The 71,576-nt window shown below is 45.5% G+C and overlaps 5 protein-coding genes, 1 long non-coding RNA gene and 3 pseudogenes across 9 annotated transcripts in view; 6 read left to right on the plus strand and 3 right to left on the minus strand.

Annotated features, from left to right (window-relative positions):
- Positions 1–5,698: 5,698 nt before the first annotated feature.
- LOC125547800 (F-box protein PP2-B10-like) lies at positions 5,699–8,104 on the plus strand. Its single transcript, XM_048711568.2, has 2 exons — positions 5,699–6,366; positions 7,494–8,104. The coding sequence occupies exons 1-2, from the start codon at positions 5,885–5,887 to the stop codon at positions 7,927–7,929; spliced, it is 918 nt and encodes a 305-aa protein (XP_048567525.1). The 5' UTR covers positions 5,699–5,884; the 3' UTR covers positions 7,930–8,104.
- An 8,764-nt stretch (positions 8,105–16,868) lies between these two features.
- Positions 16,869–18,940, plus strand: HYD1 (C-8,7 sterol isomerase). The gene is made up of 4 exons (XM_048705628.2): positions 16,869–17,147; positions 17,240–17,386; positions 17,515–17,623; positions 18,457–18,940. The coding sequence occupies exons 1-4, from the start codon at positions 17,012–17,014 to the stop codon at positions 18,713–18,715; spliced, it is 651 nt and encodes a 216-aa protein (XP_048561585.1). The 5' UTR covers positions 16,869–17,011; the 3' UTR covers positions 18,716–18,940.
- Positions 18,941–19,058: 118 nt separating this feature from the next.
- LOC125546556 (KIN17-like protein pseudogene) lies at positions 19,059–20,364 on the minus strand (annotated as a pseudogene).
- Positions 20,365–25,772: 5,408 nt separating this feature from the next.
- LOC125546555 (uncharacterized) lies at positions 25,773–26,643 on the minus strand (annotated as a pseudogene).
- A 3,895-nt stretch (positions 26,644–30,538) lies between these two features.
- On the plus strand, positions 30,539–31,616 carry LOC125546615 (uncharacterized; annotated as a pseudogene).
- Positions 31,617–36,309: 4,693 nt separating this feature from the next.
- On the plus strand, positions 36,310–57,650 carry LOC147978414 (uncharacterized). Its single transcript, XR_015618092.1, has 4 exons — positions 36,310–36,549; positions 37,365–37,484; positions 37,600–37,679; positions 57,381–57,650. It is a non-coding gene; the product is annotated as an uncharacterized LOC147978414 (long non-coding RNA).
- LOC125546616 (uncharacterized) lies at positions 54,699–56,211 on the plus strand. Its single transcript, XM_048710804.2, has one exon. It carries the CDS (start codon positions 54,699–54,701, stop codon positions 55,233–55,235), a length of 537 nt encoding a protein of 178 aa, XP_048566761.1. The 3' UTR covers positions 55,236–56,211.
- Positions 57,651–61,586: 3,936 nt separating the features above from the next.
- Positions 61,587–64,539, plus strand: LOC125542687 (uncharacterized). The gene is made up of 2 exons (XM_048705826.2): positions 61,587–62,066; positions 64,060–64,539. The coding sequence occupies exons 1-2, from the start codon at positions 61,689–61,691 to the stop codon at positions 64,066–64,068; spliced, it is 387 nt and encodes a 128-aa protein (XP_048561783.1). The 5' UTR covers positions 61,587–61,688; the 3' UTR covers positions 64,069–64,539.
- A 4,369-nt stretch (positions 64,540–68,908) lies between these two features.
- Positions 68,909–71,576, minus strand: part of LOC125542688 (uncharacterized) — a 7,708-nt gene continuing 5,040 nt past the window's right edge. For all 4 annotated transcript variants that reach the window (XM_048705827.1, XM_048705829.2, XM_048705830.2 and 1 more), the window contains exons 6-7: positions 70,126–71,576; positions 68,909–69,212 (exon numbers count right to left, since the gene is read on the minus strand). The exon at positions 70,126–71,576 is cut by the window's right edge and continues 404 nt beyond it. In XM_048705827.1, the coding sequence (XP_048561784.1) occupies positions 70,162–71,576 (1,415 nt within the window). In that variant the 3' untranslated portion in view covers positions 68,909–69,212; positions 70,126–70,161. The remainder of the gene's footprint in view (positions 69,213–70,125) is intronic.

Consider the following 71,576-nt stretch of genomic DNA (forward strand, 5'->3'; position numbering starts at 1 on the left):
TCATGTATTGACCATATCACATCACAACATGCCCTGCAAAAACAAGTTAGACGTCCTCTACTTTGTTGTTGCAAGTTTTACGTGGCTGCTACAGGCTGAGCAAGAACCGTTCTTACCTACGCATCAAAAACCACAACGCAGTATAGTGATTGCCTTTTGATCTTAAGAAAGAACCATGTTCATTGAATCCGATTCAACTAAAGTTGGAGAAACTGACACCCACCAGCCACATGTGTGCGAAGCACGTCGGTAGAACCAGTCTCGCGTAAGCATACGCGTAATGTCGGTCTGAGCCGCTTCATCCAACAATACCACTGAATCAAGAATCAACTAGTGACGGCAAGCAATATGTATATACCCAACTCCTTTGTGTTCTACTCGTGCATATAACATCTACGCATAGACCTGGCTCTGATGCCACTGTTGGGGAACGTAGTAATTTCAACAAATTTCCTACGCACACGCAAGATCTATCTAGGTGATGCGTAGCAAGGAGAGGGGAAGAGTGTTGTCCACGTACCCTCGTAGACCTTAAGCGGAAGCGTTATGACAACGCGGTTGATGTAGTCGTACCTCTTCACGATCCGACCGATCCTAGTACCTAAAGTACGGCACCTCCGCGATTTGCACACGTTCAGCTCGGTGACATCCCACGAACTCTCGATCCAGCTGAGTGTCGAGGGAGAGCTTCGTCAGCACGACGGCGTGATGCCGGTGATGATGAAGCTACCGACGCAGGGCTTCTCCTAAGCACTACGACGATATGACCGAGGTGGATTATGGTGGAGGGGGGCACCGCACACGGCTAAGACAATAGTCAACTTGTGTGTCTATGGGGTGCCCCCCTCCCCGTATATAAAAGAGTGGAGGAGGAGGGAGGGCTGGCCCTCTATGGAGCGCCCTGGAGGAGTCCTACTCCCACCGGGAGTAGGATTCCCCCTTCCCTAGTTGGACTAGGAGAGGAAGGAAGGGGGAGGAAGGAGGAAGGAAAGGGGGGGGCGTCCCCCACCCAATTCGGATTGGGCTTGGGGGGGGTTCCCCCTCCTAGGCTTCCTTCTCCTCTCTCCCACTAAAGCCCAATAAGGCCCATATACTTCCCCGGGGGTTCCGGTAACCTCCCGGTACTCTTGTATATTCCCGAACTCACCCAGAACCATTCCGATGTCCAAACATAGGCTTCCAATATATTGATATTTATGTCTCGACCATTTCGGGACTCCTCGTCATGCCCGTGATCACATCCGGGACTCTGAACAACCTTCAGTACATCAAAACACATAAACTCATAATACCAATCGTTACCGAACGTTAAGCGTGCGGACCCTACGGGTTTGAGAACTAGGTAGACATGACCGAGACTCATCTCCGGTCAATAACAAATAGCGGAACCTTGATGCTCATATTGGTTCCTACATATTCTACGAAGATCTTTATCGGTCAAACCACATAACAACATACGTTGATCCCTTTGTCATCGGTATATTACTTGCCCGAGATTCGATCGTCGGTATCTCAATACCTAGTTCAATCTCGTTATCGGCAAGTCTCTTTACTCGTTCTGTAATGCTACATCCCATAACTAACTCATTAGTCACATAGTGCAAGGCTTATAGTGATGAGCATTAGCGAAAGGGCCCAGAGATACCTCTCCGATACACGGAGTGACAAATCCTAATCTCGATATATGCCAACTCAACAAACACCATCGGAGACACCTGTAGAGCATATTTATAGTCACCCAGTTACGTTGTGACATTTGATAGCACACTAAGTGTTCCTCTGGTATTCGGGAGTTGCATAATCTCATAGTCATAGGAACCTGTATAAGTTATGAAGAAAGCAATAGCAACAAACTAAATGATCATCGTGCTAAGCTAACGGATGGGTCAAGTCAATCACATCATTCTCTAATGATGTGATCCCGTTCATCAAATGACAACTCTTGTCCATGGCTAGGAAACTTAACCATCTTTGATTAACGAGCTAGTCAAGTAGAGCCATACTAGTGACACTCAGTTTGCCTATGTATTCACACATGTACTAAGTTTTTGGTTAATACAATTCTAGCATGAATAATAAACATTTATCATGATATAAGGAAATAAAGAATAACTTTATTATTGCCTCTAGGGCATATTTCCTTCAGATGGATGTGCTGACGGTGCTCGTACAGAAAGCCATGGACATGGGGGTGATGAGCCAATTTCCTGGCATTACGGCTGTGCAAAGACTATCAATATACGCGGATGATGTTGCATTGTTTATCAAGCCAATCAAGTTGGACCTTGAGTTCGTAAATATATCTTTGCAAGCCTTTGGAGAGGCATCGGGTCTACGGGTGAACTACCAGAAATCTTCTGCAATTGTGATGAGAGGGAACCCGGAGGATAGACAGAGGGTGGCCAAGCTACTACAATGTGACATCGCGGAATTTCCATGTCGGTACCTTGGTCTACAGCTTGCGATGAACAATTTGACCCGGGCTGAGTGGCAGCCAATATTGGACAAAGTAAGACGTTTCGTGCCAGCTTGGCAGATGGGGTTGATCCAACGTCCTGGACGATTAATCCTAGTACAATCTGTCATATCTGCTAGGCCTATACATCATCTTATGATCGCAGATGCCTCGGCATTGGTCCTTGAGGATATCAATAAGTGGACATCATTTTTTGGGGCAGGGAAAGACAAGGTGAATGGAGGGCAATGCCTAGTCGCTTGGGATAATATATGCATGCTGAAATGTTTTGGAGGTCTTGGTATTAAGAACCTAAGATTACAATCACTCGCTCTAAGAGTTAGATGGGAATGGCTCAGGAGAACGGAGCCACACATGCCCTGGCAGGGGCTTTTGATGATCGAAGATACAATGGTGAGGGACGTGTTTGACAGCTTTGTGCAGATTAGTGTTGGCAAGGGAGACAAAGTGCAGTTTTGGCGCGATAGATGGATTGACGGCTTCGTAGTGGATGACATTGCGCCCCTGTTGCTGGATACCGTGCAGAAGAGAGTCATCAACACACGGACGGTGCAGCAAGCCCTCCTCCACGACAGATGGACGGAGGATTGCCAACCTCAAGTCACCTTCATGGCGCAAATACAATGTATGCATCTATGCCACACACTTGCCACGGTGCATAGAAACCCGGATGAGCGGGATGTTTTCACCTGGACTTGCACGGCAACAGGACAGTACTCGGCTAAATACATTTACAGAAGGATATGTTCGGGCTTGGGTTGGACTAAATCTCTGATGGCCACATGCATTTGGAGGAGCTGGGCGCCACTTAAGTACAAAATCTTCGCGTGGTTGGCTATGTAGTACAGGATCTGGACACCGGATCGGCGTGTGAGGCATGGCTTGCAGGATGAGACTTCGGCGTGTTACACTTGTCTGCAGGACGAGGATAACGCAGACCACATCCTCACATGATGCCCGTACGCCCGTGAGGTATGGTGCAATGTCTGGGACATGCCCCGGATCAATGTCCAGGACCCCCTTCCTACAGATATGACTATAGAATGGTGGCTCAAAGAGAGAAGGAAACTCCACAAGGCCGATAGAAGAGGTTTCGACACTATTGTCATAGCAGTTACATGGTCCTTATGGAAACAGAGAAACGCGAGGGTGTTTAACAAAACAGAGCAGCAAAAGAGACCCTTGGAGCTCACCACGACAATTCTAGTGGAGGTGGCAGATTGGCAGCAGGCGGCAGGTGGTGTTAGTGGCCTACAACGTTTTGTGAGAGGGTAGCCTAGGTTTTGTCATAGTAGGTGTGAGTGTTGGCGTCTTGTGTTTGATTGAATGTACGCAGTCGAGATACACTTCTTGTAAATATGCTCTCTTTCCTCTATAAAAATATGATATGCCATTGGCGTACTTTTGAATTTTTTTTGTTGCTGTTGTTGTAGTAGATGTTTCCGTCATCTTGGCGGCTAAATTCCCTGTCAGTGATTGATGATGTCTTTGTTACGTGTGTGGGTAGTTTTTCCTTGCTATGATTCTCTATGCGAAAAAAATTGGCGTCCTGTACTTGATCTTGACATTTTTTAAATGTCTAACGTTGAAGAATGTCAAGGTGCGATAAATGGAGAAAGAGACTTCTTCAATATATTGTGACGCAGAGCCTCTTTGGTTCAAAGGAGTTTTACATGAATTTTGGAAGATTATGTTTCTTACTTCCTATATAATTAGTTTGAATAATTTGTAAGACTTTTCCTTCAAAATAACAATAATTCGCAGGACTAGAAAGTGAAAATCATATGATTTCTTATGGACCACTTTACATGCGTTTAATTTGAAATGGGAAAAAAATATATTATGCTCAAGTTTCTTCTTTTCTTTTCTTATTATTGGGACGCCGAGTTCAAGGTTAGGGAAATGTTGTCTCGATGATACACCATTCACCTAATCCTTTTAGAATAAACATCATGCTCTCTGTCACGCAACTAATGAACTTGTATTATATCACCCGCAAAAAGAAAAGAACTTGTATTATACCAACACGTTTTTCTTGAATGACGCGTGACAAATTCGTTCGTACGTTGCCTTGTGTTTGATGGGAGGAGGCCATGAAACAACCTGTATTATACTTGCAGTCAAATCGTTTGCTTACACAAATCCCAATTTGCAAATTACATAATCTCTAGTGTGAATGGCGAGGTGCGGGCCGTTGGATTCCGGTCTACACTTTGGCTCTCGGACGAAAGGAACCCCGTGGTTGCTACTACCAACCGAGTGAGCCAATGAATCTTCTCCAGACAATTGCGGGGTTGACGCTTTTGCCGGAATCTTTTGCGTGGAATACCAGGTATCTCACCGCTCAATCATCCATCCTCGCTTCCTTGGCAAGAACTGCGATGAACACTAATTAATTGGTCGATAATACTACACCTACGTAACTTTTTACGCAGCCTTACGTAATCCTTATACATCCAATAATAACCCGAATATTCCTTAGATAAGCTGCAGTAGAGACTTTTTCTTGAAGCGTTTTCTAATATTTTCTTAGACAAACTCTCTTCTTCAGTCTTTGCTGACGAGCCCATGGATTCGCATCTCATCTGCCTGCCGCTCCGGCCGTCAATGACGGGGAGAGGAATCTGTGTGCCTTTGCTCCGCCTAGTAGCCTAGATTAACTTTTTTAGTCCCCGTAGGTGTCATGTTTGGATAGATGGCGACGCTTCTTTTTTAAGTTTGCCTTCCGGACTCTGTTCCTCCTTGAAACCGTTCATCTAGACATAGTCAACGGAGTTCTAGCGTAGATTTCTGCCGTCATATTGGAGCGGCAACATTAGGGTTTTTTGTTGTGGGTGCGGGCGACGACGAGATTTGATGTTAGTTGTTTTAGATCTATTTAAGGGTTCAACAACTAAAACCACGCCAAAGCGCTTGTCCCTTAGGGGCTCGTGTACGAAGACTTTCCGTCTGTCATCGACAAGGTCAAGCAGGAATAGATAGGGGAGCAACGACAGTGACGCGTCGACGCCTCGTTCTGCCAGTGGTAGTGGTCACTCGGTGATCTAGAGATCCTGATATATATTTTTTATTATGTTTAAGGGGCTCTGTAATACATTCGGAAGGGCAAACACAGGGTGTACGTCGTCCTCCACGCATGCGGCCGGGTGGCCATGGACGTGGTCGGCTCACGGCAATATATAACCCGCTGGCCCCGGCGCCTCGATCGGTGCATGGAGAGGAACGGCTGCTCCTTTTCGTCGTCACCTTGTTGTCTTGACTGACTCTCGGTGCCCCACTGCCATTGCGCCGTACGGTACGGTAGTATATATGCACACCCAGGTCCTTCCTGGCCACACAACGCATACACACATAGAGGTCCCGCTGCTTTCTCAACTCCCGATCTTCAGGGTACTATAGCCGCTTACGATGGGCTTTCTCGGAGCCGGCATGGCGACGGCGGCGGCGACGGAGGAGGACACGACGCGGTTGTGCGACCTCCCGGAGGCGTGCGTGGCGTACGTGCTCGCGCTCACCTCCCCGTGGGACGCGTGCCGCTGCGCCGCCGTGTCGCCCTGCTTCCGCGACGCGGCCGAGTCGGACGTCGTCTGGGCGCGCTTCCTCCCGCCGGACTACCGCGCCATCCTCCAGCTGCACCAGGCGCCGGCGCGGCGCCTCCCTCTCTCGCGCTCCGGCTCCACGGCGGGGGCGGCGTCGCCGTCGGGCTCGAGCAAGAAGGAGGCCTTCCTCGGGCTCACCGACGCGGCCGTGCTGGTGGACGGCGGCGGCATGGCGGTGTGGCTGGCCAGGGGGAGCGGGGCCAAGTGCGTGGCGCTGTCGGCGAGGAGGCTCAGCCTGCCGTGGGAGGACGGCGAGTTCAGCTGGAGGTGGACGCCCCACCCGCTCTCCAGGTACGTACAAACATCCACGTCCATCCTTGTTAGATTCTGCTCCTTTCTCCTCACTACTCCCGATCTACGAACTCGATTGCCATCTTTAACTTTAATTGGTTGCTAATCTACTACTAGTAGAACACAAACACACCAATTACTAGTCTACCATGCATGCCTGAATCTTCTCTTGTGTCGTTATGCCTATTTTATTTCCTTCAAACCAGGCTGCAGCCAAGTCCATCGGTGAGACTTGTTCGGAAATTCACGTCCACAAACTATGCCATCATCTTAAAAAAAAACTATGCAATCGTTTTCTCCGACAGCGTCGTAGAAGGCAGAAATCACCGTTGCCGGGCAGGATTAACTAAGCAAGTCCATGCGCGTGCGTGTGGCTACGATCTACTTACAAAGTCAACTCCACAGGCCACCGCACCCGACGACTCCCCAAATAATTTGGCATCCATCACCAGTTGATCACTCGTCAACTTGCGCACGTCGCCGTCGACGAATTTTTTTCCAGAGCTTTGCGTGTTGATTCATTAAGTTAGGGAAGAAACAGTTACAAAGATTTTTAATGGTACAAACTCAGAGTCAGAGCCACCAATACCACCGATACACTATGCATTGGTAATCGTATCCTAGCTGTGTGCATCACATGATCGACGTGGATCGTTGCCGGCAAGTTTGCCATTCTATTATAAGATTATTAAATTGTGATACTACCAGTAGTGTCCTTGTGCTGATATTGACTATTATAGTATTATTAGCTCGCTGGCTTTCTTTTTGAGAAAATAAGCAGCTTGCTTATACCACGCGCTTTCTCCATTTGTGTCTGATTTGTTGTTCTACATAAGTACAAATCATCTCTAATAAACTTTGACTGACTGACTAAGTGTCACTGATTCAAATGGTTAGCAATGCTTTTTACGTTATTGGTTAGCTTCTTTTTTTGCGTATATACGTTATTTGTTAACTTCCTGTACATAGAGAAAGGTGCTCAGTGTTGCATCGCCACAAGAAGTTAAAAGATTACTACAGTATGGAGTTTGATCTTGAATTCTTTATCTGCTGAAGAAATCATTCCGCGCACCCAAATGGATTTGGTTGTAAAATTTGCAATAATCTCTGCCCTATAAATATATCAGGTTCGCGGACGTGGCCCAGCTGGAGGACTGCACGTGCCTGGACATCTACGGCCGGCTCCCCACAGCCGCGCTGACGCCGGCCACCGCCTATGCAGCGTACCTTGTCTTCGTCACCACGGACGCCCACCGCGGCCTGAGCTTCCCGGACCAGGAGACAACGATTAGCGTGGGCGGCAGTGCCCCATCCCGCCATACCGTGTGCCTCCGCCCCGACGCCGCCGAGGCACGCAGGTTCAGAGGCGGGAAAGGTACGGACGGCGTCGACGTGAGGGGGCCTGCGCTGCGCGGCGACGGGTGGTGGGAGATAGAGATGGGGCGGCTGCGCACCGGCAACGAGGCAGTGGCGGGGGAGGAGGTGGCGGTGAGCTTTGAGATGCTGGGGTGGTACCACAAGCGTGGGCTCGTCGTGGAAGGCGTCGAGTTCAGGCCCCTATGATCAAATCGATGTCGGAGATGACCTCAAGTTAATACGGATGTGTACATACCAGTGAAAAAGAATACGGATGTGTATGTCGTTTGCACTCTGCGCTGAATGCCGGTACATCAGTCCATGAGCTAGCACGCGGTTTGCGTGCAGTTTGTGAATAGTAATTTGAACAACTTTATTTTGAGTGCCCAGTGTCTTAACTAGTGATGTCAGAGGCTTATTCTTCTTACTTTTCTGCATTGCATCAGAGACATTTTTTTACGAACATGGCATGGGCGTATACGCTCATATACACGCTCAAACACTTACTCATATGAATGCACTTATCTCTATGAGCACATTTGAAAGAGTTACCTAACGGGTCTAGAGGCTGACGAAGTCTCTCTACCGATGAAAACCTCGCCTCCCACTTAAATATGAAAGAATATCCTGCCTTTATGAGACACATGTGTCAAACTTAGGGTTTGATCCTATGGACCGAGGAGTGAATTAATGGTACCATGCACTCTTTACGGTTAACAAACATATTCATGTAATGATCCCATGTACTCTAGAGTCTACGAGTAATACCTGTAATAACCCATATTTTTGGGTTATTAATTTAAATTAAGATGATTAATTAAATTTCTATTATTGTTTAACAGAAAATATTGGGCAAATAAGATATGCTAGATTATTGATTCAAGTGATTAAAATAGAACTGTAATTTTTGCATGCATAAAATATTAGATGGATATAATTACACACTAAGTAAGTATGTATATGTGCACATAGACTAGCATCCATGCACTCACGTTATGGCATTAGCATGCAAAGTAATACAAATTAGTGGGTAGTAGAGGCTAGCTAGTAATGAGAAGATGGCCAAATACTAGAAGATGTGCATGCATGTAATGATGAGAATGCACACGTATGTACTATGCTTACAAGCTAAGTAAAATCCTATGCATGAGAGGGCCAACGTGGCCTGGTACTAGATGAAGCTAGGTTGTGCTGGCAGCACCCTTAGATATTTAGGACCAAGAAATTTCTACGTGGAGGTTTTGTATAGTGGTCAGGTTTGTTTGGCTTTTGCACAAGCAAAAGGGGCAGCAGTTCGAAGGGTCAAGGGGCAAGGGTCAAAGGCCATTGCGGCTTGATCTTTTACCAGGTTCTCCACGTAGACCAATGCATGCTTGCCACGTAATAGGTAGAGTCCAGATGATCGTGTGCTTCAAGAACAGCTCAGCTAAGTTCACTCTGGGCTCACCATCTATAAATAGCTGCTGCTACTCGTTTTGCACATCCTCATCACCAAGAGTGAGAGCATGAGAGAAATAGAGCATACCAGCGGAGAGAGAGCGAAGAGAAGAGAGATGAAGAATATAAGTATGCATGCGTCCATGTTTGAAGATATATAGATCGTGTAGATGTTGCTGGAGGGAAGAACGGAGCCATACGTCAGAAGAATATTAGTATATGAGTGTTCGTCAGATTCTATACAAAGATGATGGAGTATTGGAGCTGGCAAAATATTATTTTAAAGGACAAATCATATTATCCGAGGCAAGTGGTTACTTTGCTAACTCCTTGAATCCTATCTTATTGTTGTCTCCTGTGATCATCGTTCTGATTATGTTGCTAGACCTTGAATCTTATTTATCCTTTGTTGATTCCTGTTTTATTTGAGGACATGTTGTCCTTGATAATCCATTTGTTGAAGGACATGTTGTCCTTGATGATCCATTTGTTGATGGAAAGTCTGATACGAGAGGAACTCATGTAAAGGCATGGGTTTATTGTCTTGGCTGATATTTCAGTGATCCTATATAGCTGATCCAGCCCCATGTCATATTCTGTCCATCTATATTGGTGTCACGACGGCAAACGTATTGTACCGGTCATAGTTCAGGTATGGGACTGTCTGAGTTCTTCACTAAGGACGGACCTTCACTAGTAGAAAAAGGGGCTATAGTCCCGGTTCGTAAGGGTCTTTAGTCCCGGTTCCTGAACCGGGACTAAAGTGTCGGTATTAATGCCCTATACCTTTAGTCCCGGTTCAATCCAGAACCGGGACTGATGGGCCTCCACGTGGGCAGTGCGCAGAGCCCAGGCAGGAGACCCTTTGTCCCGGTTGATGGCACCAACCGGGATCAATAGGCATCCACGCGTCAGCATTTCTGTGGCTGGGTTTTTTTTTGAAAGGGGGGGGGTTTGGGGGTTTTGGGGAGTTAATTTAGGTGTTTCATATATTGTGTTAGCTAGCTATAATTAATAGAGAGAAGTGTCCTCTCTTACGTCCGTGCTTGGTCGACGCTACGTACTATACATACGTATAGAGAGGACTAGACACGCTAGTTAGCTAGTAAGCAAACGAAGGAAACAGAAGATCGTCATGAACATATATGCATACAGAGAGAAGTGATATCGACCACCTCTCCTTCTCCGAGAGATTGGTCGAACAACAAGTTCTCGTATATCTATCCGACATTACCGGCTACATATATACAATAATTATCTCTTACAAATATAATCATACGGACTCATGGTCCACATAGTATTCTCCGTCTTCAGCGATCACTTGGTCAAGAAAGAATGCCGCCAATTCCTCTTGAATTGCTCGCATGCGAGCTGGTGCTAGGAGTTCATCCCGCTTCCGAAACATCTAATTTGAAGAAGGGGGTCAATACATATATATATGAATGAATGAAACTCAATACAAATGATGGTAATAAAATAAAATTGTGAATGTTGTTATTTACGTACTTCATATTGTTCGTCAGAGTACCCGCCCCGCTCACAGGTCGTGTGGCGAATGGACTCGCAGACGTAGTATCCACAGAAATCATTCCCTTTTTCCTGCCACAACCACTTTACAAGAAATAGAGGTCAATCAAACTGATAAGCAAGAATGCTAAATGGTATTGATGAAACTAGCGCTTGAATCACTAGGAGATGCATGGAACATGCTACTATAGTACTTACTTTCGGGTGTCTAAATTCCAGCTCCTTCGGCAGTCCCGGAATTGTTCTGGTGAATTTTCTCCAAACCCTGCCGGACAAAGAAAACAATTACTTGATATCAGGAAATGAACAAAGTTGCCGATATGGTGAATAATGATCGATTTAACTTACTTCTTGAGGATTTCAGTCATGTCCGCATACTCCTGGGGATCTTTTCGTTTAGAGTCCAAGACGGTTACTACTCCCTGCTCAAGCCTAATCTCTAGGAGAATATAGTGGAAACTGCACACGCATGCATAACTCATCAATTACATTACTATAACCTGGACTAATATATAAGGGAAACCGAATATGCACAAGACAGTAACACTCACTTGAAGTTGTAAGGAAAGAGTATTATATCTTTGTTTTCATTTTTTTTGAATGATCATAGCAAGTTGGCCTCGGTATCTCCGGGACGATGTTGAACCTCAGTTGCATCTATGAGATATGTGTTAACGAACCCAATATCACCGATTTGTCTTTTCTTCAATTCGGCGATCTTCATTCTGCATAATATAGTGAGGATAATTATAAATACATGCAATGAAAGAGATGAGCTATATAGAGAGACTTAATGACAGAAGTAGTAGTACTTACAGACAGTAGCAGGTGATCGTTGTTTTATCGAGGGCCAATTGATTGAAAAACTGATAGAACTCCTCAAATGGAATAGGCAACAGTTCATTTCCAACGAGGTCATGCTCCGGTTTAACTCTCGCATACAAAGTACTCCTCCCCCAGACTATCTGCAGATTTTCAAGTACCAATCATGTAATTTTCGCATCATCGTTGTTAAAGATTTTTCATCTTTGACGAGAGGCTTCCCGTACTCGTATCTGTGTATCTGCACCTCCATGGTATCATAATGTACATCGTCGGGCAGGTAATCGTCAACATTGCCATAACCGGGCACCATCCTCGGATCGACGATGTCGCTAGGCACCTTGAGGGGGGGCACGATTGCTTCGCTTGTTTGCCGAGCTGGGCAATTTGTTTCCCAGCTGCTCGTCGTTCTTTCAGCCTTTGATCACTGACTGTACTTCCCGACCGCTCCGCTTCGGCCCATGTCTTTGCAATAATGCGCTCATAGTTGCCTTTCGGCGGAGACTTGGGTGGTTTTGCCAGGGCAGCCAGAGTGCGCTTCACTTTCACTGGATCTACCTTCTCCTCCGGAGGTGGATGTCTCTTTGCTCTCAACCCTTGAAACCAGTCATCCACTTCGGTTCGCCCGATCTCGGCGTTCTCCTCCGGGGTCCTCTCATATGGTAACTTCTCTGGAGTCTTCAGAGAAGGACCGAATCTGTATGTCCTCCCGCCTCTGGTTGTACTGCTAGACACCGACCGAGCAGACGGAGCGGTTGTCTTCTTTACTTGCTTACGAGGCGGAGGAGAAGGACTACGACGCGCTGGAGCAGCTGGAGCGGCGGCAGGTCTCTTCCGCCCTTGCTGACGAGGCGGAGAAGGAGGAGGCTGGCTGCTCGGGCACGTCGGCGCAGGCGGAGAAGGAGGCGGAGTGCCGCCACGCGCCGGAGAAGGAGCCGGCCGAGGGCCCTGATCATCACTCGTCGGAGGAGGAGGCGGTGGAGGAGGCGGAGTGCCCTGACTCGCCGGAGGAGGAGGAGGAGGCGGAGGCGTCCAGTTCGGAAGGTTGATGAGCTCCTTCCGCCATAGGCATGGATTTCTTCAATACTTTGACACTAGGAAACCTCTCTCGACCCCTCGGCGATCCTCGACCCCTCGAACCCTCGACGACCCTGGAACCCTCGACCCCTAGACAACCCTGGAACCCTCGACCCTCGACCCTATAGAACCCTCGAACCCTCGACCCTGAAACCCTCGACCCTTGACCCTTTAACGACCCTCGACCCTCTACCCTAGTTCCCGACCCTCGACCCCTCGGCGATCCTCGACACCCTCGTTCCCGATAAAAATTAAGAAGAAGAAGAAGAAGAATAAGAAGAAGAAGAAAGAGGAGAAGAAGAAAGGAATAGCTAGAGGAGAAGATCAAAGAAAAAAAAGAAGAAAAAAAAAGAAGAAAAAAAAAGAGGAGAAAAAGAAAGGAATAGTGGAGAAGAAGAGAAAATAGAATATATTCTATTTTCTCTTCTTCTCCACTATTCCTTTCTTCTTCTCCTCTTCTTTTTCTTCTTTTTTCTTCTTCTTATTTATTTCTCCTCTTCTTCCACTCCTCTTCTTCTTCTTATTTAGTTCTCTCGACCCCTCGTCCCTCTCTCGACCCCTCGACGACCCTCGTCCCTGATAACATTTTTTTTCTCCCCTCGCCACCTCTCGACCTCTCGTCCCACTCTCGACCCCTCATCATCATCTATCACCCCCCTCATTTTCTTTAGCATATATCCATGAACAAAATAATAATTCATATATAGAAAAAATGCTATATGAACATACATACATATGAGCATATACATAGAGCATATACATAGCCAAATCCATATACAGAGAGCATATACATACATACATACATATGAGCATATACATACATACATAGCCATACATACATACATAGCCATACATATGAGCCTCTCGGCGGCGATGGTCAGAGCGACAGGGATCGATGGGAAGGGGAGAGCTCACTGGGGGCGCAATGGGGAGGAGGCCGGGGACGGGGAGGAGGCCGGCGACGCGGCGCGGGGCGACGAGGAGGGGGTCGGAGATGGCGCACGCAGCGACGAGGAGGAGGCCGGCGACGGCGCAAGCAGCGACGGGGACAAGGCCTGCGGCGGCGCGGGGCGACGGCGACGGGGAGCGGGCAACGACGGGCTCGGGGCGGCGGCGACGACGACGAACGGCCTGGGGGCGTCGGGGGCGAATGGGAGCGGTTGGCGAAATTATCACAAGTGCTACCTTATATACCCAGAGCAATGGTCCCGGTTCGTGGCACGAATCGTGACCAATGCCCCCCTTTGGTCCCGGTTGGTGGCACCAACCGGGACCAAATGCCAATTTTCAGCAGCCCAAAGGGCGGGAAGCGGCGGCCTTTGGTCCCGGTTGGTGCCACCAACCGGGACTAAAGGGGGGCATTGGTCCCGGTTCGTGGCACGAACCAGGACCAATGCCCCCTTTAGTCCCGATTGGTGCCACCAATCGGGACCAATGGCCTTGTGCTGCCCCGCGCCCAAAAGTTTAGTCCCACCTCGCTAGTTGAGAGGGCTCGGGAGTGGTTTATAAGCGCTGCTACGCCCACCCTCCCGAACTCCTCTCAACTGCAGGCTTTCGGGCCTAATCTGTCACTGCAATGCCTGTGGGCCTACTGGGCCCGCTGCGGGCCTGAATCCTGGCCCATGGTAGGGTTTCTAGTCGTATTCAGGCCGTGGTGGCCCAGTAGGTGGCATTTTTTTGTTTTTTTGTTGCTTTATTTATTTTCTTTTGTTTTTTTGCTTTATTTTTTAATTCTTTATGCTTTTAGTTTTAGAAAAATTATAAACTTTTTGTTAATGCCATTAGTTTTCAAATTTGAAAATAATTTTTTAGTTTTTTAGTTTTCTTTGTTGCTTTATTTTATTTTATTTTGTGATTAACTTTACTATAAAAATAGTTTTTTCCTGTTTTTTTGATTTGTTTTTTGCATTATTTATTTTATTTTGTTTTTTGCTTTAATTTTTAATTCTGTTTGCTTTTAGGTTAGCAAAATTATAAACTTTCTGTTAGTGCCATTAGTTTTACAAAAATTATAAACTTTCTGTTAGTGCCATTAGTTTTCAAATTTGAAAACACTTTTTTATTTTTTTGTTTTCTTTGTTGCTTTATTTATTTTATTTTGTGATTAACTTTACTATAAAAATAGTTTTTTCCTATTTTTTTGATTTGTTTTTTGCATTATTTATTTTCTTTTGTTTTTTGCTTTAATTTTTAATTCTGTTTGCTTTTAGGTTAGCAAAATTATAAACTTTCTGTTAGTGCCATTAGTTTTACAAAAATTATAAATTTTCTGTTAGTGCCATTAGTTTTCAAATTTGAAAACACTTTTTTAGTTTTTTTGTTTTCTTTGTTGCTTTATTTATTTTATTTTGTGATTAACTTTACTATAAAAATAGTTTTTTCCTTTTTTTTGATTTGTTTTTTGCATTTTTTTTGTTTTTTGCTTTAATTTTTAATTCTGTTTGCTTTTAGGTTAGCAAAATTATAAACTTTTTGTTAGTGCCATTAGTTTTAGAAAAATTATAAACTTTCTGTTAGTGCCATTAGTTTTCAAATTTGAATAGTTAAAATTTGAATTCTTTGAATCACAAGTTTGTGATTAACTTACTAAAAAATGAGAATAGATGAAAGTTGAAAGTTTCTGTTAGTGCCATTAGTTTTAGAAAGTTGAAAGTTAAAAGTTGGCATGGGCCAGGGACTAATGGTCATGGTATTACGAGGGCCGAACCATAAGACATGAAAGCATTTCAAATGAACTCTAAAAAAGTTGAAAGTTGAGATGGTATCATAATTTCACCCACATAGCATGTGCATGTACAGAACGGACAATGGTAGCATGTTCGTGTGTTACAAAGTTGCGGGAGAAAGGAGCGATGCTAGGGCATATTTCCAACAGGCATCCTTCCCGCGACCCTTAAACTGTCCATGCCATGCTAGAAGGAGCGATCATGTTGGTTCACAAAATTGCAAAATGTGGATGAACAAATCTTTGGATATCCTGAACCGGAGATGGAAGTACCCTCTGGAAAAACGGGTGGTGTACCAAAATAGTTGCACATCAATCCCTCATGCTCTGAACCCGTTCTCCCGATGAACTCACGGCCAAATAAGGGACCACCATGCTTTGACTTATTCCTCTTGTGCATTGCCCCTCGCATAGCACTGTCCTCTTCTTCGTTCATATCAAATTCCTCATCCGACGAGGAATCGTCCATGAAAGAGGAGTCGCACGACTCATCTACAATGCGGAAATCACCGTCAAACTACACGTTCATGTCCGATAAAAAAACCCTCCTAGTTTGCAAGATTTTTTTTCATTGCGGGAATTTGCTCGAACACGTTGCGGGCAAGGTGGAAGGAATCAACCAGCGGCGGGTCGGGATGTGTGCGGCGGCTGCAGACTTGAGATGGCGGGTGCCGAGTGGGCAATGGCTGCAGGTAGCCGCGTGGCTGCCGGAGGACTTTGCTTGCGTGGAGGCGCCGGTGAAGGCAACACCCGAGAAACCGCTGGCTCGGCCGATTGCGGTGGTCGTGCGACATCACCTTTTTAGCTTCGGCGGCTGAAAACTGCTACAAGAAGGTGGCCGAGAGCTTGTACAACCATTACGACAGCTGGAGCTCCGACGAATTTCCAAATCGGTCGCGCGATCTCGGCGGGGCACAATCAGATCGGCGTCGACTACGGCGGCGCGGTTGATGGCGGGAATAGGCAGCCGAGTCGGGTAGGCGGCGTCGCGTTTTGGGGCAAAAATCGCATGTGGACGGGCGGGCCAAAGTGAAATGAAGGTTTATTATATTACGTCTTTCATGTTACAAGTTGAAATGACATCGTATTCAAGATTTTTTTTCCGACAAAGGGTGGATTTTATTACCTCAAAATGAAGCATCAAGTGAATACAACAGATAATGAGCAGACACCAGCCTCTGCATAGCTAAGATGCACAAAGGCAACACAGACTAAACACACTAAACACACCGACAGATAGCAATGTCATACAAGACCAAAGCCATGCCTTAGCATGGAAAAAGAAGAAGAAGAAAAAAGCCAAAGCGGTCAAAACAGAGATCGACAAACTACAATAACGATCTTATCCGCACTAATCTTCTCTTGACACCACAAGGACGGCGAAATTCTTCAACAACAACGTCTTCAGACAGGAAACAACGCTCAAACGCCGTATTGAAGATGATTATTGCATCACAGTGTGCAGAACCCCCAATCCTGATTTAAAAAAGAAGAATGATTGATGATTGCAGTTGTCACAGTCAGGATCTGATTTGCTTATCCAGAAGGCGACGATCCCAATGCCCATGCCCGCCTCCGTTACAAAGCTCCGACCCATCATCCATCGTCCATCACCAGTGCGGTATACACCCCGGTTGACTAGCGCTGATTTGCTCCCTCTCCAGCTCCGGCTCCCAGATCGAGACGGCGGCGGCGGCGGCGATGGGCGCCCACCCTTACGTGCCGGCGAGCCTGGACCTCCCGGGCTACGTGCCGCTGCGCCTCACCCAGCTCGAGATCCTCGGGGCCTACCTCGGCACCTCCCTCTTCGTCCTCGTCGCCGTCTGGCTCCTCTCCGGTAAAAACATTACCTTCCCCCAATCCCGCCCCAGTCGAGATCTCGCCGGCCGTCAGTCAGCTCACGCCTCCGCCTCCGCCTCCGCTGCGCAGGGAGATGCCGCAGGTTGTCCGGCACCGACCGCCTGCTCATGTGCTGGTGGGCGTTCACCGGCCTCACCCACATACTCATCGAGGGCCCCTTCGTCTTCACCCCCGATTTCTTCACCAAGACCAACCCCAACTTCTTCGACGAAGTCTGTAAGTTGATCTCCATGCTGATTCTTTTCACCAAGAACAATCCCAATTACTAGCTAGTTTAGCTCCAAATCTGGATCGGTCAAGATGGAGTCCTTGAGGTCGTTGTGTCTGCTCTCGTGTTTGTCCAGGGAAGGAGTACAGCAAGGGTGACTCCAGGTACGTCGCCAGGGACACCGCCACCGTCACCGTCGAAGGAATCACGGCCGTGCTGAAAGGCCCCGCCTCGCTGCTCGCAGTGTACGTCTTCTCATCTTGGCTATGAATGATGGTGCTTCATACGAAGCAGCAGCAGCAGCAGCTTGCTCTGTTTTCTGCATTTTTCAGACATGGTTCTGCAAATGGGCTTAACTGCGTAGGATCCGCAAGTAGTGTGGTGGTCCTGTATTAACACTAGTGCTCTATATTTGCATGATAAGATGCATGAAAGATAATGGAATTCCAACAGATTGCAGGACTCTTGAAAGGTGGAGTTGGTTTTCATGTGCTTTCTTGTGGACTGTTTTGCTGGCCCTGAAATAAACAAGCATCGTGATGGTTTGAGTATTTGGTTGAATCTAGACGGTCCTGGGTTAGAATAGCATATTTTGAGCGAAATTGGAGTGCTTACTGCCCAGTATATTCTTTCAAAAGTATAAACTCTATCAGCTTAGTATTGCATTTTGCAAAATGTAAGAACCACATGATAATTTTGCAGATTGATGTTCTTGCAGATATTAGTTGTGGTTGAGTAAATCTGTAGTACATGCTTGGTGATTAAATGTGCAAACAAACAATTCAGTACCTTTTGCGTTTCTTGGTTTGACCCAAATTTAGATCTACTCGACCGCAAAGTATAGCAAGACAAGGCACTAGCACTGTTTTTACTGAACCTGTTCCAGGGGTCTGAAGAATCTCTCCTCTTGACAATTTCAGTCTGAACTTGTTTATAAAAATGGCAAGCTCATTTTCTTGCCTAGTACACAAGTCCATCGCCGATATAGTTAATCTGAAATTTCAGTCCAGCTCCGCTGTTCAAACTTTTATGATGCACAAGCTTTACTTTCATCTTACCACGAGTTTTCTCATTGCAGCTATGCCATCGCATCGCGCAAGTCCTACAGCCACATCCTCCAGTTCGCCGTGTGCCTCGGTCAGCTCTACGGATGCATCGTCTACTTCACCACCGCCTACTTGGACGGCTTCAACTTCTGGGCCAGTCCGTTCTACTTCTGGGCATATTTCATCGGCGCAAACAGTTCATGGGTTGTGATACCGTTGCTGATCGCCACGAGGAGCTGGAAGAGGATCTGCACAGCGATTCATCAAAGTGAGAAGATCAAGACTAAGTAATTCCTGCAGCAGACAGGATTTGGTTGCAACCAGGACACACTGAACTTCTTATTTTACGCCTAGAAATTTGTTGGCTTATATCGTACCCTTTGCAAACTACATTGCCTGAAACAAGTATGTTGTACTACTGGATTGTGTTGTAACATCAAGGAGGGCGGCTGTTTATTCCTGCAAATGAAAATTATATGCCACCCTTGCATGGTTGGCATAATTTTCCATGGACAATCACCATTTCAAATATTGTCAGGCAACTAATAGTCATAGGCTGGGTGTTGCTCATTATGCTTTGTATCCGACGGAGGTTACATTTTGAATTAATAAAAGCACCTTTTGTTGGAAGAAAAAAAAAACTAACAGTCAGAGCTGCTAGTACATTGGCTCCATAGGTCCACTGCATTAAGCAAAACCTCTGAAATGCTACTACTGGATCTGAAATGAAACTCTACCCTATCTCACTAATCAGCAACCTTGCAGATGTCCTCGTACTCGACAGCCTCGAGAATTCTCCCATCATAGAGGCCCTTCTCAATGCGCAGTTTGGCGGAGAATCTCTCCATGTCCACCGAGAGCAGCCTCGCATTCGATCCCCGGTAGGCGCCATTGACGATCCGCACAAGCCCGCCGATCCGTGGGACGACGGTCTCGAGCTCATCTTGGTCGACCCTGACGACATGCTTGCTCTCCAGCATCTCGATCTCGCCGACGTACCTGTCTATGACCCTCTTCACCAGCCCTTTGTGCTTGTAGTAGTGGTGCCCCTTCTCGGCCAGTGATTTGCTCATCACCTTGACCACGATGCCGGGGCACAGCCAGTGGTCCTTCCTGTTGCTCCGGTCCTTGGCCTTCTCCTCCTCCTCCATCAGATCATCAATGGCTGACCTCCTCGTACCCGTTGATTTCCCTGCGTCTTTCCCCTTGTTGTTGATCACCTCCTCCTCCTCTTCATCCAAGCCAAATTTCATCTCTGGCTTAACCTCAGGCGTTGCCGGAGCAGCGCGCCGGAGTGCGATCGCAACCTTCCCGGTTGCCTTGTTGAACTCTTCTTGATCAGCGTCGCCTGGTCCCGAATACGCATCCTCAATCTTCCCGAGGTCGCCATTGTCGGCACCATTGGCCTCGGCCATGGATTTCTTCTGGGCACGCTCGATCTGCCGGGCAATGACGAGCTCCTCGGACTGGACCCTCTTGCGCTTGAGCCCGGCCTTGGCGGCCTGCTCGGAGCCTCTGTCGACGTAGGCGATGAACCAGCCCTTGGGCGTGTGCTCGACCGTGGCGAGGCCCTGGCGGCCGAGGAACTGGACGAACTCGGTGAGCGTGGCCCAGCGCGTGGAGTTCATGTGCACGTGGCGGCGGTCGGCGACGAGCTGGTTGTAGACGACGGTGGCGGCGACGCGGGAGCCGCGGTGGCCGTGGCGGAGCAGGGCGAGGAACGCCTCGAGGAACTCGCCGGAGAAGCGCTCGACGGCGCGGTCGGGGGCCTGGCCGAAGACGGCCATCTGCCGCTGGTGCGACTCCGACGAGCAGTGGCACCTGAAGCCGTTCTCGTCGCGGCACTGCTTCTCGCACATCTGGCAGTACCACCGCAGCTTCTGCAGCCCCTTGGCCTTCATCCGGTTCGCCATGGCCTTCAGCTCGCTCTTCCCCATCGCGCCTGCGCTGCGCCGCTGGGGTACGTCGTGGGAGGAGGCGGCGTTCCTCTTCTCTTTTGTGGAGGGCTGGGAGGTGCCCGGCGGCCCGGTTTTGGGTCGGCGTTGGTGACCGACACGTATACTACTCGGACACGTACACAACATGGAAAGCGTATAGGAAGCCGTCGACATCTCAATTTGTCTTGCGAACGTTCATTTTTTTTTTGCGGGAAATTACTTGTATTACTCACGTAGCCGAGCTACTAGCAGAATTACACAGTTTGACGACCTCATCAGGTCCAGATCCGAGCCACACCATGGTACGACCCGTAGTTCTACCAAAAGATGCCAACAAATGGCTTACAGTGTTTTGACTACGATAAATGTGAGTAATACAAGAATTTCGTTGATCCATGAGTATTTTGATTTCATGAACCATGAAACTGTTCGCAGATCTATCCATTTCTCCCTTCTTCAACAGATTGATAGCCTCCAAGCAATCAGACTCAATGTCTATAGGTAGCTCGCTCCATTGTAAAGCAAGTGACAGACCCTCTCTGATGGCTGCAAGTTCAGACTCTAAAGCATTGAGGCAATGATACAGATGACGACAAGCACTGAGGACTATATTACCGTTGTGATCACGCAAGATCATGCCGCTGCCAGCAGTACCGTCCGCTGAAACAAAGGAGCCATCTGTATTGAGTTTCAATCGTCCTTCTTCAGGTCTCAGCCACACAGCTGGTGGAATTACCAGTTCAGACGTAGCCGCAGGTGCAACAGAAAAAGAACAATCTAGCATAGCAGATTTCCCCTTCAAAGGGTCTTTCTCTGACTCTTTGGCGATTGTCAAAATGGACTGAACATAGCTTCTAAGAAAGCGTACAGAAACCTGAACTGGCGGTGCTGGTTTATCATGTACTACCTCATTCCGAACGTACCAAATTCTCCATAAGAGCATAACCAGGTGCAGGCGCTGCTCATCAGGCAATTTGCACAGGGCATGGAGAAGCCATTCCGGGCCTGTGTTCATCATGTCTTTAAGATCGGGGATAGGCCAAATATCAGCCATTGCAAGCCAAAGATTCCTGGCATTGGGACATCGACACAAAGCATGAAATGTGTCTTCTTTTTCAGTGCCACAAACTGGACATAAATCCACAACCTCCAGCTTCCTAGCATGCTTCAGATCCCAAGTCGGAAGTGAGTTGTTTGCAGCACGCCAAGCAAAAATGCGGGTCTTTGGTGGAGCATTACAAGACCAAATAGCTGACCAAGCTCTTCGTTCTCCATCAGGAGAGTTACTGGAAGAAGATTGATTCGGCTGGTTCATTTCTTCAAAGGCAATCCTATATGCGCTACGAACCAAGAAGATGCCCGTCTTCTCTCCAGCCCAAGCAATAAAATCGTCCTCGTTGCACACGGAATTCTTGATCTTCAAGATTACATCAGCATCAAGCGGAAACCATTGACGGACTGCAGCAACGTCCCAGTTGCCATTGATATCCAAGAGTTCGGACACCCACTTCAACCTGCAACGCCCCTTGGCAGAGATTATTTGGAAGGAGGGTTTTCGAGGGATCCATCTATCTCTCCATATTCGCACTTGGGTGCCATTTCCAATCCTCCATATTAGCCCTTTTTTCAAAAGCTCAAGACCATGAGCTACTCCTTGCCATGATGATGACGGGTTACCAGCAAAAACAGTGTCCTCAAGCCTACCATTAGGGTAGTATTTGGCACGTAGGACACGTGCACAAAGACTGTCCGGGATTGTCAGGAGACGCCAAGCTTGCCGCGCAAGTAAGGCTTGGTTAAACAACCTGAAATCCCGAAAACCAATACCACCCATACACTTCGGTTTAGTAATCTCCTCCCAAGATTTCCAATGGGTTTCCTTTTCCCTTTTTCTGAGCCCCACCAATAGTTGCGGATCATCTGATTTAGTTCATCGCAAAGTCCTAGAGGCAATTTAAAGATACTCATGATATAAGTTGGAATGGACTGAGCAATGGACTTTATAAGAACTTCTTTACCACCTTGTGAGGGGCATCCCCAAAGCAACATTCTCTTTGTCAGCTTAACTTGTAGATTTTGGAATTTACCTTTTGTCATGCGACCACCAGGAGTCGGTAAACCAAGGTAACTCTCTTCAAATTTTATGGTATCAGCTTGGAGCATGGCTCTGACTTCATGCTGCTGAATAATGGGACAATATTCCCCAAAAAGGATGGAGCATTTTGCAGGGTTGAGTAATTGTCCAGTAGCAGCAGTATAAGCATTCAAAATACTCTTAACATGCATTGCCTGAGATTGTTTTGCTTCAAAGAATAGGAGTGTATCATCAGCAAACAATAAATGAGAGATTCCCGGGGCGCTACGACGTATCTTCACAGGAAAAACATTCCCTAGTCTGGTTGCACTGTCAAAAAGAGCAGACAGACCGTCTGCAACAAACAGGAATAGGTACGGAGATAGAGGATCACCTTGCCGTAGCCCACGCGACGGTGCAAATGAATCCAAGATTGTTCCATTTAATTTTACAGAATATCTCATAGTGGTGACACATGTCATTATCCAGTCAACCCATTTGTGAGTGAAACCAATCTTTTCCATTGTTTGCCTAAGGTAATTCCAATCAACCCTATCATAAGCCTTGGAAAGGTCAAGCTTGTAAGCACAGAAACTTTTTTCTGGGTCCTTCTCTTGCTTGATATAATGGATGCACTCAAATGCAATTAAGGCGTTATCCGTGATCATTCTACCCGGAATAAATGCACTCTGAGTAGGAGAAATAATATCATCGAGTAGAGGTCTCAGTCTATTCACCAGGCACTTAGCAACAACTTTATAGATAACATTACAAAGGCTAATAGGGCGAAAATCAGTTAATTTAACCGGGTTCGGAATTTTCGGAATCAGAACAATGATTGTATCATTAACAGAATCTGGCATGATACCTGAGTTAAAGAATTCCTTAACTGCTGCTATAACATCTGCACGCACTGTGGACCAGTTTCTTTGGAAGAATTGAGCAGGAAATCCATCCAATCCCGGGGCCTTTAGCGGTCCAATTTGGAAAACAGCATCCGCTATCTCCTGTTCAGTAAACTCAGCACATAAAGACTCATTAATTTCATCATTAACATGTGTTTGCATGAGCTGTACAATAGGAGATGGATCAAGCAAGGGGTCGGCAGTGAAGATGTTTTGAAAGTAAGAAGTAGCAGCCTGGCCCATTGCATCTCCAGAATGAACAACCCCATTTGTATCTTCAAGTTTTTTAATACTGTTCATTTCATAAGCTATTTTTCGGGCACGATCGACCCGGTTATGCACCGTTGGATCCGCCGCATGGCTGCAGCAGATGTGCTCGTGATGATCTCGTGCTGCTGCCGTGATGATGTGACTGACGCTTATCGACATAATTAGTACTCCTAAGTAGGAGTAATCTAAACGGTCTTATATTTGTTTACAGGTAGAGCATTTATTAGAATCCAACACATTAGACAGTACCTTTTTTTGAGTGAATTTTATTTTTACTTGCAAATTCATGTTTTTGACAGATATAATACCCGGGTTTTTTTTTGGGCACACACAAGAGCTTTGCGTGTTGATTCATTAGGACTGGAAAGATGTACAATAATTAGTTTACAAAAAGATTGGAAAGATAGTACCCCATTTAGTGAAAATTCTCAATTTATACAGAATTTAGGCAAGGTTTGTGATACACTCTACTCCATTTTTTCTCAGAATTTGGTGTTGACTATATGTGCCGCGTACATGGTTTTGTTTTTTTTCTCTGGTTTTTGGATTTTTCTTGCACAGGAAAAAAAGAACCGAACCAAACCACTGCGACAAAAAAAAAAGCCCCGCGGCAAAGGCTTGGGGATGGGGTGAAATTGGGCTTCCTTGTCCATAACTTTCAAGGTGGTACGAAAAAAGGAAATTATAAATGAATGGCAAACCTAGAAAACTATGTTTCCTGTTAAGTACAACAACCTATGTTTCCTGTTGAGTGGGAACACCAGTACGGTGCACAAACTAGAAGAAGTGATGGGAAAGGATCAATGAATATTAATCTTGTTTGGGACTTTTTTTTTAAGAGGATGACCCCGGCCTGTACATCAGAACGATGCATGTAGCCATATATTATTAATAATGTAAAATTCAGCAAGCAAACAACCTTGACCCGGAAATAAAGCGGAAAACAAACCCTGTGGCCGTATACCTCGCGACAGTAACTCCCAGATAGCCACTAACCCTATGTTAAGTAAGATAAAAGTATTTGCCACGCGTGCTTTGCATGGGATTGTCCATGGTATGGCAGTACTAGCAAATCGACATATTAAGGTACACCTGCAATGTCCTGTGTGAGCAAGGAGCAGAAGATATACGCCATTTGATGTTCACATGTAGAAGGGCAAAACAAGTGTGGACAGAACTGGGAATGCAACCGTTAACAGAAGAAGTGATTGATTAATATTGACAGGTCAGGAGTGTTATTCTTGAGGAGCTTCTCACACAGCCAGCGAGCCATCCTCCTGTGCTTGGCCGATTGGGCCTCAGGGAGTCTTTGATCATTGGCGCATGGTATATTTCGTGGCAGCTGAGAGAGTTTGCGAAGGGAGAAAAAGTCCTTAATCCTATAAGTACTGCATTCGCTATCTTGGCAATCACAAGTAAGTTCAGTCGAGCCACTAATCTGAATGAACCAGAGAAGGTGTTGTGGAAGAAACCTCCAGTTAAATCGTACCCCCTCCGTTCCGAATTACTTGTCTTGGTTTTGTCTACATACGAATGTATCTAGACTTATTTCAGTGTTAGATACCTCCGTATCTAGACAAATCTAAGACAAGTAATTCGGAACAGAGGGAGTAGAAGCTAAACGTCGAGGCAGCTTATTTTGAGAAGGGTGCGGCGGCTGCTGTTCTTCGAAACAGTCGTGGTGAGGCTGTGGCGGGGGCGTCGTGGCTGCTAAATCATCCCCATGACACGACAACAACAGAGGCGATCACACTTCAGCGAGGGCTGGAACAGTTGGAAGATCTTGGATGTCAATCGGTGATTGTTGAATCAGATTCTCTGGAAATTATTCAAGCTTACAATGGTGTGATTGAAATCTGGAGCCCTTACTCTGTTATTTTGATGGATTGCTTTCAAAAGGCTCTTCGTATAGGTGTTGGTTTCTTTCACACATTGTTTTGATTCGAACTCTACTTTTGTTTAGGATGGTGATCCCCCCCGTTTTTTTTAAATTTCCGGTCATTATGGATGATGTAACTTTGATTTGAGTTAATAAAGTGCACCAAGTGGCTTTCTCTCCTAAGAAAAACTGATCTTAATTCAATCGTTAAATATGAATTCAAACATGGAAGTAACATAGTAAAACACAGCGGTTTAGAGATAGTAGACGTCTACAGGGCTATACATGGTATGCATGGGTTGAACACATGGCAGTCCTACAAACTATTGCTTGGGTTCCATGCTGCGCGTCCGGCGCCTCGACACGAAGTAGCGCACCGCCAGAGTGACAATGGCGGCTGTGGCTGCCACGGACCCGAGCACCGCGATGAGTATCACCCACCATGACGTTCTCTTCTTGCCGCCGGCGTCTAACCTGTCCACCGTCAGGTCCCAGTCACGGACGCCGAGGAAGACATCGCGGACCGTGGCGGCGAAGAACCCAACCATCGCGGTCTGCGTGGTGCGCCGGCCGGCGAGAGAGAGCCGCGCGTCGATGAGGGCTCCGGGCGGCCTCGGCTCCCCGCCAGCCGCGACGTACACGCGCAGGACGTGCGCGGCGGCGTCGTACTCGACCCACACGGCCACGGCGCGGCGGCCGTTGGGCGTGACGGTGACGTTGAGGCCGACGTACGGGGACTCCGGCTAGTACGACCTCACCGCGCCGACCTCGACCGCGGCGAGGCCGCTGGCCGTGGCGTTGGCGTCGGGCACGGCGTCGGCCGAGCCGTTGGCGCCGCGGAGGCCCGTCCGGCTGTTGAACAGCGGGGACCTGTCGAGGAGGAGCACGAAGGAGACGGGGGTGGCGGAGCTCTCCACCGTGAAGCTCGTGTTGAAGGACGCCTCGCGCGCAGGCAGCAGCCCACCGCCCGCGCCCGCGCGCCAGACGTCGACCGTGTCCGGGAGGAGCAGGAAGCCCTCGGACACGTTGATGCTGGCCGCGGTGGAGTCGATCTCGGGCTGGAAGAGCAGCGCCGCCGGCCCGACCACGGTCGTGTTCGTGGCGGCAACCAGGCTGGCCGTCGTGGTGGCGTTGAAGGCGGGGAAGCTGTAGGATCAGTACTAGCAACTTGTATGTATTAACATAAAACAAATGGATTAGGAGCATACTTAGTGGAACCACGCCAGATGCTGGAAGTCGTATGGAAAAAGTAGCACTTGCTAATTAGCAAGTGCCACGTGATCAAATAATTAACAATAAACGAGATTAGTTGCTTCATTTTCTTTGTCACTTATTTGACTACTAGTGGCCTTTGTTTCTACATACAAAGAATTCCACGAGAAATCAACATTGGCCATGGCGCAGAACCCACCGGGAGCACGTCGGTGTCATCCTTGGCGCCGTCCTCGATTAGCACGCCCCGGCCAAGGTAACCCGATGCACGGCGGCCAAGGTGCCGCCGTCCGTCGCTGCTCCTCGTAGGGCCGCAACCGCGCCGACTCGGTAGTAACTCCGGACACAGAGATATGCAAAGATGTACTCCCCCCATTCCACAATGTAGTGTTTTCTTTATCCCCGTGCTTCAACTTTGATCGTAAATCTAACTACCAAGACCGATTGCGGCGGGAGCAAAAGTTATATTAGTGAATTCGTATTCGAAAAAAGTTTTCAATTATGTAACTTTTTCTCCTGTCGCAGTCGGTCTTGCTCGTTAAATTTATGGTCAAAGTTCAACCTTAGGAAATGCGGGCACACTATATTTTGGAATGGAGGGAGTAGCAAGTAGCATTGGAAAAGTTGTTGTGGAGCTCAGGCTCCATGGCACATGTTTTAATGTTCACATTCGCGGCGGCCTAGGTGCCGCCCTCTCTCGCTGCTCGTCGAAGCGCCTGCAACCGGACCATGTCCGATAGTAACTCCGGACACAGTAGATATGCAAAGATGTACTTTCAGATCTGTCTATGACACATTTAGATGTGTCCTAATTATTACGCATCTAAATGCATCAATCAAATAAGAAAGAAAATAAAAGACAAAAGAAAACGCTCGCACGAATCTCAGCATAAAATCAATGACATAGAGGTTAGATGTGCAATACCTAAAACCCATCTAGATGTGCTTTAGCGAAACCGTAAATCATTCCAAGAAGCCAACAGTCCTGGTCTTCTTATTACTTCCGGGTGACGCAAACACAATCAAATGGGCGGTGGAAGAAAATGAGGGTCATATGCACAGGATCGGAGCGCAGAAAAACATTCGTCTGGCTGGTTACACTGCGTGAAATCGATCCTTTTCTTTCTTGTGGAAGGAAAGAATGGAACAAATTCGATCCGAGACGAGGTGTGTTTCCTTTGGGAGGAGTGGGGAATTGCCGCCATACACAGCAGCCGCCGGGTGGAAACACAAGGCACCCACGAGGCTCTGTTCATTGTTAAGGGCTCGTATCATTATTTTGGAGTATTGAATTCACGGTTTAGAATACAAGGGGTTCGCAGTGAGTTTGTAAGATTACATGGGAATGCATAGCTATATAGTATATAGTAAAAAAGTTCCTCTAACTTAGTGCAACATGAGAGACCTGCATTTATTCTAAGATAAGAAATATATTTAAAATGTAAAGATTACCTAAATTTATAACTCAATGATTTTTACCTGTATGCCCATGATAAAAAATTATGTTACCCATTGGTTATTTTGCCTCGAGTAATAATCATCATGCATTTGAAAAGAGTTGATCCTGTATTTTGAAAATATTCATCGTATATTAAAAAGTATCCATGTATACAAAATATATCTTATTTATAATTAAAATTTAAAATGACAAACCATCCTGTATTTTAAAAAGTTCGACTATGCACATTCAAATATGTTTATAAAATCATAACGAAAATAAAAAAGAAAAGTCAGGGAAAAAGAAAAACCATGGAAAAATACCCGAAAGTAACCTAACCTGAACAGAAAACCCACGAAAAAGATAAGGGTCGGCCATGAAAACCAGTGACGGGCCTTGGTCCATCTACACACATGCCATGGATATAGGGGGCCTATTTGACCAGTGAGCGTGGATTAGGAATTTCCGTCAGCGCAGAATAGAGGTCAAATCGCCTAAGGGGAAATTACATGGGTCGGTCCATTTAGGTTTAATCCTCTTAAGTTTTTATTTAATAGAATTAAGTGACAATGTGAAAAGGTGGTTTAAACAGTCGAGTATTTATAAAAAATGGTAATCCATTATATTTTCTAATCTAAGATATTTTCTTCAAAATCAGTTTCAAAAATGAAAACAATTATATCATGGAATTGAAAACATCCAAATACGCTTGTCTTTGTAAGGACGTGCGATACTTAATATATGGCCTTTCTGACGAATAACACATATCCACATACGGAAATGCTCGACGTTGCTAGGTATTGGAGTGGCTGCCGGTGCTGGACATGCTCGCCGACGCTAGGGATTGGACGCATTGGGGAAATGGGAGCGTTGTGGAGCGGAGCAGAATGAGCTAGGATTTCTTTCAGACAGGGAATTTTGTGGGGTCAGGGTGGGCCAGGTTGACGTGGTGGACAGGCCCGGGCCGCTCCATATCTGTCCTACATTTGAGACGGACATGAGGGGTGTCGGTCAGCCCGGGCGTTTGAGGCCCGTTTGAGAGCTCCAGTTGGGTCGGTTTTTGTGACCGGCCAGTGTCCGAACGACCTGTCCGGGCGTTTGAGATGGATATAGGGCGCCAGATATGCTCTTAGCAACTAAACTCTTAAATGCATATGTGTTTTAATTTTTTGTTGCTAAGCATTATTCACTTTTAATATCAGATGTGTATTAGAGCAACATCATTTTAAATAGCATCATTTAGCAACTTGATTTTATATCAAGTTAGGATATTTAGAGTTTATTCGCTTAACGAGACAAGGCACATATGCGAATAATCTAATCTCTGCCATGAATCCCCATTAATATTATGAGTTAGCATATTTGTAACTTTAGAATATAAGAAATTTTCGGTCACCGGTTTGATTTTTTCATCTATAAACACAAAAGATAACATACTTGCAAAACCCTGTGCTATTGTAACAACATATTACAACCTGAGGCAAAGGAATCTGAGTCGACTCTCTCTTCTTGAAGGGCCAGCTGCGACCGGCTCCCTTGCCCCAATTTCATTTTGAAGCCGGTGCAAAAGACTCATTGGCCTTGAATTTAATTTTTTAGTCGTGCCGATGTCCCATTCTTGGATAGTATATCAAGAAAACAGAAACGTGTGAAGTTGCTCTTGTCTGCTCGAGCTCACATGCACTCTTTGTCACAGTAAAATCTGGAAAAAAATATATCATCTTTATTTAAAGAATCTGATTTTTTTGGCAACAAACATTGGTGTGCATTTCACATGCATGAAATTTTTTGTAATGGAATGACATGCATGGAGGTCTCGGCGAAAAAACAAAATCAACGCTCCAAAATACTTTCAAAACAATGTTTTTGGAGCATTGATTTTTTTTCTGTCCAGACAACATTCCATTGTAAAATTTTGCACACATGCAAAAAACGCATCGATGTTTATTGCGAGTTATTTTTAAATAGTACTTCTAGTATATTTGGGATTTCACTTTTTTTAGACAAATATTTTGGATTTTACTGTGGTAAAGGGTGAGCTCGAGCTCACAAACTCGATGGCCCATGCCCCCTTATATATTTTTTTTTAAAAGAGGAAGAACGAGATGTGGATCTGCAGGCTGCAGCCACCACCAGCGGCCGTCTGCCTAGGAAGGGGACGGACACCGAGAAGCATAGATCCTGCGGGCCGCCCCTCAAACTCACCTCGAGGTGGGTAACTGGGGAAGGCTCGCGGGAAGACGAGATCGACATCCAAGACGGGGATGGTCGAACACAGAGAATCTGGTCGCCGACGACCGATCCGATATACCGCGCTGCCCCGAGCTGGACGCCTGCCAGCCAGTCTTGAGGTCATGCATCGCCATGCCTTGTTGCTGAGGGCGGCACCATCGGCGGAGATGTGCCGCATGCAGCGGCCACTTGCCAAGACGACCAGGCTGCTCGTCAGGTGCGTCTGCAAACCGCGCTTACTCGCACGAGAGATGCGGATCGTGGACGTTCAGTTTGGAACTGCTTCCCTCGTCCATGTCCTATGCTTTCACTGAAGCGACTGTGTGCAGCCAACAACTCTCGCCTTGCAGCAAAACAGAAGAGCCTCTAGATGACGGTTCAATTTTTGACCAACCTCATTGCTGTCGGTCCCCAATACTGTTGCTTTTGGAAGATTCAGACAGAATAGCAGTTGGAGGCTACCTTTAAGTTGGTGTCGGCCATCAGCAGCTCTGCTATTGGAGGTGTGGTTGCCTTGGTGGTCAATTACAATGTAACTGGTGGTTCAGGGAAGACCGGAAGCGCTATTCTTGTAGCCATCTTCTTGGTGTTCACTACTTCAATCTACAGTCTGCTCTCCATGGAGATCCGTGCTAAGGTACTAGAGATCAACAGTCCAAGGCTCAGAGGATGTATCATCAAATGCATGTGGCTGGCGATTATCTTCATGCATTTGCTGCTAGCATGTGCAGTTCTTGCAGAGGTTTTTGCTATAGTTGAGTTCGCCATCTTAGCAGCATTCGCCCCTTGGGTTTTTGCAGCCGCTGTCCACATTTTCATGGAGCACTGTGTTGGCCGTGCAGCATCCCAGGACAATAACACCAGTGAGTACCAAGAGGCGCACCTCAAGTGGAAGGCGGAGAGGGGGGGGGGGGGGGGGTGGTCAAAATCACAATATGGTCTTTTATGGCGATCATCGCCATCTTTGGAGGGTTCCTTCATGGGAAGACTGAATCTCCCAAGGCCTGCATCATATTAATCACCTCAGCCTTTATGTCCGGGTTTGCTCTCATGGTGGTCCCCATCAAGCCGAACTTGACCAGTGTCGGCCTTGCTGCAGCCACCACCGTGCTAGATTGGACTGTAGCGATAACATTTGCTGCAACAATATTTGCTATTATCATTGCAGTGGTCTTGAATATATACACTTTGCACGGCATGTCCATGCACCAGAAGGTCCAGAATGAAAGAAAGGTGAATGCGTGAAATCACATGGTATGCCAGGAATTGCCAAATTATCTAGTTTTAATCTGGAAAACCTCAATGAATACGGGGTCAGCTTCTGCGGCTCGAGGCAGGATTACATATGTTTTCAAGCACAAACTTGGGATCCAGACTTGTTATATACTCCCTCGTACCAAAATATAGGTCGTTGAACAAATCGTCCCGACCAGGCGAAAATCAGGGCAATGACCTTATTACCCCTACTAAATTTGAATCCTCCCCCTCTCCGATCATCTTCAAACGGACCACCGAAAACCCCCGAAGAAACTATCCTCCTCCACCCCACCTAGTCTAGCCCTAGCTAGCTTCCACAAAGCGAACCCGGCACAAATGTTATCAACAACGATCATCGACATGAGCCACCTTATCGAAAACCCTCTTGTTTCACTCTGGAAGGCACAGTGATGAGGAGAATAACGGAGCTAATCTCAGACCTCACACGGGGAGGTACTACTACCGCCCTCCCCCACCCCCCACCCACACACAGAGTGTATCCTATGCACTCAGAGTTTTTGTGCTACTGGTGCACTGAACATCAGAAGCATGTACTATTAGTTCTAAGAAATCTAAAAAATAATCGAGTGTAAAGAGATAGCATACATCTAACATGTTGTAAAATTTCGTTGCTAAATTCAACTCACAACAAGAGAAACAAAAACAACAAATTCAGCTCTGGTAGTGCAAGCGGCCCCAATGATTGGCCCAGTTTAAATTAACAACATTATGTCACGATTTGTCTTTTTTGCTTATCAAGGTGTGAGTAGAATTTAAAATTCTATGACATGACAGACATATATTGTGTCCATGTACTCATTTGCTTATAGAATTTTTGAAAAGTTTTCGCATGAGTTTTTGACATTGATGCACCCGTAGCACAAGAACATCGGTTGCAGCAGATACGTCCTCCACACACAGTAACCAAGGGGTTTAGGAGCAAATAAATTTACCAATCTTAAAGCAATTGTGTGGATGCATGCATCCAGAAGGAACCTCAGACATACGGAAAATGTTCCGCCCGTCGGAAGTCCTTCAACGCACGCAAGTGAAGTACACGACAGGGCGAAACCAGCCATGGGCTCACTTTAATTATGTGGGATCGGCCTAGGTGATCTTTTTAGACGCCGGCGACGAGCCACATGGCATGCTGCAAGGGCAAGACCGGTGCACAATACAATATTAAACGCATCGAAGAAAAGGGTGGAGAACGTGTGGGTGTTGCTGATGAAGCAGTGACGAAAGCTACAGTTTGGGCGAAGTTTATAAGGATATAAAGTACAGTTTTTGAGAAAGTATACTTTTTGTCCCTCAACTCTTCGCTGAGTTTACTTTTCGTTCCTTAACTCTAAAACCGGACAGAGTGCACCCCGAACTCTCGAAACCGATTATTTTTCGTCCCTGCGACTGAGTCAACCCGGTTTTGACCACGTGTGAACAGTACACCAGATGAACAATAAATTCGAAAAATAGAGCAAAAAGAATAAAAAAAAATCTGAAATGTTATGACATCGAAGATACTCAGGTGTGCCATGTGCGTGCAAATTTTCATCATGTTTGGAAGTTCGAGGAGCTCGCAGCAAAAATAAAAAATTAATCTACTCTGAAGTGAACAGTAAAATTAAAAAAATAGCAAAAAAATCTAAAATTTTTTGGTATCAAAGATGCTCGGGTGTGCAAGGTGCGTACATATTTTCGTGGTCAAATGACAACCGAGAAGGTCATGCCAATAAAAACAAAATAGCGTACGTGTGCGTGCCGCTTCGGGTGGTTTCCAAACCCTCGGATCTTATTTTACCACGAAAATTTGCACGTACCTTGACCACCCAAGCATCTTCAATGGCAAAAAATTTCAAATTTTTTTGACTTGTTTTCTAATTTTTTTTAATGTACTGTTCACTTCAGAGTAGATTTAATTTTTCTTTTTTTGCTGCGAGCTCCTCGAACTTCCAAACATGTCAAAAATTTGCACACACGTGGCTAACTGAGTATCTTTGATGTCATAAATTTTCAGATTTTTTTGCTATTTTTTTGAATTTACTGTTCATCATGTGTACTGTTCACGTGTGGTCAAAACCGGGTTGACTCAGTCGCAGGGACGAAAAATGACCGGTTTCGAGAGTTCGGGGTGCACTCTGTCTGGTTTTAGAGTTGAGGAACAAAAAATAAACTTAGCGAAGAATTGAGGAACGAAAAGTATACTTTTCTCTTTCTTTTAATATGATCTTACGACAACATTCTAAATTCCTTCTGGATGTGATTTCTTCTTTTTCAGTCGCATGTCCCTCATGGCATAGCTTTCATGAGCAGTCCCAAACAAATGTCTAAATTATCAGGGCTGGGCCAGAATATTGTCCTTCCAAATAACAGCTACTTGTATGGCTGGAATAATTAGTTGGTGTATGCCTACAGGCTACAGGTAAGAATGCAATTGTCATCCTGCTCGTCTGAACAATAGAGCGCGAAGAGGTGAGCGCCTAGAAATAAGATAAACAATGCTATCACGGCCAGGACGGAATTCTAGAAACGTAAACCCATTACCAGACTCTCGTATGTCCAAGAAGAAAGAATAGTTTTCTTTTTTCAGAAAGGAAGCTTGAATCCCTGCCTCTGCATAAGCAGAAAAAAGAGTTGGTCTCACTTGAATGATGACATCCGTCCAGATAGTCTATTTTAGGCAGGCACAGAGTCATCAGCACCCGGAAGAGAAGTGTTGTTTTCTTATTGAATCGTGTTAGATTTGTCATAGCGAGAGTAACTTAGCTGGTAGTAACATAGATGCCTTGTAGACAAAGAAAAACTGATATGTCAAGTAATTATCAAAGAGAGAGGATTGGAGTAACATAATATGTTGGGCTACTCATAGCGGGGAGTATCATACACTAGTATCATGCATATGATACTAGTGTATAATACTACCTTCATAGTGCATAGTATCATAAATAAATATCATACATGATCTTATTTATTGTCATCCATGACATATAGTATCATAGCATTTATTATGATATGATATCTACCTATGTTACTCTACCTCTCCCAATGCTCCACCTTGTACACGTGCTAAGATTGTCAACTAAGCATAAAATATGATGTGGCATGTTAATAAAAAAAAGTAGTATGGTGATGTCAGGAAGAAACAATGCTAAGCATGTGTACCTAGGTGGGAAACATAAATCTAAGTCTATACCTAATTAAATGAAAGAATTTTAGCGACCAAAAGCTAAGCACCTGTGCATTAATTGGGGAGTTTAGTTGCTAAGCCCCTTAATGCATTTAGTACCTTATCTAAGCACACATGCATTGGAAGAGGTCTAGCCATCTCTCTTTTCTTTAGTTGTATGTCACATCAGCGTGTTTACTAGTCCTGAGTGCATGATACCAACAGCTGGTCGTAATGGGAGTATCATAGGTAGTATCATGCATGCCAACTAAGCGAATTTGTTGAGGTGACATAGAATTAAATGAACAAAGAGTATCATATCATCATACCATATCATATTAAATGTTGTGTTACTATGTGTCATGCATGGTAATAAATGGAGTTATCTATGATACTAACATATGATACTATGCACTATGAATGTAGTATCATACACTAGTATCATATGCAGGATACTAGTATATGATACTCGCCATTACGACCAGCCCACCACCACTATGGCCAACATTATTGTAACATCTCACATATCCCAAGACAATAATGTATGAGCTTTGCATGACATCATACTTATGTTACTATTCACTATAGAGGTAGTATGTGCATGTACTAGTGAAAGTTACTCTCTACTATGGCTAGTCTTAATAAGGTTGTCTGTAGTGGGTAGTACCTTAACTTTGTATTGTGCATATGATACTAGTGTATGATAGTACCTTCTTAATGCATAGTATCATAGATGACCTTATTTATTGTCATGCATAACACATAGTAGCATATCATTTATTATGATACAGTATTATGATATGATACCCAACCCTCTTTTTTCGTTTAATTCTATACCACCTCATCAAAATTGCTTAGTTAGCATGCATAATAATAATGTTGCATCCCGCACCTCGCCGCTCCTGCTGAGGGTCGCGCTGCCACTAAGCAAGGTCATGCCGACCAGGATGGGAGGTCACTTGCAGTGGAGAGATCCGTGTCGCGTCGCCTATTGGTGGGAGAAGAAGCATACTGGGGAGCAGGGGAGGGGAGAAGGGGGCGTCCCATCGCCACCATGGGCCGGCCAGAGGCCGCTGACAATGGCAACGAGGGGGGGGGGGGTTGAGGTGGTGGCAAGGGTCGGCCCGTGAGCCGTAGGAGCGACCCACGAGACATGGTCGTGTTTTCCAGCTTGTATATCTCTTGGTAACACATCAAAAAATCAATTTGGAAAATATATTCAACATTGATCTCATTTTGAACATCTCATCAAAGCAAAAATGGTGGTCAACGAAAAACTGAATTCCAACATATAGTTCAACATATATGAACATATTTATGTTTGGAGAAATAAAAATAGCATTGATTCAATGATGGGAAAGGATAGAGTGGAGTGTGGTTTGATTTCAGCATAGTATGAGGTCGTATTTAGAAATGTTCTATCAATCCATCTCCACTCTCATCCCTCTCGGTTCCATATCTCTGGGATGTTTACTTACCGATGACCCCAGCGCCATGAGACTTGTTCCAACATGTGTGATGATTGAGAGGGGATAACAGGGGAGAGAAGAGTAGAGCATTGGCACCCCGCAGTTCACACTCGGACGCCGAGAAACTAAGTCTAGTTGCCACGTCATCATAGCATATACACATAGACATTGCACACGCTCTATTTCCTCCCCTTGTGTTCACCCCTCCACAGCTCCAGCTCTCATAACTCGTCGAAGAGCCTGCGTTCCCGAATCCGCGATCCATTCCAGCGCCAAGCTAGGCGATCAGGTGGGAGGGATCATGTTTCTTTCCCCTTTCCCCCTGATTTGGGTAGATAAAGGCCTTCTTCTTTCTCTGTCCGTTCTTTTGTTTGTTTCAAATTGATTCATACCCTCTCTTTCCTAGTTCGTGCATGATCGTGGATCTCACTCGATCGAGGGTTGCTTCTTTCTTGGTATGAGTCTTGGAGTTGCGTTCTCCTCTATCTGGATTTGCTACTTGGAAGAATTTAAGAGGGTAGGGCTAATTAGTATGGTAGGACAAGGGTTTCCTGCTCCAGTCCTAGTATGGTAGTGCTAGTCCTAAACAGGAAGAGATCTAGTTCTTTCATCGCCTCGCCGCCCAGCTTTATCAGCAGGCCCCTTCTTTTGCAATACTTAAGGTCTCTCATGGCCAAATTCTTATTAAAGCCTTCTTGCCTCGGCTATCTTCCGTCGTTTGTGCTGCTTGTATCATGCATCTTGTGGATTTGATTTCTGCAAATCACCAATGGATTCCAAATTTGTGATTAACTTAGGTTGATACTAAATTTTGTTACGCCAAGTCAATGGACAATCTCTCTCTCTCTCTCTCTCTCTCTCTCTCTCTCTCTCTCTCTCTCTCTCTCTCTCCCCTGCTGCTGCTTCTTCCTCTTCTTCCCTAAAAAATCAAAAATTCTTCTCTCTCAGCCTAACTGGTGCACCGAAAGCAGTGCCTGGAGGCAACTATATCAAATTAACCCCTGCAGATTAAATTACGTGTCTTTGCGGGTCTGCTTATGAAGTTATAATTGAATATTTCTTCAAAAAATGCTAAAAGGGATGGTACAATTCTGCTAATTGCAGAGGGGGGGACTAGACAGGAGGCAGGGAGGAGATCACGAACGATCGTGGCCATGGCAGAGGAATGCAAAACCCAAACCTCACGACTCGTGCGCGCTAACCAGCTCGACGTCGATGTGGAAGGTGAGCACCATGGATATCATCTCTATGCTTTGCTACTATTCGTTTTAAGCTATATATTTATCTGCAGCTTAGTTCGCACCTCCGTTTTGGGTTCTGTTGTCGCTTAAATTTGCAGCTTTGCCGCCAACACTGAACATGGACAAGAAGGGCGGAGCAGCGCAACCGCCGTCGCCGCCGTCAAGGACCCTGGCTCCGGTAAGCACACGAAACAGCATCGGTCCATTGTATTTTGACTCTTCCATTCATGCAATGATCCAAAATTTTCGCAAAGCGGACACGTCTATATCTTACTACAGCAGATATCTTTTCTGTCCTTTTCAAGTATCAACTTGCATAGTTTTTTTTGCGGGAAACTTGCATAGTTTATGTGTTAAAAATAACTTGCATGGTTTATTGTGTCATGGCATATGGCTGTTGTCCACTTTCCGTGATTGGTTATGGAGTAAGGACAAAACATAGTTTTTGTCTACTCGATAGTTGACAAAGCATACTTTTAAGTCAATGGTCAAAGTCAAACAAACTGTCGGTAGCTATTGTAAAAATATTGGTAGAGTGGTTCCTATTTTTTGTTCTTCATTCTTGTCTAGCATGGTCTAAAGGAATTATTGCACAAAGGAATTATATATACATATGTTGGGGAACGTAGCAGAAATTCAAAATTTTCCTACGTGTCACCAAGATCTATCTATGGAGATACCAGCAACGAGGGGAAGGAGAGTGCATCTACATACCCTTGTAGATCGCTAAGCGGAAGCGTTCAAGAGAACGGGGTTGATGGAGTCGTACTCGTCGTGATCCAAATCACCGGATATCCTAGTGCCGAACGGACGGCACCTCCGCGTTCAACACACGTACAGCCCGACGATGTCTCCCATGTCTTGATCCAGCAAGGAGAGAGGGAGAGGTTGAGGAAGACTCCATCCAGCAGCAGCACAACGGCGTGGTGGTGATGGAGGAGCGTGGCAATCCTGCAGGGCTTCGCCAAGCACCACGGGAGAGGAGAAGGACTTGGGAGAAGGGGAGGGTTGCACCAGAACATTGGTATGGCTGCCCTCCCACCCCCCACATATATATAGGGGCAAGGGAGAGGGGGGGAGGCGCAGCCTTGGCCCTTCCTCCAAGGAAGGGTGCGGCTAGGAGGAGTCCCTCCTCCCCAAAGGCACCTCGGAGGTGCCTTCCCCCTCAAGGACTCTTCCTTTCCCTTGATTCTTGGCGCATGGGCCTCTTGGGGCTGGTGCCCTTGGCCCATGTAGGCCAAGGCGCACCCCCTACAGCCCATGTGGCCCCCGGGGCAGGTGGCCCCACCCGGTGGACCCCGGGACCCTTCCGGTGGTCCCGGTACAATACCGGTGACCCCGAAACTTGTCCGGTGACCACAACAGGACTTCCCATATATAAATCTTTACCTCCGGACCATTCCGGAACTCCTCGTGACGTCCGGGATCTCATACGGGACTCCGAACAACATTCGATAACCACATACAAGCTTCCTTTATAACCCTAGCGTCATCGAACCTTAAGTGTGTAGACCCTACGGGTTCGGGAGACATGCAGACATGACCGAGACGTTCTCCGGTCAATAACCAACAGCGGGATCTGGATACCCATGTTGGCTCCCACATGTTCCACGATGATCTCATCGGATGAACCACGATGTCAAGGACTTAATCAATCCCGTATACAATTCCCTTTGTCTAGCGGTACGATACTTGCCCGAGATTCGATCGTCGGTATCCCGATACCTTGTTCAATCTCGTTACCGGCAAGTCTCTTTACTCGTTCCGTAACACATCATCCCGTGATCAACTCCTTGATCACATTGTGCACATTATGATGATGTCCTACCGAGTGGGCCCAGAGATACCTCTCCGTTTACACGGAGTGACAAATCCCAGTCTCGATTCGTGCCAACCCAACAGACACTTTCGGAGATACTCGTAGTGTACCTTTATAGCCACCCAGTTACGTTGTGATGTTTGGCACACCCAAAGCACTCCTACGGTATCCGGGAGTTGCACAATCTCATGGTCTAAGGAAATGATACTCGACATTAGAAAAGCTTTAGCATACGAACTACATGATCTTTGTGCTAGGCTTAGGATTGGGTCTTGTCCATCACATCATTCTCCTAATGATGTGATCCCGTTATCAATGACATCCAATGTCCATGGTCAGGAAACCGTAACCATCTATTGATCAACGAGCCAGTCAACTAGAGGCTTATTAGGGACATGGTGTTGTCTATGTATCCACACATGTATCTGAGTTTCCTATCAATACAATTCTAGCATGGATAATAAACGATTATCATGAACAAGGAAATATAATAATAACTAATTTATTATTGCCTCTAGGGCATATTTCCAACAGTCTCCCACTTGCACTAGAGTCAATAATCCAGTTCACATCGATATGTGATTAACACTCAAGGTCACATCCCCATGTGACTAACACCCAAAGAGTTTACTAGAGTCAATAATCTAGTTCACATTACCATGTGATTAACACTCGATGAGTTCTGGGTTTGATCATGTTATGCTTGTGAGAGATGTTATAGTCAACGGGTCTGAATCTTTCAGATCCGTGTGTACTTCGCAAATCTCTATGTCATCTCCTAGATGTAGCTACCACGTTCTATTTGGAGCTATTCCAAATAACTATTCTACTTGGAGCTATTCTAAATTGTTGCTCCATTATACGTATCCGGTATCTCTACTCAGAGCTATCCGGATAGGTGTTAAGCTTGCATCGACGTAACCCTTTACGACGAACTCTTTTACCACCTCCATAATCGAGAAAATTCCTTAGTCCACTAGTTACTAAGGATAACTTTGACTGTTGTCCTATGATCCATTCTTGGATCACTCTTGTACCCCTTGACTGACTCATGGCAAGGCACACTTCAGGTGCGGTACACAGCATAGCATACTGTAGAGCCTACGTCTTAAGTATAGGGGACGACCTTCGTCCTTTCTCTCTATTCTGCCATGGTCGAGCTTTAAGTCTTAACTTCATACCTTACAACTCAGGCAAGAACTCCTTCTTTGACTGATCCATCTTGAACACCTTCAAGATCATGTCAAGGTATGTGCTCATTTGAAAGTACCATTAAGCGTTTTGATCTATCCTTATAGATCTTGATGCTCAATGCTCAAGTAGCTTAATCCAGGCTTTCCATTGAAAAAACACTTTCCAAATAACCCTATATGCTTTCCAGAAATTCTACGTCATTTCTGATCAACAATATGTCAACAACATATACTCATCAGAAATTCTATAGTGCTCCCACTCACTTCTTTGGAAATACAAGTTTCTCATAAACTTTGTACACACCAAAATCTTTGATCATCTCATCAAAGCATACATTCCAACTCTGAGATGCTTACTCCAGTCCTTAGAAGGACTGCTGGAGCTTTTGCATACTTATTAGCATCTTTCAGGATTGATAAAACCTTCCGGTTGTATCACATACAACCTTTCCTCAAGAAAATCATCGAGGAAACAATGTTTTGACATCCTATCTGCAAGATTCCATAAATAATGCAGTAATCGCTAATATAATTTCAACAGACTCTTAGCATCGCTACGAGTGAGAAAGTCTCACCGTAGTCAACTCCTTGAACTTGTCGGGAAACTTCTTAACGACAAGTCGAGCTTTCTTAATGGTGACATTTACCATCATTGTCCGTCTTTCTTTTAAAATCCATATGTACCTAACAGCCTTACGACCATCGAGCCGTTCTGCCAAAGTCTACACTTTGTTTTCATACATGGATCCTCTCTCGGATTTTATGGCCTCGAGCCATTTATCGGAATCCGGGCCCACCATCGCTTCTCCATAGCTCATAGGTTCATTGTTGTCTAGCAACATGACTTCCAAGACAGGACTACGTACCATTCTGAAGTAGTACGCTTCCTTGTCATCCTACGAGGTTTGGGAGTGCCTTGATCTGAAGTTTCATGATCGCTATCATAAGCTTCCACTTCAATTGGTGTAGGTGCCACAGGAACAACTCTTTGTGCCCTGCTACACACTAGTTGAAGAGACGGTTTAATAACCTCATCAAGTCTCCACCATCCTCCCACTCAATTCTTTCGAGAGAAACTTTTCCTCGAGAAAGGACCCAATTCTAGAAACAATCCCTTATTGCTTTCGAATCTGAGACAGGAGGTATACCCAACTGTTTTGGGTGTCCTATGAAGATGCATTTATCCGCTTTGGGTTCGAGCTTATCAGCCTGAAACTTTTTCACATAAGCGTCGCAGCCCCAAACTTTTAAGAAATGACAACTTAGGTTTCTCTAAACCATAGTTCATACGGTGTCATCTCATCGGAATTACGTGGTGCCCTATTTTAAGTGAATGTGGTTGTCTCTAATGCCTAACCCATAAACTATTGTGGTAATTCGATAAGAGACATCATGGTATGCATCATATCCAATAGGGTGCAGTTATGATGTTCGGACACACCATCACACTATGGTGTTCCAGGCTGTATTAGTTTTGAAACAATTTCCACAATGTCTTAATTCTGTGCCAAACTCGTAATTCAGATATTCATCTCTATGATCATATCATAGATCTTTTATCCTCTTGTCACGACGATCTTTCAACTTCACCCTGAAATTACTTGAACCCTTCAATAATTCAGACTCGTGATTCATCAAGTAAATATACTCAACATCTACTCAAATCATCTGTGAAGTAAGAACATAACGATATCCACTACACGCCTCAACACTCATTGGACTGCACACATCAAAAATGTATTACTTCCAACAAGTTGCTTTCTAGTTCCATTTTACTGAAACCGAGGCTTTCAGTCATCTTGCCCATGTGGTATGATTTGCATGTCTCAAGTGATTCAAAATCAAGTGAGTCCAAACGGTCCATTTGCATGGAGTTTCTTCATGCATATACACCAATAGACATGGTTCGCATGTCTCAAACTTTTCAAAAATGAGTGAGCCCAAAGATCCATCAACATGGAGCTTCTTCATGCGTTTTATACCGATATGACTTACGTGGCAGTGCCACAAGTAGGTGGTACTATCTTATATCTTTTGGCATGAACATGTGTATCACTACGATCGAGATTCAATAAACCATTCATTTTAGGTGCAAGACCATTGAAGGTATTATTCAAATAAACAGATTAACCATTATTCTCCTTAAATGAATAACCGTATTGCGATAGACATAATCCAATCACGTCTATGCTCAACGCAAACACCAAATAACAATTATTTAGGTTTAACACCAATCTCGATGGCAGAGGGAGCGTACGATATTTGATCAACCTTGGAAATACTTCCAACACATATCGTCATCTCACCTTTAGCTAGTCTCCGTTTATTCCGTAGCTTTTGTTTCGAGTTACTAACACTTAGTAACCGAACCGGTATCTAATACCCTGGTGCTACTAGGAGTACTAGTAAAGTACACATCAACACAATGTATATCCAATATACTTCTATCGACCTTGCCAGCCTTCTAATCTACCAAATATCTAGGGTAATTCTGCTCCAGTGGTTGTTCCCCTTATTACAGAAGCACTTAGTCTCGGGTTTGGGTTCAACCTTGGGTTTCTTCACTAGAGCAGCAGCTGAATTGCCGTTTCATGAAGTATCCCTTTTGCCCTTGCCCTTCTTGAAACTAGTGGTTTCACCAACCATCAACAATTGATGCTCCTTCTTGATTTCTACTTTTGTGGTGTCAAACATCGCGAATATCTCAAGGATCATCATATATGTCCCTGATATATTATAGTTCATCACGAAGCTCTAGCAGCTTGGTGGTAATGTCTTCGAAGAAACATCACTATCTCATCTGGAAGATCAACTCCCACTCGATTCAAATGATTGTTGTACTCAAACAATCTGAGCACAAGCTCAACAATTGAGCTTTTCTCCTTAGTTTGTAGGCTAAGAAAATCGTCGGAGGTCTTATACCTCTTGACGTGGGCACGAGCCTGAAATCCCAATTTCAGCCCTCAAAACATCTCATATGTTTTGCGACGTTTCAAAACATCTTTGGTGCCTCAATTCTAAACCGTTTAACTGAACTATCATGTAGTTATCAAAACGTGTATGTCAGATGTTCGCAACATCTACAGACGATGTTCGAGGTTCTGCACACTGAGCGGTGCATTAAGGACATAAGCCTTCTATGAAGCAATGAGGACAATCATCAGTTTACGGACCTAGTCCGCATAAGTGTTACTATCAACTTTCAACTAAATTTTCTCTAGGAACATATCTAAACAGTAGAACTGAAGCGCGAGCTACGACATAATTTGCGAAGACCTTTTGACTATGTTCAGGATAATTAAGTTCATCTTATGAACTCCCACTCAGATAGACATCCCTCTAGTCATCTAAGTGATTACATGATCCGAGTCAACTAGGCCGTGTCCGATCATCACGTGAGACGGTCTAGTCAACATCGGCGAACATCTTCATGTTGATCGTATCTACCATACGACTCATGCTCGACCTTTCGGTCTTCTGTGTTCCGAGGCCATGTCTGTATACATGCTAGGCTCGTCAAGTCAACCTAAGTGTTTCGCGTGTGTAAATCTGTCTTACCCCCGTTGTATGTGAACGTCTGAATCAAACACCCGATCATCACGTGGTGCATTGAAACAACGAACTGTCGCAACGGTGCACAGTTAGGGGGAACACTTTCTTGAAATTTTAATGAGGGATCATCTTATTTACTACCGTCGTTCTAAGCAAATAAGATGTATAAACATGATAAACATCACATGCAATCAAATAGTGACATGATATGGCCAATGTCACTTTGCTCCTTTTGATCTCCATCTTCGGGGCTCCATGATCATCATCGTCACCGGCATGACACCATGATCTCCATCATCATGATCTCCATAATCGTGTCTTCATGAAGTTGTCACGTCATCTATTACTTCTACTACTACAGCTAACGGTTAGCAATAAAGTAAAGTAATTACATGACGTTTATGCTGACACACAGGTCATAAATAAATTAAGACAACTCCTATGGCTCCTGCCGGTTGTCATACTCATCGACATGCAAGTCGTGATTCCTATTACAAGAACATGATCAATCTCATACATCACATATATCATTCATCACATCCTTTTGGCCATATCACATCACATAGCATACCCTGCAAAAACAAGTTAGACGTCCTCTAATTGTTGTTTGCATGTTTTACGTGGCTGCTATGGGTTTCTAGCAAGCACGTTTCTTACCTACGCAAAGACCACAACGTGATATGCCAATTGCTATTTACCCTTCATAAGGACCCTTTTCATCGAATCCGATCCGACTAAAGTGGGAGAGACAGACACCCGCTAGCCACCTTATGCAACTAGTGCATGTCAGTCGGTGGAACCAGTCTCACGTAAGAGTACGTGTAAGGTCGGTCCGGGCTGCTTCATCCCACGATGCCGCCGAATCAAGATAAGACTAGTAACGGCAAGCATATTGAACAAAATCAACGCCCACAACTACTTTGTGTTCTACTCGTGCATATAAACTACGCATAGACCTAGCTCATGATGCCACTGTTGGGGAACGTAGCAGAAATTCAAAATTTTCCTACGTGTCACCAAGATCTATCTATGGAGATACCAGCAACGAGGGGAAGGAGAGTGCATCTACATACCCTTGTAGATCGCTAAGCGGAAGCGTTCAAGAGAACGGGGTTGATGGAGTCGTACTCGTCGTGATCCAAATCACCGGATATCCTAGTGCCGAACGGACGGCACCTCCGCGTTCAACACACGTACAGCCCGACGATGTCTCCCATGCCTTGATCCAGCAAGGAGAGAGGGAGAGGTTGAGGAAGACTCCATCCAGCAGCAGCACAACGGCGTGGTGGTGATGGAGGAGCGTGGCAATCCTGCAGGGCTTCGCCAAGCACCACGGGAGAGGAGAAGGACTTGGGAGAAGGGGAGGGCTGCACCAGAACATTGGTATGGCTGCCCTCCCACCCCCCACATATATATAGGGGCAAGGGAGAGGGGGGGAGGCGCAGCCTTGGCCCTTCCTCCAAGGAAGGGTGCGGCTAGGAGGAGTCCCTCCTCCCCAAGGCACCTCGGAGGTGCCTTCCCCCTCAAGGACTCTTCCTTTCCCTTGATTCTTGGCGCATGGGCCTCTTGGGGCTGGTGCCCTTGGCCCATGTAGGCCAAGGCGCACCCCCTACAGCCCATGTGGCCCCCGGGGCAGGTGGCCCCACCCGGTGGACCCCGGGACCCTTCCGGTGGTCCCGGTACAATACCGGTGACCCCGAAACTTGTCCGGTGACCAAAACAGGACTTCCCATATATAAATCTTTACCTCCGGACCATTCCGGAACTCTTCTTGACGTCCGGGATCTCATCCGGGACTCCGAACAACATTCGGTAACCACATACAAGCTTCCTTTATAACTCTAGCGTCATCGAACCTTAAGTGTGTAGACCCTACGGGTTCGGGAGACATGCAGACATGACCGAGACGTTCTCCGGTCAATAACCAATAGCGGGATCTGGATACCCATGTTGGCTCCCACATGTTCCACGATGATCTCATCGGATGAACCACGATGTCAAGGACTTAATCAATCCCGTATACAATTCCCTTTGTCTAGCGGTACGATACTTGCCCGAGATTCGATCGTCGGTATCCCGATACCTTGTTCAATCTCGTTACTGGTAAGTCTCTTTACTCGTTCCGTAACACATCATCCCGTGATCAACTCCTTGATCACATTGTGCACATTATGATGATGTCCTACCGAGTGGGCCCAGAGATACCTCTCCGTTTACACGGAGTGACAAATCCCAGTCTCGATTCGTGCCAACCCAACAGACACTTTCGGAGATACCCGTAGTGTACCTTTATAGCCACCCAGTTACGTTGTGACGTTTGGCACACCCAAAGCACTCCTACGGTATCCGGGAGTTGCACAATCTCATGGTCTAAGGAAATGATACTTGACATTAGAAAAGCTTTAGCATACGAACTACATGATCTTTGTGCTAGGCTTAGGATTGGGTCTTGTCCATCACATCATTCTCCTAATGATGTGATCCCGTTATCAATGACATCCAATGTCCATGGTCAGGAAACCGTAACCATCTATTGATCAACGAGCCAGTCAACTAGAGGCTTATTAGGGACATGGTGTTGTCTATGTATCCACACATGTATCTGAGTTTCCTATCAATACAATTCTAGCATGGATAATAAACGATTATCATGAACAAGGAAATATAATAATAACTAATTTATTATTGCCTCTAGGGCATATTTCCAACAACATACTACTCACATTGATTCAGAATAAGATCGTACTTACTTTGATATGGTTGTGTCACCAGTAATGATTCTTATAAATTTGACCAAATTTATAAAGGAGATACAAGAGAATACCAACATCTACGACAGTAAATTCCCTTAGAACAAGTTTAAATTTATGGCAACCCTAATTAATGCTCCATTATTTGAAACAGATATAGCACTTGAGAATTATTCGGAACACAAAGAGTGTACATCATGTGATCGCTTCTCATAAAAAACAAGATCGAAATCACTAGTTGAGGGGTACCTTTTGTGAATGTTATTTCAAGCACCTTTGGTGCCACATGTGGCGCAACTCGTGTGTGACACTTGTTGCCACCAGAGAGTTTTGATTATTATTTTTCACTCATGCGGAAGGGTGAGAGGGCACTGTACGTGCTTTACTTTGAGATCCAAATTTCAAATGAAAATATCTCTTGATGCGAGTGTCCAAATTATGAACGTTTTCACCTTTGTTACTCGTGGCTATATCTCTGAAAGTTGATCACATGTTCATAGGTTTCGTTGAACTCTTTTTTGGATGTAACTTGTACTTAGAACAATGAAGCTTTGTACTTCCTCTATAACATAATGTACTCTCGCGTAGTGTAACTTGTACTCCTCATGCGGTGCCACCTATGTGTAACGTGTACTTCCCGTGTGAGGAAACATGTCCTATTTTTTTTGCGAATGAAACATGTCCTTCCCCACAGCGCACTTGCACTCCTCGTGTAGCATAACTTGTACTCCCTGCATAGCCCAGTCCGTACTCCACCTGCAACTTGTTGGAATTTTGCTAGTAGGCCTTTGGCCCAAAGCCCAACTAAAATTCTGAAATTCTCTTGGCCCATTCATGCACACATGTGAGTGGAGTGAGTGAGGCTAAAGTTTAGTCCCACCCCGAAAGTTGAGAGAGAGTTGCACCTTTTTATAAGGTGAGCTCTTCTACCACTTGTATGAGCATGAGAAGAGGAGACCTACACGCGCGCTCCTCCTCCTCGCTCGTCATGACGCGCCGCGGGTTGCGGGATTGAGCCGAGCCGAGGACAGAGCTATGCACGTTGTCTATATTTTTGCTGCATGAGAAAATTAATGAGTCATTAATTAATAATTAACGGACGCGTTAATTACTGAACCGTTTTCGATTCTTTTGGATCGTGATGACTCGGACGTGGGGTTTACTCCCACGACCTACCCGGCCCGCACTATATAGTCAGGCAGACGTCTACCCTAGCCGCCGCCGCTTTGTATGGTTTCTCACCACCGTTCCAGATCATTGCGCCGCTAAGCAAGTCTTCTCCATCCCTCCTTCCGGCGTGCACCGCGAGAAGGGACAGCAGGCCTCCGGAACCCCGCCTCTCGTGATCCTGTACGGGAGAGGGACGATCAGGTTTTTGGGGAGCGCACTCGCGCGACTGCTGGCAGCGACGACTTCGCGAACGACGACTTCTTCCCCGACCTCGGCAACCTCGTCCTCGACAACATGGGTGACAACGTCAATGCCGGCGGTGCTGCACCCGCTGCACCGTATGTGATTCTATCCTTCCTGTTCGAGATCGTGGTAGAATTCATGCTTTTAGTATGTGCCCTAGATGTGATATGTTCATCTGCTATGCTAGTTCGCATGATTAGTTTAATCTCTGCTGCTGTGGTCATGATTTATCTTCTGTTTATTCGGATTAAATCTTGTAGTAATTTGCTCATATTTCCAACACAACTCACCTGTACTCCATGCGTTGCACAACATGTACCCACCGCAAAGCAACTTGTATTCTTTTTCTTTACGAGGGAAAGCAACATATGTATTCCCCATATCACATTTGGATTCTCCACACGGTGCACCTATACTCCCACACGGTTAGTGAGTACACAATGAGCGGTACATACACGTGACAGCCTAAGAAAACTATAAGGGAAAAAACCAGAGAAAAGCCAGAAGGAAAAAAAGAAGAAGAGAAAACAACCTGAAAGAGAAGAAAACACCAGGTGAAAAAAGATGTCGCTTTTTTTTTGTCCCAGGCACTCCGCACGCCGCTCCCTCAAACCTCTCCACGTGTCACGCACACCTCGTGGTGCTTCCTGCGGGGCACCCCTCTTAATTAGTCCCTCTCAAACAAGGTATATATTGAGTAACAAAAGATAGATTGGGACAGATTATATAAAGAAAAGCTAGATTGCGACTGATTAAAAAAATTGTAAACCCAACGAGCAGCCGGGAGTGTGGTCCTCCCCGTCGCTTCTAACCCAATCCCCTGTAGCTGAGCATCAGCATCAAAATTTTGTCGAATTCCTTGGCCGTCCAACGTCATACATACCCACGTAATCCCACGTCCGTAGACCCACCTAAAAATAAAATAATCCGTAGGCTACGACTGGGCATGAGAGGATCAGGACGATGCGCCCGCCGGAGCGCCGCCGGGCGCGGGGTAGCTCAGCCGTGGCCATCACAACCTGTAGTTTTTTAAATGGCACATCTCCCCGGCGTCGCGCATCCTCCCACTCCCTCCACCTTGACAGACCACACGCCGGGCTCCTAGGATCCACTTTCCGTTCTGCTCCTCCTGCCATCTCTTGCGAGTTTTCTCCTTCTTGCAATCCACATGGCCCATGATATATACTACAAGTGTTTGGCGCAGCGCCGTTGGTGTTGTTGGATTTTCTAAAAAGTAATCGCTCTGTTTCAAAATATTAGGTGTAATAGTTTTCTGAAAAGTAGAACCTTTTAAGTTTGATCAAATTCGTAGAGAAACATATCAAAATCCATAGTATCAAATCGCTATTTTTAGATTCATCGTGAAATGAAATTTCCATACTTACTTTTTTTTTTAATATTATGGATGTCTATATTTTGTCTATGAACTTGGTCAAAGTTACATAAATTTGACTTTCTAAAAACCAATAGCACGTATATTTTGAAACCGATGGAATATTTAATTTGGCTGGTGGAGAGATTATAGAGTGTGTTTTAGTTTTATTTGTAATGCAGTGATTTGATGGGCCTTTTGTGGTGTAATTCTATGTTATCCGCTAACTAAAGTAGGTTGATGTGGGGAAATTTCTGTGTTGGTGATTGCATGTACAATATGGGTGCTATAATATCACATGGTGGCGCTTCTTTTTTCTTGTTGGTGGGAGTGTGTGCTAGATTGATATGTTTTTAAAGGTCTGTTGCTGCAGATTGATTTGAAAAATCATTGGTCCGGTCAAAATCATAAACCAAATCCAAAATTGAATACCTCAATTGAATAAAAAAGTTTCAAAATTAGGGAACATAATGGATTAAAATAATTGAATGGGAGAGCTTCAGAAATTGTTGACCCGATCAAAATCAGATGACCCAATTTTAAATTTAATACACGAATTAATTGTGATGCCTTAGAAATTAGGAAGCACAATGTCTAGTATAAATGAATCGAATGAGAGTTTTGAGAAATTGTTGACCCAGTCAAAAATCAGGTGATCCAATTCAAATTGGAGACCTCAATTGAATGTGAGCTCTTTAAAACTAGAGAGCTTAGTGTTAGAGAGGATTATTATAGGAATCCCTTCTCAGCAATTTATATCATTTTTCATTTATTTTTTTGAACAAGAAAGGGCCCAGAGTCACGGTATAACTGATAGAAGGATCCATAAGAAAAGATAATTTAGAACTAGGTCCTTGAACTTTGCAATAAGGACCCCAGACGCAAGACCTAGATTGCAATCTTGTCCTACTCTTGCGACAAGGCTTCATCACGTAATCAATCCCATCATCGTCAGGACAAGCACCATAGCCAGCCCTCCGACTTGCTAGAAGGGAAGGTGTAGGCCTAAGGCAAAAATAAAAAATTGGCGGCTCAGTCTCGAAGATGATCAAACTAGTGGTGTGTGCATGTGTGCATTAATAGGAGTGAGTGTTAATATGAGCCAATGTGTTTGTACTGTGTTGCTAAAGAAACTCATATACTCCTTTTGTTCATTTTTGTAAGTCATTTAGGACAGCTGAAATTGAACTGTTTTAGGTGCTGTCTTAAATGTCTAAAAGGTCTTACAAAAGTGAACGGAGGGAGTATCTTTTTTCAGTTTGACCATCTAGTAATTGACTATATAATTGAAATTTTATTCTACTCCGCTGCTGAATTATGCGTTCATGTGATAATGGGATGGATTGATACGTTTAGATGCAGCAATTTGTTCCTGGATCATATAGTTATACATAATGTCTTAAATAGTGGTCTTGCCCACGTCCTGCATCTAAACAAACTCTCCCGCCCACGTGAAGTGACACACTTCTGTTCGTATCAGTCTGCGGACTCCACGTAATCGACCACGATGACCTTAAGAAGAAAAGAGGGGACGGTGCGGGCTAAAGATTTGATCTTCCTTGGTTGGAGTATAATTTTTTTACTAATATCTTACATTAGCTCATTAGATTCATCGTAAAATACTAGTATATACAGTTGATGTTGTAGATGTTGATAAATTTTTCTGTAGACTTGGTCAAACATAAGATGTTTCACTTTAGACAAACCTAGAACTTCAAGTATTTTGTAGTGGAGAAAATATTTGTTAAGAAAGCTTTATATCGATAAAAATATATTGAGCACGCAGGCAGACACAACCAATGGCCGAGACACAGTCCAGAATAAATGAACTATGTGTCTTCAGTGTTCTCTAGGCACATGATACATGAGTTGTCTGGCACATGATACATGAGTTGTCTGGTAGACGATATTTTCTCCTTCCCAATAGATTCCTGACGCTGACTTTGTCATGTAAGAGCATTTATAGTTGGATTTGGCAAATCCGGTCCCTCAAATATTTGTGGGCGTGTCTGTGGACAGTGATCGAGTCACGTCTTAAATAATCCATTCTACAACCTGATAACTCAAATTAGAAATCTGAAATCCATACTATTACATGCAACGTAAAACATATTCTAAGCGGAGATCGCCTGGCTCCGCCGTGTCCATGTCCGGCGGCCAGCTGCGCTCCTCGGAGTGTTGGTCCGACCGCCAGCAAGGAAGAGTAGGGCATGGGACACGAGTCGGCTCACAGAACTCAAGGCGTCGCCGTCTCCCATGCCCTACTCTTCCTCGTCGGAGCCTGGAACCCAGTCGGTGTCGATGGACACCAGATCGACGATGGATCCGTACTGGGACGAGCCGGCCACATCCACCATGACGCAGTTCCGCCGCCCAGACTAGTGCACCATACAGGGCGCCGGAAAAAAAATGCGACTCCGCCTCGGTAACATCCATCGCCATGAGGGCTGCTGCCGCCACCCGCGCCCGCTGCTTCACACGTGGCGAGCACGCCGTGCCTGTTTACATTGGATGACTCATGGTGCATCCATCGCCTCGGCGCGCTAACAGAGGGGTTGCGCATCCGCCGCCGCTTTCAGACGCTAGACGAACTGCACCGCCTCCATTGAGGCAGCGATGGCACACCTACATCGGATCCATGCGCCATTTGAACGGACACAATAAATTCCCGACGGAAGGAGTCCGAGAGCTGCCGCCGGGCGGCCTCCTCCCGGGAACGACGGAGCGCAAGCCGGATAGTCATCTCTTCCTCAGGCTCTGGTGGCATGAGCTCGGGGTCGACGGATCTGAAGGTGTAGGACTAAGATACGTTGCCCGCCATGACGGAGAAGGCCGGAGATCATCGGACGGGAGCTTGGGTGACGGAGGAGAGTGGAGGGAGTGGAGTGAAGTGGCTGGGGTTTGGTCCGGTATATATATACATATGGGGTCGGGTGGGTCAGCGTGGGTGGCGGACACGCCTAGTCGCGCCCGAGCACCCTCATATCCGCCATATATTTGGGTTAAATATGAGGGGTGCCGATCAGCCTGGACATTCGAGGCTCGTTTGAGGCACCCATTTAGGTCACCTTTTTGTGACCAGGCCGTTAGAGCATCTTCATCCACGTATCTCCAATTCGACCCCTCAAACAACCGCGGACGCGCCTGATCTGTGACAAACTTTTTTGACAAAAAAAACGAACCAGGAGCACGTTTTTCCCTTCCGACAGACATTTTCGAGAGCTCGTGGAAGGAAAAAAATATTTTTTTCGTTTCCGAGAAGCATGGCTATACCTCCCGCGGAAGCAAAACTGTGTCTCATGAAAGGAAAAAAAATATGTTTTCGCGGAAATAAAACCATGCCTCTTGTGGAAGCAAAATCATGTCTTTCACAGAACCAAATTCGTGACTCTTGCAGAAGGAAAAATAGAAATCATGTTTTTTCGAGAAAAAATCATTTTTTGTCAAAAAGTTAAGAAAGACAGATGAAAAACCAAAAACTTGAAGAAAAAAATCAGAAAAGACCATCTAAAAGCCGAAAAGCATGTGGAAAACAAAAGAAACAAAATTTGAAAGGGCGCCTAGAGCGCGACACGTGACGACAACTGAGAGAGCGACTGTAGCGATAGCTGAGAGCGTGTCACTCAGCCCACCTCAAGTGATTGTTGGGAGGCTTTCGTAGGAGGGCTCCTCAATTAGCTGCTCTCATGAACGTGGAGTGATTACGTTTGGGAATGATTAGTAATCGGGGGATGTTGGGCCGATGGACAAATGAGCTGCGCTCGCAATCACGTAGGACCTCACGGGAACCAGGAATCGTAAATAAGATCGGCTTCTTCGGTGATTATGGTTTTTGATGACAGAAAATCGAACATACACTGAACACCAAATAGCGATCGAAGTTTCCACCAAACCAAACAACCGTACATCGAATAAACATACAAATCGGTTAATCTGGTTCGATTCGGTTAAGTTTTTCGGTTTTCGATGTGACAGTGCCCACCCCTAGACGTGTCCAACCGAAATTCTTGGTGGAAACTTTCCCTCCATCCATGACTTCGGTATTTTTTTATGCCATTGATTCAAGTGCTCATTAAGAGGTTCCTGTGCACGAAGAGTCAGACCAATGGAATACTAGTATTTTTCTAGATGCATTTTCTGGTTAAACTATGAAACAGGCAAGAAAAGGGGGGAAAAGCGCAACCCAAGGGTCGAATCGAAGTCCTCTGATTCATGAATTGGAGTCCTCTGATTTACGAATCGGTTACTCAATTCACGAATTAGAGATGTATACCCCCAACGAACTCGATTCATAGGCAGTACCGAATGGCAAATCCGAACCGGAATTGTGAACCCAGAGAACACCAAATCGGGTAACTATGGCCCGGACATTTGAAATAGGTTTGGGGCGCCCGGTTGTAGGTGTTCTAGTAGCAGCTAGGAAAATATTTTGCTAGATGGTCCAAATAAGCGCCTAAAACAGGATGTCCCTGCCCCGGTAACTCCAATCGATCTGGAAGAGTGCTTGTGAGTATCATATTAGTTTCATCAGATTTGTCATAAAAACCAGCAACTCCGATGGATCTGGAAGAGTGCTTGTCAATTAGTTGACCTGTTTCGGGGCTAAAGATTAGATCTTCCTTGGTTGGAGTATAGAAAAATATACTAATACCTACAGTATCATACTAGTTTCATTAGATTCATTATAAAATATATTTTTATACTATATATAGTTGATGTTGTACATGTCGATATATTTTTATATAGACTTGGTCAAACATGAAGATTATTGACTTAAGAAAACCTAGAACTTTAAGTATTTTGGAGTGGATGAAGTATTTGTTAAGCAAACTTTATCGAAAGAAAAAAAATGTTAAGCACGCAGGTGGGCACAACCAAGGGCCGAGGACACGGTCCCAGAATAAACCCATGTGTATTTCTTCGATGTTCTCTAGGCAGATCCGCAGATGATACATGTGTGGTCTGATAGATGAATTATCTTTTCCGTCATTTCTGGTGCTAACTCTATCGTCTAATAGAAGCCAGGAAAATATTTTGATCTTTAACTGACAAGCACTCTTCGAGATCCACTGGAGTTGCTGGGGCAGGGACTCATCAAATGCATGTTGATCTCCAGTACCTTGTCAGGGGATGCATCATCAAATGCATGTCACTAGCGATTATCTTCATTCATTTGCTGCTAGCCTGTGCAGTTCTTGCAGTGGCTTTCGATATAGTTGAGTTCTCCATCTTCGCAGCATTCGCCCCTTGGGTTTTTGCGGCGGCTGTCCACATTTTCAAGGAGCACTGTGTTGGCCGTACAACAGCCCAGGACAGCAACCCGAGTGACTACCAAAAGGCACGCCTCAAGTGGAAGGCAGAGATGGGGCACAAGATCACAATGTGGTCTTTTACAGCAATCATCGCCATCTTTGGAGGGTTCCTTCATGGGAAGGCTGAATCTCTCAAGGCCTGCACCATATTATTCACCTCAGCTTTTATGTCCGGCTTTGCTCTCACGGTGGCCACCATCAAGCCAGACTTGACCAGTGTCGGCCTCGCTGCAGCTACCACCGTACTCGATTGGACTGCGAAGGCAACATTTGCTGCGGCAATATTTGCTATTATCATTGCAGTGGTCCTGGATATATTTTGAAGCCTTGCTACTCCTGCAGTGTCAACCTTCTTCGATGACGCACTCTGCACTCTGCACTCTCTGCACTCTGCACACCATGTCCATGCACCGGAATAAAAGAAAGGTGAATGCTTGAAGTCACATGGTAAGTCAAGAATCACCAAATTGTCTAGTTGTAATCTGGAAAAAATCAATGAATGTGGGATCAGCTTCTGCGGGTCGATGCATGATTATATATGTTTCCAAGAACAAACTTGCGATCTAGACCTCTTATATAATTAGAAGAAAAGCTTTATTTGCAGAGAAGAGCAAATGGGCACCCATCGTCAACTGCCTGCTATGAGCTGAAATGGTACTAGAGTGGCCTGACGCTATGTGGAAACTATAATGAAAAACCTGTGGGTTCTCAGGTTGACAACTTGAGATTTTCCTTTCTAAATATATACTGTAAGAAAATGAATTAAGAGAACGGTAGATAAATTTTGCTGCTATGTATGGTGGCAGATTTTGTGGTATATTTCTGGTCCAAATGCCACTCGGCATCTTCGTAATAGGTGAGTTCATGGCCCCGCCAGGTGCTATATTTTGGTACTACATTCTTCACTGTGGGAAGCAAAATATGTATTACTGTTGTCACGCTGCATGTTCCATATTTTACCTTTCATACACCACATTTTCACATACCTGGCATGTTGCACGTTTATATCATCCTTGTGATGTAGTCCTTTTGTTTCACAGTGTAAGTTCCTTCAGTTTTCTCTCAAGTCAGCCGTTTAAAAGAAAGTATCAACATATGCAACACCAAACTAGTATTATTAGATGCATTATCAAATATATTTTTATATTATATGTATTTGGTGTTGCACATGTTGGTAGTCTCTTCTATAAACTTGGTGAAAGTTAAAATGGATTGGCTTAGAACAAAGCCAAATGAACTTACATTGTGAAACAGAGGGAGTAGTATGTTTCTTTTGTTGGTCACTCGTTAGTAATCTACCAATCCAGCTTGGCTCATTTCTTTTCAGTTACTCAGCTCTTGTACTTCGAATAGATAAGGATTCAAGACTGATCCTGCTCTGGAGGTTGAACCTGTTAAGCTTCATGCACTAGCCAACACAACAAAAAGTCCGAATTGATGGAAAGGGCCAGGCAATCCACATATAGTACTCCCACATATAGTACTCTTCAATAGAACCCTTGGGGATCATGAATTTCACAAAATTATGTCTCATCGAAAGGCAAAGCCTAGACTATTAGTTTGGTGCACCATTACGATTAACTAAAAAGACAATGGATGTGATGTTTAGATCTAAGACAATTACAATTAAGTGAAAATCAGCAATTGTGACATCTAGATCCAATAGGGTGATTAAGTAAAAAAACAATGCGTACAATCTGTTAAAATCCTAATCATTAAGTGAAAAACAATTGATGGGATATTTAGTTCTAGTACGACAAAAAGTGAATTAATTCACAATATCTTCAAGCAAATATTCCATTAGATAAAAGTGAAGGATGCCAAAAGATCCCGTAAAAAGGAAAAACATCTAGGCTTCAATTTGGACAATTACTATCAAGTGAAAACAAATGGACGCGCCATTTAGATGTTGGATGAGCCATTTTGGGGGCTTTTGTTTTGGTTGATCTGGACTTGTAGGAAAGCTACAGTCTTTGACAACAACATGAATGCTAGTATTCCATGAAAATGTTGAATGGAGCTCGGCTTCCATGGAGGCCGAATTTGAAATGATCAAATTCATGTTTGTATGTTTCAAGAATTATTTTTTTTTAAATACACATCTACTTAGAGACAAGATGTACAAGTGTGTAAATTTTCAGAACGAAATACGTTAAAATGAGGGCTACACAAAAAAAAATCTGCAGCTTTTTAGTACATGCACTATTCATCTTTAAAGTCCATGATTTTGTTTCTTTTGCACAGCTCACATTGCAAGGTATTTCATCGTGAAATTTTACACCCATACACATCACGTCCTTGCATACTTGTACTAAAAATAATCAGATTTTTTTGAAACTGAGAAGTTTGAATTTTGATTTATTTATTTTTTATAAAAAAAATCGGCCTCTATGGAGGCCGAGCTCCAAAACACCCTACTCAGTATTCCATTGCATATAACTTATAAAACAATTACTTGTATTTCGCAGTGGATGCCGTCTCTTCCGGTCGAGCTTCTTCCGGCCGGCCGAGCGTAAGGAGCAATTGGTGGTGGCGCAAGGCAAGATTCAGAACATGACAAGGAACCTGGAATGGTGATGCCGTGATGGGAAGGCGCTAAAGAATAGGCTGAGTTGTATTTTGATTCTACCTACCTTTTGGTGTTGGATGGACGATGCTATCTTGAACTGCCTACTCCTTATATAAGCAGGACTGTAATGATCTTTTCTCTAAGAAAATCACGCAGGAAGTGCTAATCACGCAGTTGATGATTTCAACTACTACTCCCTCCGTTCCTAAATATTTATTTTTCTAGACATTTCAAATGACTACTACATACGGATGTATGTAGACATATTTTAGAGTGTGGATTCACTCATTTTGCTCCGTATGTAGTCACTTGTTGAAATGACTAGAAAGACAAATATTTAGAAACGGAGGGAGTACTATGAAGTACTTAACAGGAGATGGCGACCTTTGCGAGCAACATGGCGTATCCAATGTGGACATGTATTATTTTAACATCCATTCTACATTTTTAGGAAAAGCTCTTTAATTTTTTTCTTGTGCATGATCAGACAAATCAAAATTATATAGGATGCAGATGGTTATGACGTTCTAATTTTCGTGCATTTTTAGAATTGTAGTACGAATCAAACAGACCCTGAGAAAGAATTTCTATGGCCACCGATGTTAGAGCATCGACAGCCGGGCTCTTCAAACGGCCCCTATATGTCTGGACGGATAGCCCGATCAGTGATCGGTCACAAAATCCGGACCCGGCAGGACTCCTCATACCGGCCCTATACGTCTTGGCTACCCCACCCCCATCATATCCAGCACATATCTGGGGTGGATATGAGGAGGCAGGAGGGCTCGGCCGTGCTCGGGCGCGTCCGTCACGTCGGAGTGATGGCCAGAACAAGGACCCACATGGGCATACGTCAGAACACAAACAGTCTAGTGAGAACGCCGCTCTAGCACGCCTCTCAAGGGGCCAAATCCAGCTACTTAAGCCGGACGGCGGCAACCCAAACCTAGTCCATCCCATTTCCACCCTCTCCCTCCCCTCCGTGTCGCCGTCGTCCAATTCGCTTGCCATCCCCCAGTCGTCATGGCCCGGCAACGGATCACCACATAAGCCATGCTCACTCTGGAGTGGCATTTGGAGCTCCTTGAGGAGATCCGGACTAGGCACAAAGCTTGGATTGCAGACAGCCTGCCTCAGGACTCGCCAGAGTCGGAGGAGGAGCAGGCACCGGACGCGATCATGGAGGACGCGGGGCCGAAGGAGGAGGAAGAGGACGAAGGCGAGGAAGATCCAATGCCTCTGGCTGCGGGCTTCGCCATGCCAGACGTGTTGACGGAGTTTGAGGTCACCCAAGCGAAGGAGGCAGTAGAGCAACAGGACATCCTCGACTCCATTCGCTCGGAGGCGGAGGTGGAGGAAACTGCCGCTTCCTCCATAAGGCATGGGCAACGAATGACGCACTCTTCATGGACATGGGGTCTGATGAGGAGATGGAGTAGCGGGCGGCGGCCATGGACCAGGAGGCCGTTTCGTCCGGCACTGCCGGCATGGAGGTCGTCTAGATCTCTGACGACGAGTAGTATACGCTAGTTTTCGGTTATCTATGTAGTGTGTAGATTTTGTGTTGTATGTGTAGTATAGATTTGAGGTATGAAATCTGAGGTACACGATTGCACCGACGCAAAATGAGGGATAAGGGCAACTCCAACACGCTGCCGCAAACGGACACGATTTTTGTCAACTTTTCCTGCGTTGGGGTCGGCTAGAGGCGTGTTGTCCGGCCGGCCCCGCCCGAACCTGTTGTGTGGTCTTGGTGACGAGGGCCTTATTCGCCGCCATAGTGGCCTCTGTTGTGCGGCCGCAGCGACGACTTCCAATCTATCTGCCTGAACCTTCATCGATACAGCCCTCTTCGCCGACTGTATGGCCCGCTCCTCCTACATCTGCTCCTTCTTGGGCCGCTTCTTGCGGACGGAGCGGGGCTTGTCGGACACGTTGTTGACCGTGCAGACGGGGACAACAGCGGGGGGGGGGTTGGCGCGTCAGCCATGGCGAGTGGACGGGAGGGCGAGATGGTGGGAGAGTTTTGGGAGAGAGGGAGAAATGGGGTGAATGTGCCACTGTATGGCGGGCCAGGGAAGGACAAGAGTGGGTATCACGCGCGTCCGTGCCGATGCAGACCTGGACCAAATTTGGGCCGGAAATCGGTCGTGGGCGCATTGGCACATTAGGCCGCTATTTCTGTCCGTTTCGACTCAAACGGACGCGCGTGGATAAAATGCGTCGGGGCGTTGGAGTTGCGCTAACTGGGCCCTCTCCACGAACACGTCCGGATGCGTTCATGAACATACGAGGAATCATTTTTGTCATATGTGGGTTTAGATGCTCTCAATGCCGCTGGTTAAGAGGCACGGCAGCATGTCCATCCAAGTAGAAGTAGGCAAAGAAGATGTGCAGGCCTGTAGGAATGTTCCGGTTCATAACGATGGCGATGGCTAGACGCGGGTTCGGACGTTACCATTCAAAGATTGCAATGTGTTTTCACGCCCGGTGACCTTTCCTCCCATCCATCAGAAAAAAGTCTTTGGAACGCGCTAATGGACCAGTCTTCCGTCCCGCTCATGTCGCTGTTGGCCGCGTCACGTGGATGCCGTGGGTCCCCGTGGAGCGGAGTCCAGTGGCTTCCCATTATCATACCACTCCGATCAGTCTGGTCATAGTGAGTAGTAATTTATGCTAGTGTCATGCATATGACATTAGTCTAAATTATCATCTTTATAGTGTAAAGTAACATGATACTAGTATTATAAATGCTTTTATTTATTAGCTTGTAAACTTATATTGTATTGAGAAGTGTTACATTACAGTAATATATTATGTTACCCCTTCTTATTAAGACTGCGCATAGTGGGGAGTAACATAAAGTAGTAACTTGTCGATGTTATTAATCTATGTTACTACCTTCATAGTGGATAGTACTCCCTCCTTTTCGGTTTATAGGGCTTATCTCAAAATCTTAGTTTTTTCATTTTATAAGGCTCAATTTGATTGTTCCTCATCACAAGTTCAGATTCCAAGGTGTATTAAATAATTGCATACAAGTATTAAGAGAAAATTGACCAATGCATGTACTTTATGCATATATGCATTGCAATTAATACATTGGTAAACATAAATTTTTAGGAAAACTAGAGCATTAATTGGGTGCTTTTGCAAATTACATAAAGTATTCCACCACTCACCATCTACCTTGGTTGGTGAGATTTTTGAATTGAGCCCTATAAACCGGAAAGGAGGGAGTAACATATACTCCCTCCGTCCGAGTTTATTGGGTCCGGAGACAAGATTGACAGGACCAAGGAACCTAGTAACTGGCCTTGATTAAGGTGAAAATTTCCAGTGTTTAATTGTGACGTACGTTTCGGTAGCCACGTAATTTAATGCACACTCTAGGTAATCCAGCCAGCAGCCCAGAGTTCACGCGCATGCTGATGCATGGCCGCTAGCATGGCCAATCTAAAGACTAGGAGAAGCGCATGCGTCTGTTTAGGTCGCCGCATGCAATGGGCTAGTTAATTTCCCTCGGTCCTCTGGAACTGAATGAGTTTGATTCCAAGAAAATTATTTAGAAGGGCCTTATAAGTCGAGACGTACTATTGTTGCTGAGAGGCCTAATAAACCCGGACGGAGGAAGTAAGTGGTATCATGAAAGAGTTCATTTATTAGGCTATAGACTCATTATGCCTTGAAATATGTGATGTTATAGTAACTACATAAGTTACCACAAACCCTCTCTCCTCATTAATTAGCTGCCATATAAGCAATCTTGTATTGAAATGTGTGATGTTACTAGTCAAGTTACTTCCATTGTGACTAGTCTAACTCTTTGCCACATAAGCAAAATTTTCTTTAAGTGCGTTATGTTACTGGCTAAATTACTCTCACTATGACTAGCCTTATATTAATCTCATGTAACGTAATGCGGCCAGGGGAGTAGGAACGGTTGCTTCCACGTAATAGCAGCAGCCTCCATGTCATCGATCCTGTCAACGTGTGAGTTTCAAATGGTTCAGCTCGGCCCAAAGTTTTCCCAAGTCGCCGTCCCTTTCCGTCACCATCCACGCAACACCAGCGAGCCATTTAGTATTGGTATATACATACGCACACTGGAGATGGACATTGGCGAGCGAAGGAAGAGTCGTCGCTCATTGCGCTGTGCCTACCACCGCTACTGACGCGCGTGACGACCGCTACCGACGCAGCAAAGATGCCGGCCGAGGAGCTGCGCCACGGCCCCGTCGGCGCCGTCTCCTGGCTCGGCATCGCCTTCCTCACCGTCAACTCGGCCATGGCGATCCACAGGTCCAAGGGCGACCCGGCCGCGGTCGGCTTCGTCGCCTTCTCCTACCTCGACCTCGTACTGCTCTTCTACTGCCACAGGAGGTTCGAGAGCGCCGCGCCCGGCTCGCCGGCGAGACGCAGGCTCAAGGTGGCCGTCTGGGTCCTCACCACCATGCTCACGGCCGTTCTGAGCTATAAAGTCGCGGCTATCATGCCGCTGCCCGTGCAGATCCTCGTTTGGGCCATGGCCGCCGCCGCCGTCGGAGGAGGATTCTACGCCTTCTTCCTGTTCCGGGAAGGCAAGGCAAGTGTCCGTCCATTCCTTCACCTTATTATACTTATATATATATATAATATATGTATACTACTAGTTTAAATTATTTTCATAAACGGAACTTTATACTTTTCACAGCAATATCAAGTCGTTTATTGAAAAGAAAAATGTTTACTTGCACCTATACATATTTTTTAGTCTTGGCTCACCATCAGCACAGAGGGTTTTTATGCTTGTCTCCCGTCGTACTTGTCTTCTCATACAACTGTCCAGATGCCTGGGCGGCAACAACTGATCACCAAGCGTGCCCGCCGGCCAACCTAAGCAGCAGCATATCACCCCGGCCGGTTGCTTTCAACATCGACAACCCGTTCGGTGAAATATATATGTGGACAACTGAGCCGGAGATTCCGTTGGACACCATGTAATTTTTGTCCACGCGACCGGACACCCCCAAATAGATTAATGCATCTCTAGGGTGGATATTTGGCTTCTTGTGTTTAGTTTTTATAAAAAGATAAAGGAAACAAGTATATCCTCACGTGTATATGTATACAAGTGACAAACTCAACCGTCAACTAGTCTAGACAGCAATCAGCGAGAACTATGATAGCCAACCTAGAGGATATCAATTATCCTGTCAAATCGCATTTAGATACTGAATAACAAGCAGAGGGCACGCTTCAGCTCCCTCTGTCTCATAATATAAAATTGTTTTGATACTACACTAGCTAGTGTAAAAAACGCTCTTATATTATGGGACGAAGAAAGTACCTTGCTAAGGAGGTGATCAACATAAGAAGGGTAGCATTAGGTGATCATGATTAGTTCCCTTGCCGCTTTGTGCCTTGTCCGTGGTGCCAAACCAACACAACTTTTTTGTCAAAGTGTCATTTTCAGGTCAAAATAAACCATGCATAAAAGAACATTTAGATTTGATCTTCTGCAGTTCTCTAAATTATACCTTTTTAGAGAGTTCACACTTCACAGTTCCTTATGTTTTTCTTTTGTTTTGGTTTTCCTCGTGTTTGGTAAATTTCCTGCTTTTGATTCAAAACTTCTACTTTTATTAATTCTGAATTTGCTGGAAAAAATTCTTATGTGGTTTATCACAGAATATATATGCTTTATACAAACTTGGTGTAGACAATATTGACATCATTGAGTCTATACATAAGCAAGGCCACTAAATTCGAGTGATTTGGTGCAAATATGTGCCAACATAAAACACAACATTTAGCCATGAATCTTGTCGGATTTTAATAGAGTTTCTAAGTTTATCTGAAGTGATGCAAAATGCACAATGATCTTATGCGGTTTCTCGAAGGAAAATGGTTTGTGCCGAGTGAAAATCAGAGAAAGTTGACAGAATCATGCAGTGATCAATAGAATGGTGTCACAAGACGTAATTAAGCCAGTAGTTGTTGAGATGGCCAAGTCAATGTTCAATGAGAGGACATCAATGAGAACGGTATTCCTGATACCTTTTGGAAACAAGTTGTCAATAGAACAACTTATAATTTCGACAAACACTATTTAAAGAAGATGGATCGAAGTCAGACAAAGCTGTTCCTACAGGATCTAACATGATTTTTGGGACCAATGTGAAGCCGGTCTAAACTGACAGTTTAACTATCATATTCTCTAGTCTGGCTCTTAACAAACTTGGGTTTGATCTGAAGTCAAGCAAAAACAGTTCCAACTTCCATATACTCTATGTCTGGTGTGGATCTTAACATGACTTCAGTTTTGTAAAATTGTTTTTCTTAGGTCCATTGCTAAATAGCAAAACTTGAATCTATTTGTCCACATGTGTTCACAGGATTTTCTTCCATAACAGTTTGACAGTAAAAACACCCTTTGTCTTTGATGAAGATAAGATAGTAAAAACAAAAGGAATGAGGTGTGCTAGTTTGCAGGCTTTGAGCTAAATGATACATGCAAACAGTCATGCTCATTTCTTATCTTCAGCACGCTATTTGTTCGAATAAACATAACAAGTTTTTTCTGTTCTGTTTCGCAGGATGGTTAAGGAAGCATGGCAGATATTTTCTGGGAAAGCCCTTATTTTGGATCCTACATGCTCTAAACGTAGCTGGAAAAAGAAATCAAAGGTACATATGTTCTTTCAGGAAAAATGGGACGTTATGGACAAGGTTTGGCACACTCTCACTTCCAGGTCATTAGCTGCCGCCCCAACTATTGCCGCTGAGCACGCAAATGTTCGAGTTTTGTCCTTCTAGGACCATGGGCACTGAACTCAGGAGGGCGTTCTCTCCGTCAAATTCTTGTCACGCTACATGAAACCTTACATCTAAGCTGCTAAAGTGAATGATGGGTATTATGTGCATTGTGTATTGTGTATTATGTATTATGTATGGTGTAGGTAGCAAGCAGCTTCCTTTTGTCCCAGGTCATGTAATATCATCAGCAAAAATAGAACTTAAGACAACAAGGTCTTACATTTTTCTTGTTAAAGAAGATGGTGGTGTAGCAAGACTGATGATAGTGTTGCTCTCTCGGTGTGGTAACTCATACTGTGGCAGTGTAGTTTGGTCATGCCATGACGAGTGGCATGATCAAAACAAGGATCAGTTCAACTTTTTGATAATAACAGAGAAAAAAGAAAGCAAGGACAAAGGGGACGGACTGGGAAGAGTCTGGCTATTATCACAAATCGTAATCGGCAAAATTCTAATAGTATACGACGAATCCAGTTGACCTTACCCGCTTGTCTTTGGTCAAGATGTTTGGTGCACCTAATGGCCAACTACTAACAGCTTGTCATGAAATAGGCAAAGCGTGCAGCGGGTTCAGTCGTGTTAGAATTTTGGGAAAAGTTTTACTACTTTATAAAACATTCGTCGTCGGCTATTTTGATTTGTGAATCATAAAGCCTTTGAGGCAAGCAACTCCCTCAACCCCAAGCCTTGTAGTGTCATCAGTAAGAACGGAACTTAAGGCTGCATTGTTGACTGTGCCTTTCAGGTTTCAGGCACTGGGTGGCGATGATCGAACGGGAAGAACGCCATTGCACACTGCTGAACATTGAACGAGACGTCAATACAAATACTATTCGCATAGACAACGTAAGCGACCCAATAAGTTTGACTTGAGAAGAAAAGGAAAAAATACAAAGACCTTCCAGTACCATATATATGTTCCCGTTGGACATGTAATAAGACATCCAAAGCTTCATGGTTGCTGGTTGTTAGAGTACGTAATGGGCCTGGACCGGTGGTATAGCCCGTTAGTCTTAGAGTTAATTAGAGATAAGGGTCGCTTATTTAGAGGTCAAATAAGCCTTACTCAGGAGTCAAGTAAACCTCTCTATATAAGGAGAGAAGATGTACCAATCTAATCAAGTAAGAATTAAGAAGGGAATCCCTTTCATCTTGCCCGGCCCCCGGTCGGCCCTCTCGCGCCCTCCTTCTAGCAGTGTCATAACAATCTGGTATCAGCTTTCCCGGATTCGATCATGTCCAGCCATCCACCGAGTTCTTTCCACCCGCCGCCGCCGCACACCTACCTGCCGCCACCAGCGTCTTCATCGGCGCTACTGCCCCACACAGCAGGCGCGCCGGCATTGGGCGTGCTGGTGTCCTCAGGGGCGATTGCACTCTCTGCCCCGGCGCCGTCCGCCCTCGTCCTTACCCCGGAGCATATGACAGCCGCAATCCTGGAGTTACGGCAGGCCGTGACGGGCATCAGGGCCTTCCTCGTCAGGCCCTATGTGCCCCAGCCGCATCCCTAGCAGCCACCTCCGCCGCCGCCACACCAACAACAGCTACCCCCCCCCCCCCCCCCCCGCTGCTGCCCTCGGACGCGACCACGACGCCCGTCATATCGTACCAGTATGGGATGCCCTACGACGGGACCGCGACGACCTCGTTCCCATCAGTGCCGCTGCCGTCCCAGGGCGTCCCCATTCAGCAGATCAAGTTCCCGCCATCACCGCTTCCGGTTTGGATCGCTACCCGCCACGTGTCAGCGGTAGTGAGGCTGCAGGCTGCTGCGCGCGGCCTCCTAGCGCGTCGGCGTGCGGGAGATGCGTGGTCTGCAGCTGCCACTCCTTCAAATTGCGCTTCGTTGCGCAAAGGACCTTGATCTCATCCGCTACGTCCGGGATCTTGGGCATGCGGTTTTCCCCACGGACGGCGGGCATGTTGTTTTCCCCACGGGCAGCGACATCAGCGGTTGGGAGGGCGCACCCCTCCTCGCCATTCTCCATCGAAAGCCCTCCACTCTCTCTATGCGGTGCAGACCAACAGCCGTCCGGCGGGGAGAAGGCATGGTGTCACCGACAGGAGCGCACCGCGTAGCACCACTGCGTTCCACCGCCGGCCGCCGTGAGAGCGCCTCTGCTAGTCGCTCTTGCGACCACTTCCAGGTGGCCATACACATACACTTCTTTTGTCCAGATGGTGTTCATGGGATCCAGGTGGCTGCACACGTGCATATCCGACGTGCGGATGGTGTCCACTTTATGTTCTGGGGTCCAAAATAAAGTGTCCTAGTCCATTTCCGGTTGAGAGTAATAAAACAAGCCGATATGTAAAAGGCTTGTTTTTAGGTGTCAGGTTTGTGTTGCGTCGAGTCATGGTTATAAGTCGGTTAGGTTGCAGCTCGAGGACAAGCTGCATGTCCACGTGGAATGTCCAGGTGGAGTGTAGTGTTAGAGTACGTAATGGGCCTGGCCTGGCAGTATAGCCCGTTAGTCTTAGGGTTAATTAGAGATAAGGGTCGCTTGCTGCTTGCTTAGGGGTCAAGTAAATCTTGCTGGGGAGTCAAGTAAACCTTTCTACTCTCTCCATCCCAAAATTCTTGTCTTAAATTTATCTAAATACGGATGTATCAAGTCACGTTTTAGTATTAGATACATCCATATCTACGAATTTAAGACAAGAATTTTGAGACGGAGAGAGTATATAAGAAGAGAAAATGTATCAATATAATAAGTAAGAATTAAGAAGGAAATCACTTTCATCTTGTCCGACCGTGGGCAAAAGGCCCCTGGCCGGTCCTCTCACGCCCTTCTTTTAGCAGCGTCATAACACTGGTGGTGGGCGTGATGATGCTTGTTGACATTTGGCAGACACTACCGGCTCTATGGACAGGGTATGCCCAGTTGCCCACCACCTCCCGTGTAATTTTCTTCTGTAGAACATGAGTAAAATAAAGCGGCCAAAGAGAAAGGACTGAGTACTGAGTAGTACAGAACTAATTTGGCAACACGATATGCAAGTGCCCAAATATTGAAATACGTACTCTAACACGATATGCAAGTGACCAAATATATGTATACTAATATAAAAAGATCCAAAGTAGCTAGGCAGTCAATGCCGGCACTTTGTCCCCTCGCTAAGCAGCATGGAGCTAAAAATATGTCTGTGCTAATACAGTTTCTCTTTACCCGAGTAAGGCAGTGGATGCCGGCGCCTCCCGCCGTCTCGTCCTCCTCGTCTCCGGTCCCCGGCGATCTCCTCGTTACAACGCCCCGCGGTGGCACCACAGCGAGAGATCGTGGGTGGAGGAGAGGATGCTCTCTTGGAGAGGAGCAGGGGAAGACCGAAGACGGAGGAAGGAAGGATCCCGGCGAGCGCCGGCGTTCTCCGCGGAAGGGGATCGGTACCCAGCTCACGGGAAGACAGACGATGAGAGTGCCGCCAGCTCGATGCGGTGTATACTCGGCCCATGTCCGGTTAAGGGTAGCGGGCCTTGCGAGTGATTATAGTAGGCCCACCCAAATCCCCCTTCCGTTTCCCGCCATGCGCGCCCGTGGAACTTGGCATCCATCCCCTTTTTTCCCTCAAAAAATGAAAAAACTTGGCATCCCATTTGGTCTGGCGCTTGCTGGCAAACTGGGGCTGATTCCGAGTTTCAGCCTATGGAGAGGAGAAGGTGATGAGGATCGGCTGGAGTGGCTGCGGTTATATTTGGTGATTGTTCTCACATGGCATGCGGTTTTCCTCTCATTCTGCTTGAGCACTGTCCTGGAGAAGACAGCTCTGTTCCTCATCAACTGCCGCGCCATGCGAGAAAAGACCCTGGTGGCACTGTGCCCATGTTGCGAGCTACTCCCTCCGTTTCGAATTACTTGTCTTAGATTTATCTAGATACGGAGGTATCTAACACTGAAATAAGTCACCCTACTCAAGACTGTTTAGCAGCCACCACGCCCCCGCCACAGCCTCACCACGACTGTTTCGAAGAACAGCAGCCGCCGCACCCTTCTCAAAATAAGCTGCCTCGACGTTTAGCTTCTACTCCCTCCGTTCCGAATTACTTGTCTTAGATTTGTCTAGATACGGAGGTATCTAGCAATAAAATAGTAGTAAGAAAGATGTCATTTGCTGAAGAAAAAAAAGGCATTATTTGAATTAAATTGAAAAAAACTGATTTGCAAATTCACAGTACTTGTTACGATGCATCGCTATTGTACATTTTACTTTTCTTTTAATTCTTAGAAGCACAGCTGCATTTTTTTTATGCCTCGAACGCACACCTCGAACGGAAATAAAGGCAACCCATGATTTAATAGCAAGGTACCCACTAAGGCCATCTTTGCTAGGCGCTAATCACGGTCACTAGTACTGAACAAAAACTAGGCCCAACGTTGCCCTCCATAGCTAGTGCGAGAGGGGAAAGAAGGCAAGCGCCCAATGCATTAGTTGGCATCGACACCAAACCCGGCGCTACGCCTTCCCTTGGCTCGCCGCATTGTAGGTGAGGGCATCTCCAGCACAGACCCCTACTCCGCCCTTATATGCAGGATCGGACTGAAATCCCTCATTCCGTCCCCAAACAAAGGAGTCCACACATGTACGCGGACATTCCACCAACACAACGACCCCACCACAAAGATGTAGAGCTGACACTATCCAAAGATGTACTAGCACATTTATTAACCATCATCATCTCTAGTCAACAACCACCAAGGAAACCTTTCCAAGTTACAGCCTTCATATAAACAAACAACAACAACGGTATCAATTCATGCATGTCTTCTAATTACCCATCCCCCATTCTCTGATTCTCTCCATCTACTGTACATACAACAGGCACCACCATAAGCTCTCTACTTCTTTCTTTCTTCCTTTGCCGGGAAGCATTCTCTTTCTTTCCTTCTGTTTTTGCTAGGAAACTCTCTCTTTCATCAGCCACCTCTCGGTGAACCTGCAGTGGTAAAAAGAACACAACATGTTGGATTAGCCAAACAGCAACTGTCAGAATTCATTCCACCAATCGGTATCACCACCCTCCCTGCTACCAGTGGAAGATTAGTTCAGACTGGGATACTATTGCTAGCAAGTACTTCGAATTCGAGGAAACCAAATCAAATGTATGAAAGAAAAGCAGCTAGCACAAAATGGATCGGGCAGTAAGAACTCAACCTAGTGCACAAGAGCAACAGAATGTATCAGATAGTAAGAACTCAACCTAGCACCCAAGAGTCACAGACTTAATCTAGTAGTAAGACCTCCACCTTTGCCCCCGAGGCGACTATCACCTCAGTTGCCAGTAGCCACAGATCTGGCCAGCGACCACCATTCCACACCCACTGAAGTAGGTGGCTAGCTTGACAGGGGCGAGAACTATGGAGAGTAGCAAAATATCGATTTGGGGTTGGTATGGGAGGGAACAAAGACACAGGGAGGGGAGAGGAGAGGAAGCCATCTAGGATGAAATGGTGCTAGGTGCAAGTTAAACGGCATTAGAGTCAGGGTGGAAACTAAACCTAGACAACAATTCAGCAACCAAAAGTAGACCTCCTCTCATTAATTTTCTTGTTCATGGAAGGCAATAATACTAGGCATAGATGGAAGGCAACCAAAAGTAGATCTCCAATTAATTTTCTTGTTCATGGAAATGAATAATACTAGGCATAGATGTTTCAGTCGATGTAAAGTTGGTTTTCTATACAGTAGTCAAAACATCCTTGAGAAATTCCGTTTACTAATTAAGATGCCACTTATCCAGCAAGAATGGTGAGTTTGAACATTACATATTCCTAGCTTGTGATTGATCAAGGAAAGAGGTTATCTTATATTCTTATTGGAGAAAATGTAGGGCAAAGACAAAGATATACCTGATATACATGCTGCAGATAAAGAAAATGCTTTGTCTACAGAAAAGCAGCTTCACAGGTGGCCTTGTTGTGGCCTACTTGCTTGCACCTGCTACAGAGCCGTATAAGAGTGGTTGGCTTGTTGGGGTTAAACCGCTTCCTTCTAGGTTTATCTGATGTCCGTGGCCTGGGAGGCGGGACCATTGCCGCAGCGCTAAAATCAAGGGTGTCCATGTCGGGAATTGGGTAGATTGTTCCTGAGTATGTCTGACGGTAGCTATCTGTTGTGAAAAACTTTGAGCAGTATTCGTAGAAAGACCGCCCAATCCTGTTACACACAGCAATAACATGCATGCAGGGGAGGCCAGAAAGTTGCCACCTCCGGCACGTGCATTCGCAGTTTGCAAGATTAACAACAAAAATACCGCTGCCCCGCACTTCAAACACGGTCTCAGAAGAGCATAGCACGGTCAGCTTGCCAGCCTTGGTTATCTCATCCTTTGCTTTGTAATCAATGGAAGGTGTTAGAGGCCCTTCCCATGACTTGCAGGCTTCACGCCTCGCTTCTATTGTCTCCATTATTTTTGTCCTCAGAGAGTCCACCATCAGCACCATGGACCCCTCCTTCTTTGTAGGTATCCAGTTATTAAACGCATCAACAATGTTCGATGAGAAATGGTCATACCGACAGCCTCTGAAGATGGCATCTGACCAATGCTCTGGCTTACTCGCAATGATCCAGTCGGCAGCTTCAGTGGATATATTCCTTATGCTCTCAATTGATGCATTAAAATCATCAATGCTGCATGCTTGGGCTGCACGAGTAAAATCCTCGACCATCGCATCTCTTATCTGTTGCGACCATGGTCCCTTCTTCAGTTCTCCTTTGAATTCCTCCATGATATGATGCAAACAGAAGGCATGGTGGCTACCTTCAAAAGCATGTGCGACAGCAGCATCCAGACCCTTTTGTCCATTGGACAAGAATGTCATAGCATTCAATGGGTAGTTATGATACTGGAGAGCAATCCTCAGCTTCATCAAGAACCAAACCCAGTTCTCGTAATTATCATCTTCAACCACATTAAATGCAACTGGAAAGACACCATCATCTGCATCAACTGCAGCAGCAACCAGCAACTTATACTCATTTGTCGCTTTGAGCGGAACCTTGTCAAGAAAAAGGAGGGGCCTGCACCCACTTGCAAAGCCTTCCAAAGAAGCATGGAATGCAAAAATGAAACGTCTGTTTTCAGAGAACTCAGACAAGTCAAGTATACTCCCTGGGTTAGTCTGCATAAGCCTCTCCCCATACCAGGGCAAATGGCCGGATGCCTCCCTCTGAACATGAAACATCTCCTTCTGAGCCACTTCTCTACCTCGCCAAACCTGTGAATAGGTCAGCATAACCCCATACTCCTCATGTATTTCCTTCACAAGATCCTTTGGTTTGAGCAATGAGTTCTCACGCA

Source organism: Triticum urartu, chromosome 3A, assembly GCF_056163025.1.
Source record: "Triticum urartu cultivar PI428250 chromosome 3A, HENAU_Tu73, whole genome shotgun sequence".
Lineage (NCBI taxonomy): Eukaryota > Viridiplantae > Streptophyta > Magnoliopsida > Poales > Poaceae > Triticum > Triticum urartu.

Coding starts and splice junctions, on each gene's coding strand:
- LOC125542687 (XM_048705826.2), top strand. CDS start 61,689: ATGCCGGCCGAGGAGCTGCGCCACGGCCCCGTCGGCGCCGTCTCCTGG.
- LOC125547800 (XM_048711568.2), top strand. CDS start 5,885: ATGGGCTTTCTCGGAGCCGGCATGGCGACGGCGGCGGCGACGGAGGAG. Junction 6,367..7,493: donor ACGCCCCACCCGCTCTCCAG/GTACGTACAAAC, acceptor TAAATATATCAG/GTTCGCGGACGTGGCCCAGC.
- LOC125546616 (XM_048710804.2), top strand. CDS start 54,699: ATGCATGTTGATCTCCAGTACCTTGTCAGGGGATGCATCATCAAATGC.
- HYD1 (XM_048705628.2), top strand. CDS start 17,012: ATGGGCGCCCACCCTTACGTGCCGGCGAGCCTGGACCTCCCGGGCTAC. Junction 17,387..17,514: donor CAACTTCTTCGACGAAGTCT/GTAAGTTGATCT, acceptor GTGTTTGTCCAG/GGAAGGAGTACAGCAAGGGT. Junction 17,624..18,456: donor CCCGCCTCGCTGCTCGCAGT/GTACGTCTTCTC, acceptor TTCTCATTGCAG/CTATGCCATCGCATCGCGCA.